This window comes from Triturus cristatus, chromosome 4_1, assembly GCF_964204655.1.
Source record: "Triturus cristatus chromosome 4_1, aTriCri1.1, whole genome shotgun sequence".
NCBI lineage: Eukaryota > Metazoa > Chordata > Amphibia > Caudata > Salamandridae > Triturus > Triturus cristatus.
In genome coordinates this window covers 727617799-727689887 of record NC_140585.1, presented here as the reverse complement: position 1 = coordinate 727689887, position 72089 = coordinate 727617799, and positions in this window count along the sequence as shown.

The window sequence follows — 72089 nt, the reverse complement described above, 5'->3', positions numbered from 1 at the left end:
ACGCACTTGCACAAGACAAATAATTAATTATTAATTATTAATAAATTAGAACAACGAATAGACATGCCAGAGCTTCAAAAGCCCCAGAATTTTCAAACTGAAAACTCTGCTCCAGCAGTGCCACATGCAGGACAGCTATCACAGGATCCACCTTCCCATTTGGCTACCAAATATCTGAGGGGTAGTGCACCTGCTCTTAATTGAAAAAGGAGCTTTCTGTCACCTGGTCTAGTTATGATATCCCAATAGGGTTCCAGGCAAGGATACATCTTAGCTTCTAGAAATCCTCCAGCCATAGATCCAGCGCTAGAACTATTCCAATTCCAAGAGGCTGCCTTTTCCCAATAGATTTCTTTCAGAGTGCTTTTAGATGGAAAAGTTGCTCCCACAGGATCTTCCCAAAGCGAGCACAAACCAAGCTCAGTCAAAGTTAACTTGAGTGATTTAAGCCACCCAATTTTGTGAAATACATCTATTCTAATAATATCTAGGAACCCCTCGGCATAGTGGGAGAGCACTGGTGTCGTCCATAGCCTTCGCCAATACAAAATCGGACGGAGCCTGACCAAATCTGTGACTGCTCTTCTACCCAGGTCATATCTAAGGGGCAACAAAGGTGAACTTTTAGGGACACCGGTTATTGCCCGGAAAAATTTATTTTCCGAGGTTTGAAGTGCAGCCACCTTCTCGAAGCCCCATAGCTCAGCCCCGTAGAGTGCAGAGCCTAGAGCCTTAGCTTCGTAAACCTGAAGTACAGGTTTTACTGGTTTGGTCAAAGATTTTCTGTGCTCTGAGCTAATGGCACCGGACAATTGCCTATGTCTAAGTGTAGCAATATCTATATGCTGACGCCATCTATTCTCGCTAGATATGTGTAGTCCTAGGTACGTAAAAGTATTCACCACCTCTAGCGGGCGGCCATTCATAGTGATTTTGGATTTAAAGCTACGATGGGGGTTAAAAGTCATAAGTTTAGTTTTAGCTGTGTTGACCTCTAGGCCATACTCCCTACAAAATTGGTCAAAAATAGACAATGCACACTGCAGACCGCTTGGAGTCTTAGATAAAATAAGCGTGTCGTCTGAAAACATTAAAATAGGCATTTTTGAGCCAGCTATAGAGGGAGCATCCACCTGTGCAGAGAGCATACGGGCAACAACATCGTTGATGTACAATGTAAAAAGGATGGGAGCCATTGAACATCCTTGTCGAACACCCTGTTCAACTGGAAAATCCACAGTCACCGAACCCGGTCCTCCCCACTGAATTTTGGCAAAATTTGTTTCGTGAAGCCTCATTATTAGTGACAGTAACTCTTCTGGTAGACCCTGGTTCTGAAGAACCAACCACAGCTTGGTCCGGGGAACTAGGTCGAAGGCAGCTCGCAGATCAACAAAAGCTGCGTACAAGCTGCCCTCGCCCAGCACCACGGTCCTCCATTGCAACAGGGTAAAGCGGAAAACCTGGTCCACCTGCTTGTGGACCGACGGAATCCTGCCTGGAAGGGTGACAGGGCATTGGTCTCCTCAGCCCAGTCAAGGAGCCTATTAACAATCACGCACCCCACAACCTTTTGGATAGTGTCAATAAGGCTTATCGGTCTATAGTTGCCCGGCTGGGACCGGTCGCCTTTCTTGAACACGGGTATTATTACCGCACCCTGCCAAGATGTTGGTACAGCTGCGCCCTGCGCAATTGCATTAATAAGAAGATGGATATACTTACACTAGCGCTCTTTATCGTTGATAAAGACATCAGCTGGGACACCATCAAGTCCTGGGGCGCATCCACCAGATACTGAGCTGAGGGCCATCATAATCTCTTTGATACTGAAGAAATTTTCTTTAAATAGAATTAAACTTATATCTAACCCTGTAACGACTTTATTTGGGTCAGCATACTGATTTTTAAAGAATTTTACCCATTCATCTTCCGGTACATTGTTATTTGGGGGTACGGGTAAACCCGAACTTCCCCACTTAACAATGCTCCAGAATAACCTGAAATCATTCCTGTCACTAGCTATCTTTAGCTCAGACCAATGATGCTCATCCCAGGCTTTCTTTGCCTTTGATATACTAGCTTTATATTCCTTTCTAGCAAACCGAATGGCAGTAGACTGCCTCCCCTGTATGGTGGTTCCTAGAGCTAGTCGAGCATCTCTACATTGGTCTTTGTACCACTTTGCAGGCTTTGGGGCTCTCTTTCCTTTATTTTTCACAGGCTTAAGGAAGTGGTTTTTTTATTGCACAAAAGAGGGAGTCATGTATTTCAACTACTCTGGCCAACCCGGTGCTGGATGAATTAATATGCTCAATGGCTAGTATTGCTTTGTCTACTTCGCCGCTGATATTAGCAATGGCCAGTTGGTTGGTCACTATGTTCGCCCACCTTAATCTGCGCATATCATTAGTGGGGACAGTCAAAGGAGGGGCAAACTCAATCTGGCCAATGGTCCTGTAAAAGACCACCATTGGTGATCTGCGCACAGGGGGTTGTGATCACTCTCACTCCTCCAAACAACCTCCATGTCGCAGATCAACCGCCATAGTTTAAGACTGCATAAAACATAGTCAATTCTACTTTTGTGTCGCCCGTTATCAAATGTACTAGACACATTTTTATCACTTCGAGTCCTCCCGTTTAGAGCTCTTAAGCCCTTTTCATAGCAAAGGGCATTCAAACTAATCACATCATCGATCCAACGCACAACCGATTTGAGCTCCAACTTGGGAACTCCTCATTGCCGAACTTCTTCGTCCCCAAGAAAATCGTCTTCAGTGACTAGGGGTTCAAATGTTCTGTTAAAATCACCCGCAATGACAATGTTATTGTTTAGAGAGTGAATATCAAGGAGACGTCCCAAGGCCGCTAAAACCTCAGATCTCCCTCCCCTGTTACTCCTCACATAAACATTGTAAATATCAAGCATTCCTAATTTGTCTAAGTTCATTCTGCTTAATTGTATGTCTCTATGGCTGGTGTCAATGGCTTTGACAACTAGCTTTAGACTCTGACGGACCCATATAGTTAATCCACCCATAGGTTTCCCCTTTGGACCTTTTAATGCAGGCACAGAGTAATTCAAATATCCCTGAGCAAAGGATGGTTCGCATAGCCAGGTCTCTTGAAATATACATAGGTCAAAATTATTAACAAAACAAAACCAATCATCAGATATCAGTTTAGAGGCCAGCCCAGCAATATTCCATGAAAGTAGCTTCCCCATGTTATCCTCAGTGCCAACCGCAGGGTTAGTTAATAAAGGAGGATCAAGGGAAGTAAGGGGATTGATACAAATACCAACGCTGGTTTCTGATGGTAAGTTTCCTAACTCATTGGGAGGGGAAGGTAAATCAAAGGAAGACTCTTGAATGTCTATCATTGAGCCCTTATGGTGATTATGTCAATCCACTTCTTCAAGATTTGCTAGAACCACATAGCGGTTTCCAAGAGAAATGACAGGCTTGGGCTGTTTACAAAATGGAACCCCTGGATTAGCAGTGGGAACTATTTGAGTTCTTGGGTAAAAATAAGTCAATTCCCAGGTAGAAATAAAAGACCTCGCATTGTTCATATGCCAATTAAGAATATGGCTAACGGCTCTGGGATCTCTGAAATTAATTATAACAATATCCCCGTTTATATTCTTAGGTGTGTTTCCCAACCAAGAGAGACGCCGTACATGTAAAATTTCGCCATTTATATACAAGGGAAGAGGGCGATTCTGACCAAGCCAATGAATGACTTTATTTTTTAACTGAGAGTAACCTTCGGTTGTCCCCTCTTTTAATGCTGGGACTCCCGCAAGAACAACCACAAGGGGAACTGCTTCAGGTGGCAGTTCTAGTTTGAGCCCCTTGCATTTCTTTACAGTAGGAGATGGGATTTTACCTTTTTTATCACGTGTTGTACCAGATTGAATTAAGTTATCTTCCCTCAGAGACTCTCCATCTTTATTTGAAGTAAAGTGTTGCAATGATTTAGAGGTAATTACTCTTCCTATGCTTTTATTATTTAGATTATTAATACTTGAATGATTTTGAGGAATAGAGTTTAGAGGTGGTACAATGGGGGGCGGTACAACAGGTGCTGTAGTGATAGGGGGCGCCTTCACTGGCTTTGCAAAATTCTTGATTAATTCCCTGTTATTACCTATTAGCGATTCTACATTATCAAGTCTATTAACTATTGTTTTTAATCTCTCAAGAATAGGTAAGATGGGAGATCTAAATAGCTGTTCAACATTACCCAATACCTCCGCAATAGATATATCATTTGGTAAACAAGGAACGGAAGTAACTGGGAGAGATGTTTTTTCAGTACAAGTTACAGGACCCTTAGCAGTTGGAACCAAATCAGAGTGATTGCTCTTTTTTTTTCTCTTTAACGGCTCACTACCTCTCTTTCTCCTTTTACTAGGTGGTGGACCTGAAAATTTAGATTGTCTAGGTGTGTTAGCCTTTTGAGGTGGAGGCTTAACAGCTTGTGGTGGTGACTCAATTAAGAGTACTGGCTCAGGAGTTGAATTAGGGAGTAGAGGTGGAGCAGTTAGGGACTGGTCATTATTTAATTCGGGTAAGGAGGTTAAATTTCGTGGTAGGATTGAGAGATCATCGTTGCTAGAATTATCTAGGACTGCAGTTTGGGAGTGGCAACTCCTAAGTGGGGAAGTGGCTGGGTGCACAGAACCCACGAGGGGTGGCATGTTTTTAATAAGCTCGATAGAGCTACGGCGCTTTGCCCTCAGTTCAGCAAGGATTGATTCCCGTTCTAATCCAGAGTTGACCCTAAATAAATAACTATCTAGGGTACCCTTATTAGTGCCTCCAGCCTTGTTAATAATAATATCGCTATGGTTGGACTATGGGTCGAGCTAACAGCTATATGTAAGGTAGCTCGCTATGTGCAAAACATGCAAAAAGGGCAAAATACACAAAACAAAGGAGCTCACAAATTAGTATGTCCAAATAAGTTCACAAGCACCTTTAAGGGGGTGAGCCCGGCCCGGTCTCCCTCGGCTCCTGAGGGCTACAGAGGGCCCGCCCTTTGCCCGGGCTTAGCCCGGCGCCGCCCGCGCGCGGACCCGCGACGTGGGGAGTGAAGCCGATTTAAAGCAACTCCTGGCTCGAGAATTGGTGACGCTGCTTCCGGGGTTGGGCTGGCGGGGAAGCTGGGAGTGGTAGTTGCCTCCCTCCCTCCTTACTGCGGCCGCGATGATCCCAAATGCGGCGGCGGGAGGGGAACACAAACGGAGGCTGCACAGGGACGCCAAATGAAGAAATGCAAGGTAGGCGCTGAGTTCATGCAGGGACCAACAAGCTAGCAGACGCCCGCTCCACCAAGAGTGAAGCCGATTTAAAGCGCCTCCTGGCGCGAGAGTTGGTGACGCTGCTTCCGGGGTTGGGCTGGCGGGGAAGCTGGGAGTGGTAGTTGCCTCCCTCCCTCCTCACTGCGGCCGCGATGATCCCAAATGCGGCGGAGGGAGGGGAACACAAACGAAGGCTGCACAGGGATGCCAAATGAAGAAATGCAAGGTAGGCGCTGAGTTCATGCAGGGACAAACAAGCTAGCAGACGCATACTACCAGGATATTTGGCCACTATGTCAGTTATAATGTGCAAGGCATTACATATGACTATCAAGTTGCGAATACACAATTTGATAGTCCCAAATTGCGAATTCGCAATTTGGGATTCGCTAAATCGGGTTTAGCAAAAGTTGCATTCGCATTTTTCGTTAAATCTTTCATACATAGGATTAGGCCATTTTGCATTCGCAAACAGCTAAATTTTGCGATTCACACCGTTTGCGAACCCAAAATAGATTGATACATCTGGCCCTTGGTGCCATTTCTGTGTAAAGGTTTCAGCTTTTCGATCACATACCTTTGCAGGTCATTCTCTGCACGTTTCTCATCTAGGTACTGCTTAGTAATTTTTGCATTTTCTTCTTTGCTTCTTATAGTACTTCTATGTTCTATTAATGTGAATTGAAACCTTTTTTGATTTCATGGCAATGCATTTTAGATTACAAGGGCAGATAATGACATAAATATCTTTGGTAGAATTGCAACTAGTAAAGTCCTTGAGACGCCATGGTGTGGATATGCTCAATTCCAATTCAATCATTTTTAGAGTGAAGTGACATGTTACATCTGTAACAAGACTGGAGACTGGTTCCATAAAGTTGTTTTACCATTCTTAAACTTTGTCCTTAGGGGGCGGGTGTTAGAATCCGGGTTCTCTGGTTGGCACAGGTAGGTACTTGTGACAAGCAGGGAACCTTTCCTCTAGTCAGGGTAAGGGGTAACACTACTAAAACAACCCCTTGCTCACCCTCTAGGTAGCTTGGCGCGAGCAGACAAGGCTTTAAGTCAATGTACCTTAGATGCGACACGCAGGGCAACGAAAGTGTTGCAGCGATGCAGATGCGTTGAAGTTCTTGGTGCAAAAGAAATAAAGACGGGATCTTCCAGATGCGTTACGCTTATCCGATGTTGCGAGAAGGTTCGACTCGATGCGTCAGCTCCAGCGGCGTCACCCTTGACGAGATGCGACGAAAGTGGCTTTGGCAGCGGCACTCTTCTCCGACGTTGCGAGACGCTTCTGCTCGATGCGATGCTGCAGCGGCGACACCCCTTCTGCGAGATGAGACGACAGCGGCTCCGACGGCGGCACTCTTCTCCGTGGATGCGAGACGCTTTTCTGGTTGCCGTGCAATGCGACAACTACGATGGCTGCGATGGCGACACGCTTCCTCCTCGATGCGAGACTCTTCTCTCGATGCGGTGCAATGCGACAGCTACAATGGCTGTGATGGCGACACGCTTCTTCGGCGTTGCGAGACACTTCTGGAATGATGCGAGACGCTTCCGCTCGATGCGATGCTGCAGCGGCGACACTCTCTGCGAGATGCGACGATAGCGGCTCCGACGGCGGCACGCTTCTCTTCCTTGCATCGCGCTTCCAGCTCCTTGCGACACGCAGTCCCTCAGAAGGCCCAATAACAGCAGCAGGCACTTCCAAAAGACTCTGGGGAGCTGGGGGTGAAGTCCACTGGTCCTGGGACTTCGTTCAGGGGGCAAGCTCAGTTCAAGCCCTTGGAGATCTTTTCAAAGCACAAGTTGAAGCAAAGTCTTTAGTAGTCTTTCTCCTCTCCTTCAGCAGCAAGGCAACCACTGCAGGCATATCCCCCAGGTCAGGGACAGTTACACCTCCTACAGCTTTCACAGTTCCTTCTCTTCTGGCAGAGGTTCTTCTTGTTTCAGCAGGATCTAATTTCTTGGGAGCAGGGTCCCAATACTTATACCCCTAATTCCTTTGTTCCTCTGGGGTAGAGGGGCCTTTGCCCAGTCCAAACCAGTTCTTGAGCACTCGGTTGACATGCCTCTGCCTTTCTATTCAGGGTGCAGGGCAGAGACATCAGCCGCTCCACAGGAGGTGGAGCCCGCATTGTGGTAGCAGAGCACAACCCTATTCAGAACCCAGGTGCACTCCTCCCACCCATCTGGCTGCCAATCTTCCTATTCACCACCAGGCTACCTAGCCCTGCCCCTCTGGGTTTCCCCAGCCCTGTCACTCACACAACCAGACAGGCAGATACACATCATAGCAGAGGCGGGCTGAAATGGTCAAGCAAGCAAATACCAACTTTCTAAAAGTGGTATTTGCAAACACAGAATATTAAAATAAACTTTACTAAAAGATGTATTTTATTATTCTGAGTTCAGGCATACTAAACTCGAATTTCTACCATGTTCCCTGGGTCTGTTAGGATCATAGAATGTAACAATTCTAACAGCCCATTCTGGCCTATGGGAACAGGTAGCCTTACAATAGTGAAAAACGAAAATGGCTGTAATTCACGATTAGGACATGCCACACACATCAGGGCTTGTCCGTCCTTATGCTTACAATACACCCTGCCCTTGGGCCTACCATAGGGGTGACTGATATGAAGTTAAGGGAAGGTTTAGGGACTGGTAAGTGTGTGCACTTACCCAGTCAGCATGACAGTACCCGACTGCACGCAGGCTCTGCAATGGCAGACCTTAGATACATTTTACCAGGCCGCTTCTGTGGGTGGCACAACCAGTGCTGCAAGCCCACCAGCAGCATTTGAATTTACAAGCCCTGGCACTCCTGGTGCACTTTACTGGGGTCTGACAGTAAACCAAATAAGCCAATCATGGAATCCAACCAACATATACATTATAAATAGGGAGCACTTGCACTGTGGCACTGGTTGGCAGTGGCACAGTGCTCTGAGCAGCAAAACACATGAGGCACAGCAACAAAAAAGTGGAAGGGAGACTCACGCCAAGGTGCCAGGTCTAACACGTGTCCCCTCCAGCTGAATAGTGGGGAGAACTACCCTAACCCAGGGAGTTCTTCATCACTAAGGTGGAAAAATCTGGACGGACCGTCAGCATTGGCGTGATCTGTACTAGGGCGATGTTCCACCGTGAAATCCATACCCTGTAGGGAAATGGACCACCTCAACAGCTTTTGATTTTCACCCCTCATATGCATCAACCATCTGAGGGGCCTGTGGTCTGTCTGAACCCGGAAGTGAGACCCAAATAGGTATGGTCTTAGCTTCTTCAGCGCCCAGACCACAGCAAATGCCTCACGCTCAATAGCACTCCATCTCTGTTCCCGTGGTAGTAACCTCCTGCTAATAAAGGCTACAGGTTGCTCTAGGCCCTCTTCATTAATCTGTGAAAGAACACCCCCACACCATGCTCTGAAGTGTCTGTCTGAACGATAAACTCTTTGGAGAAGTTGGGAACCAAAAGCACGGGTGCCGTGCACATAGCAGCTTTCAGGGCCTCAAAAGATTTCTGACAGGTGTCAGTCCAGATCACCTTCCTGGGCTGATTCCTTGAAGTCAGCGCTGTCAAGGGGGCAACAATGTTGCCATACCCCTTGACAAACCTCCTGTAGTACCCGGTGAGACCTATGAAGGCTCTCACATCCGTCTGAGTTTTGGGCAACTCCCAATTCAGGATGGTTTCTATCTTGGGTTGAAGGGGTGCCACCTGGCCACTCCCAACTTGGTGCCCCAAGTACACCACTGAACCCTGCCCGATCTGGCACTTACTTGCCTTGATCGTGAGGCCTGCCCTCCGCAGCGCCATCAACACTTCCCAGAGGTGGCGCAGGTGTTCATCCCACGTGGAGCTGAACACTGCGATGTCATCCAGGTATGCTGCACTGAACGAATCCAGCCCAACCAACACCTGGTTGACCAACCTCTGGAAGGTGGTAGGGGCATTTTTCATCCCAAAGGGCATAACCCGGAAATGGTAGTGCCCATCAGGGGTGGAAAATGCTGACCTCTCTTTGGCCCCATCGGTCAAGCTGATCTGCCAATAACCAGACGTTAGATCAAACGTGCTGAGGTAGTGGGCAGCCCATAGCAGATCAATGAGCTCATCAGTGTGCGTCAGTCCTGGTGACCGAATTGAGTCCTCTGTAGTCCACACAGAACCGGAGTTCGGGTGTGGCTCCCGGCGCTGCAGCCTTTGGGACCAAGACCACTGGGCTGGCCCAAGGACTGCTTGAGGACTCAATTACCCCAAGGGCAAACATCTTGGAGACCTCCTCCTTGATGCAGGCCCTTACCCTGTCAGTCACCCTGTAGGCCTTGTGCCTCACAGGTGTACTATCCCCAGTGTCCACATCATGGACGCACCAATCAGTGACACTGGGAACCAGGGAAAACAGGTCAGAAAATTGTCCCAGCAGCTGGCGACAATCATTCTGTTGCTCAGGGTGGAAGAGAGGATGACACCATCCACTGACCCATCTTGCTCCTTGACTGACAGGAGGTCAGGAAGAGGCTCGGTCTCCTCCTCCATCCCAGCATCTGTCGCTAAGAGCATGCCCACTTGGGACCTCTCCAAGTGGGGCTTGAGGCGGTTGACATGTAGGACCCTTAAGGGGTTCCTAGGAGACTTCAGGTCCACCAAATAGGTAACCGGTCTCTTGCGCTCCACCACCTCAAAGGGACCGGCCACTTATCCTGGAGCGCACAGGGCTCCACGGGGACCAAGACCCATACCTTCTGTCCAGGCTGAAGCTCTACCAGAGTGGCATTCCGGTCGTACCACCGCTTCTTCTCCTCCTGGCTGGCTTCCAGGTTTGCCTCAGCAAGTTCCCTGAAACGCCTAGTCTGGTTTCTGAAGGCCAGCATGTAACTATATACATTCTGGGGAGGTTTCCTGTGAGATTGTTCCCAGCCTTCCTTGACCAGACTTAGAGGTCCTCTCACTGGGTGTCCGTACAGAAGCTCAAAGGGACTGAACCCTAGAGACTTCTGTGGCACCTCTCTCTAAGCAAAGAGAAGGCATGGTAAGAGGATGTCCCACTTACGCCTCATGAGTCCTTCCAGGCCCATTATCATGTCTTTGAGGGTCCGGTTGAATCTCTCAACCAACCCGTTTCCTTGGGGGTGGTAAGGTGTGGTGAACTTGTAGGTTACACCACACTCTTGCCAAAGGGATTTCATATATTTAGATATGAATTTGGTACCTCGGTCAGACACCACCTCTGGAGGGAATCCCACTCGGGAGAAAATTCCCATCAGCGCACGTCCCACCACGGGGTCCGTCACTGTCCTCAGAGGGATGGCTTCCGGGTACCGGGTGGCATGGTCCACCAGGACCAGGATGAACCTATTGCCCATCGCTGTCTTGGGGTCCAGTGGCCCTACAATGTCAATCCCCACTCGCTGGAATGGGGTACCGACCACAGGGAATGGTTGGAGTGGAGCCTTCTGCTTCCTTCCACTCTCCCCACTTGCCTGGCAAGTTTGGCATGTTCTGCAGTTAGTATCTGAACTACTGTGCATTTTGGGCCAAAAGAAGTGGGTGACAAGCCTTTCAAAGGTCTTGCCCTGCCCCAAATGTCCTGCTAAGTGTACATCGTGAGCCAGCCCCAGTAGGAAGGCTCTGAAGCGCTGGGGTACCACCAGCACACGGGCTGACCCAGGCTCAGCAACCTTAGTCTCAGAATACAGGAGGTCGTTCTCCCAGTAAATGAGGTGTGTTCCGGACTGATCACCGCTGGCTTGGTCTGCAGCCTGCTGCCGCATACCCACAAGAGAAGGGCATTCTTTCTGCTCCCTGCAGAACTCTTCCCTGGAGGGTCCTCCTTCTTGCTGCCAATGGGTCAGCTCAGGCAGGTCCCCCAGTTCAGCTATCTGTTCCCCTGTAGGTTCCAGGGCATCCCCCTCAAGGTCTGCTCCCTCCTGGACTGTGGGAACTTCAGGGGCCGGTTTCCCGCGCCCCCTGCTCCTTCTCTTTAAGGCCAGTCCCTGGGCCTCCCTCTCAGGCTCCAGGACCTCTTGAGTACCTCTACTCGCTGCCATGGACCGTGTGGTGACACACGCCCAATCCGGCATACCCAACATCTCCAGGTGAGCACTCCGCTCCACCTTAGCCCAAGGTGAGCTCTCCAAGTCGTTCCCTAACAGACAGTCTACAGGCATGGCGGGCCTCACAGCTACCTGAAGAGTACCAGAGACCCCCCCACTGAAAGGGAACCTGAGCCACTGGGCAGTGACTCTCGGTGTTGTCGGCGGCAACAACCGGATAGATTGCTCCTGGGACAACCTGCTCCTGAGACACCAGGTGGCGCTTGACAGCCGTCACACTGGCTCCTGTGTCTCTGAGAGCTTCAACCCTATGGCCATTTATGGTCACCCACTGCCTGTATTTTTTAGTGTTCTCAGGCAGCTGGGTTTGGGGGACCACTTCACGGTCTCCTAATGAGATCAGGGACATCTCTGTGGGACCCCACCCACCTTGGCACCCATCTCCTCCCCCAGGGCTACACCAGTCACCTGCCGGGACGGAGCACCAGTGGGTGCTGGTTTACCAAATAATGGACACTTCACATCAGAGGCAAAATGCCCCATGTTACCACACTTGTAACATCTGATGGGCCCCTTCTGAACAGATGTACCTGTCGGGGCCCCTGTCGGTTTCTGTGGTGGGGGAGGCTGAGAACCTTTCCCTTGGTTCCCTTGGGGACTACTTTGGGGCCTCTTCTGGAACTCCCTCTGTTTACCCTTGTCCCCCCCACTCTTCTGCTGGGGACCCTGCCCACCTTTGGCGGAATCTCTCACTTGACCCTTGTGGACCCTGGTACTGACCCAGCGGTCCGCCTCCTCAGTAAGCTTCCTAGGGTTAGTCAGCCTACTCTCAATCACAACAATTACTAGACAAGTGCTCCCATGCCATTAAATCAAGAAACCCTTGAAAATCATTAACTTTGCTACCCTTCACCCAACCATCCAGTGCTCTGCAAAAAAAAGTCACATACTCAACATACGTACTGTTTGGAATCTTGGTGCAACCCCTGAACCTTTGCCTATACAACTCAGGGGTCAACCCATACCTAGACATCAAAGCAGCCTACATATGGGGATAGGAATTATAATCATCTGAAGGCAAATCCAGCAGTGTATCCCACCCCTCACTAAGGAACCGTCCCCACAACCCCGCTCCCCAATCTTTCTCAGGGACCCGGTGGGAAGACATGGCTACCTCATAGGCCTTAAACCACTGCCCTATGTCATCATTCTTGAAGAATTCCATAACCACTTCCTTGGGTATGTACACCCTTGACTCTGTCTGCACTGACGGTGTGCTGACACCTGAGGGAGCCTTTTCTAGTCTCTGGGCTTTCAGCTCCATCTCCCTCAAAACCTTTTCATGTTCATATTGTAGCTTCTTTTCTTCCAGGGCTAACTTTCTACTCTGCATTTCCAATTCTAACTGCCCACTTAACTTGAGCTTGGCCAGCTCCAATTCATGCATCCTACACTCTTTTCTATCTGCCAGCTCCTCTGGAGATAGCCTGTGGTTAGAAACACTGCTACCAGCAGGGGAAGGGGTTCTCCTTCCTCTTGAGCCCACTGGCCCATCCAGCTGCTCATCTGCATTATCATCATCCATGGCATTCCTTGCTTCTACCCAGGCCCTCAGCGCCTTGTAGAACTCTGCCTTGTTTTTACATCCAGTTGTAGAAACTTTAAATTTCCTGCAGAAGAACTTTAGCTGTTTTAACGGGTAGCTATCCAGTTTCTCTTCTTCCCATTCCCATTCAGTATTCACAGAGACTACGGATGCTGCTTTCTCCACCATGGTTAATTTTGGCAGTACTCAAAAATAGAAAGTCCCAAAAAGAAATCTACCAACAAGTATTGGTTGCGTTTAAGGTCTGCACTCACTAAGTAGTGTTCACCAATCACTGTACATGAGTCACAAATGCAAGTCCAGAATCCTCACCGCTGACCACCAATGTTAGAATCCGGGTTCTCTGGTTGGCACAGGTAGGTACTTGTGACAAGCAGGGAACCTTTCTTCTAGTCAGGGTAAGGGGTTACACTACTAAAACAACCCCTTGCTCACCCACTAGGTAGCTTGGCGTGAGCAGACAAGGCTTACCTCAGAGCGTTATAGGTTAAGCATTTGTGAACACATACAGTAACCAAGTGACAACACTACCAGTGGACACCACACAGGTATTTATATTAAAAATAAGGATTCTTTATATAGGATTATCACAAGACCATTAAACGATTAAAAATACACAATACGGTTGCTTAGTTGGTAGAAGATTTCTTAGTTTCTCTCAAGTTCTTAAATGCGACACTTTAAGTCAATGTACCTTAGATGCGACACGCAGGGCAACGAAAGTGTTGCAGCGATGCAGATGCGTTGAAGTTCTTGGTGCAAAAGAAATAAAGACGGGATCTTCCAGATGCGTTACGCTTCTCCGATGTTGCGAGAAGGCTCGACGACCCTTGACGAGATGCGACGACAGCGGCTTTGGCAGCGGCACTCTTCTCCGACGTTGCGAGACGCTTCCGCTCGATGTGATGCTGCAGCGGCGACACCCCTTCTGCGAGATGCGACGACAGCGGCTCCGATGGCGGCACGCTTCTCCGTGGATGCGAGGCGCTTTTCTGGTTGCGGTGCAATGCGACAACTACGATGGCTGCGATGGCGAAACGCTTCCTCCTCGATGCGAGACACTTCTCTCGATGCGGTGCAATGCGACAGCTACGATGGCTGCGATGGCGACACGCTTCTTCGGCGTTGCTAAACACTTCCGGAATGATGCGAGACGCTTCCGCTCGATGCGATGCTGCAGCGGCGACACTCTCTGCGAGATGCGACGACAGCGGCTCCGACGGCGGAAAGCTTCTCTTCCTTGCATCGCGCTTCCAGCTCCTTGCGACACGCAGTCCCTCAGAAGGCCCAACAACAGCAGCAGGCACTTCCAAAAGACTCTGGGGAGCTTGGGGTGAAGTCCATTGGTCCTGGGACTTCGTTCAGGGGGCAAGCTCAGTTCAAGCCCTTGGAGATCTTTTCAAAGCACAAGTTGAAGCAAAGTCTTTAGTAGTCTTTCTCCTCTCCTTCAGCAGCAAGGCAACCACTGCAGGCCAACCCCCCAGGTCAGGGACAGTTACTCCTCCTACAGCTTTCCCAGTTCCTTCTCTTCTGGCAGAGGTTCTTCTTGTTTCAGCAGGATCTAATTTCTTGGGAACAGGGTCCCAATACTTATACCCCTAATTCCTTTGTTCCTCTGGGGTAGAGGGGCCTTTGCCCAGTCCAATCCAGTTCTTGAGCACTCTGTTGACATGACTCTGCCTTTCTATTCAGGGTGCAGGGCAGAGACATCAGCCGCTCCGCAGGAGGTGGAGCCAGCATTGTGGTAGCAGAGCACAACTCTATTCAGAGCCCAGGTGCACTCCTCTCACCCATCTGGCTGCCAATCATCCTATTCACCACCAGGCTACCTAGCCCTGCCCCTCTGCGTTTCCCCAGCCCTGTTACTCACACAACCAGACAGGCAGATACACATGATAGCAGAGGTGGGCTGAAATGATCAAGCAAGCAAATACCAACTTTCTAAAAGTGGTATTTGCAAACACAGAATATTAAAATAAACTTTACTAAAAGATGTATTTTATTATTCTGAGTTCAGGCATACTAAACTCGAATTTCTACCATGTTCCCTGGGTCTATTAGGATCATAGAATGTAACAATTCTAACAGCCCAATCTGGCCTATGGGAACAGGTAGCCTTACAATAGTGAAAAACGAAAATGGCTGTAATTCACTATTAGGACATGCCACACACATCAGGGTTTGTCCAACCTTATGCTTACAATGCACCCTGCCCTTGGGCCTACCATAGGGGTAAGTGATATGAAGTTAAGGGAAGGTTTAGGGACTGGTAAGTGTGTGCACTTACCCAGTCAGCATGACAGTACCCGACTGCACGCAGGCTCTGCAATGGCAGACCTTAGATACATTTTACCAGGCCGCTTCTGTGGGTGGCACAACCAGTGCTGCAAGCCCACCAGCAGCATTTGAATTTACAAGCCCTGGCACTCCTGGTGCACTTTACTGGGGTCTGACAGTAAACCAAATAAGCCAATCATGGAATCCAACCAACATATACATTTTAAATAGGGAGCACTTGCACTGTGGCACTGGTTGGCAGTGGCACAGTGCTCTGAGCAGCTAACATCAGCAAAACACATGAGGCACAACGACAAAAAAGTGGAAGGGAGACTCACGCCAAGGTGCCAGGTCTAACAGCGGGTGTAAAGCAGGATATTCCTCAAGCTTTTTTCTGCCAGTGTTTCTTGCTAGATTTCTAAAGCTGGTTAGACCTGGTCCAAAACTTAAGCCAAACATCATCACACAAATAAGTTTGTCCACTTTTTCCTTCGCATAAGTTGCCAAGAGTTGTTCCCTGTTATTACTGAGGGTTCTTTTGTGGGTCTTTTTAAGTACTTATTCCAGGACGTTCTTCACAGGTAGCTTCATAGTTCATTTCTGTGCATGTTACTTGAAGTGGATAATGTCAGTATAGTTGCATCTCAGGCCAAAAATTGGCCTACTGGGAGATTCTCCCTCAAAGAGACAGGGTGGAAACTCTCAAATCGAACAAGGTTGTTGCGGTTGGTAAGTTTGTAATACACTTCTGTCATTAAAATACTTACATCTGAATTAATTTATTGATTGAGGAAGGCTAACTCCTTGTTGCTTATGGTGGAACTAAATTTCAGGAAGGGGTTAAGCGAGTTTAGCCATTGAATGAAATGTTCTGCTTGCTCTATACTCCCCTTCCAGATCAGGAGTATATCGTCAATATATGTTTAAGTGTTGTATAATGATTAATGTCATCATAGATGTAACACGTTTCAATTGAATTTCCATGTAGGCTGAAGGCAAACATACTCCCCATACATGCACTATGTATTTGTAAGAAGAACTGCCCTTCATATTCAAAGTAATTGCATGTAAGTGCCATATATGCACAATTGAGTCAGAACTCCTGTGGTGTCATATAGTTCTGGTCCAAAGTTATTAACAGTCCATCAATTACTTTCAAGGTATTTCTTGTGGAATGCTCGTATACTGTGATTCAACATCCACGCTGTAGGAAAGTAGGATCTGCGTCTTATGGTTACCCACACTTTTTGCTTGATGTTACGCTGTTTTTGACTAGTCTGACTGGTATCCTGCTAATCAGGACCCCGTCTATCTGCCTACTCCCTAAAATGTTATGCCATCTACTTAGTACGCTCCAGATTGGATACTGTGGTACTCTTGTCAGTCCCTAGTATTTGGTACACATGTACCCAGGGCATAGGTATACCAGGGGCCTCCCATGAGCTGAAGCATGTATTATGCCACCCATGAGAGGCCATGCAAAATGGAACTACAGGCTTGCCATTGCAGCCTGTGTAAGATGGCGTATGCACCACTTACTTTAGATATAGGTTTATTATATCTATAGGTCACTACACTTAAAACCTATAAGGCACCCCTATAGCAGGCCTTGACAATCCTGAAGGCAGGGTTCTAGGTTTTATGTAAGAGGGTGCCTCTGCATGAGCAGAGCACCCCTGATGCCTTCGAAGACCATTCTACCGGGTTGTCGGTGACGCAGCCAGACATATAGGTAGAGGTGCATTTATGCTAGCATAAAATGCTATCTCGAAAACGGCTGCAACAAACCATGTCATGTTTGGTATCAAACATCTTGTAATCATACCTCCACACCGGTAACCGGTGTGGGAGGTATGATTCCACCCTTCAGAAGCAAGCTTTGTGGGGTCCCTGGTCTTCTCGGTACCAGCCTTCTCTACCCGGACAGCACAAAATGGTTGCTGCTGACCAGAGACATATTTCTCCCCTCCTGCTACTGAGCCAAGCTCGAGCACAGGAAGGCAGCACAATAGGCATCCTGTCACAGGGAGGTGTGACAACCTCCCAGACAGGATTTAGTGTATTTGGGGCTGGGTGGGTGCACTTCCAAAGTGCCTGAAAATCTGCACGAGGGGCACATTTGGTGTACCTGTGCATAGTCCAGTCCAAACCGCCATGAGAGCCGTTGGGAGCCATTGGCTCCTGCTCTGGTGCAAAACTGGACAAAGGACATGGGAGTAACCTCCCCACTGTCCTGACCCTCCCCTGGGAGGGTCCCCTGAATTTGTCCAACCCTCTCCCTTGGGTACAAAATGGCATACCTGGCTGTAGGACCCTAGATTCGATGTGGACAAGATTCTGATCAAGAAACCACTGACCTTCGACCGACTGGACACTCTGGACTTGCTGGACTTCGACTGGGCCCAACTTCATCTCCCTCTCCGTCCAAAGCAGTGTCTGTGTCTGTGCACCATACAGGCTCCATGCAGGACCTGTGGAGCATCAAGGACAACTGAAGTATCTCCTTTGGAGTGAAGGAGTCCCTCCCCTGCATTCACAAGCACCATAATGCAACTGACCTGTCTGCTGATCCTGAGCTCCTGCAGACTCTGAAGGCTCCAGCAACTCAGGAGCTGGGTTCTTATGTTCCTTTATGTTGAGCTGCCCTCTCAGCAAGTTTCAGGCCAGTATCCCTTGTGGGGTCTGCATAATCCGAACCCCTGTGCAATACATACTTTTGCAAGTGCATATGCTTGTTGGAATTCCACTACTAAGTGCAGTGGGCTATCTATAGCCCCAACCTGCGCACATTTTATACAAAGGACTTTGGCCTTCTTGCACTCTGTGCCCTGCAAGCTGTGACTTTGTGAAACTCCTGTGCCTTTGCCCTGTTGGTCCATTTGAGGGACAACACTCCTTTTCTTGGGCTCCTCTGGTTGCTCCAGGCCTGCCCTGACTCCTCTTTGCTGTTGTGAGTCCCCTGGTCCTTGCTGGGCCAGACCGTAACCTTCTTTGACCTTCTTCGTGGGTTGCCGCTGCCAAGGCTTGTTGGTGCCTTCGCCGGACACCAACCCCTCAGCACTCAAAATCCTTTGTGGGACAGCTCGTATCCGGCTCCTGGTTGTCCTTGATGTCTCCTTGTCCCTGCAGCTGTAGAGTCAAGGTCTCCATCTTCATACCTGAAGCACCCGACATCGGTGGGCTTCTGCTTGCTCTATACTCCCCTTCCAGCTGAGGAGGATATCATCAATACATGCCGTCCAGACATAATTAAGTGCTGTATAGTGATTAATGTCATCATAGATGTAACACGTTTCAAGTGAATGTCCATGAAGGCTGACGGCAAACGTTCTCCCCATACACGCACTATGTATTTGTAAGAAGAACTGCCCTTCATATTCAAAGTAATTACATGTAAGTGCCGTATATGCACTGTTCAGTCAGAACTCCTGTGGTGTCATGTAGTCCTGGTCCAAATTTATTACCAGTCCATCAATTACTTTCAACATTTTTTTCTTGTGGAATGCTCATACCCTGGGATTCAACATCCACGCTGATCAGTAGTTCTGTACTAGGATCAAAGTCGATGTTTTTTAGCAGATTGAGTACATGTTTTGTATCTTTCAGATAAGATGGTGTCTTTGCTATCAAAGGTCTAAAGGATAAAGGTTCTAGAGCTAAGCCAATCCCAGAAACAATGGTCCCCTGGTGGTGAATGTTTATTTTTGTGACGCTTTGGTAGTATTTAAATATGGGACTTGTGGTTGTTTTTCAATCAAGAAATCTGACTCGTGTTTGTTGATCCAGTTGTTCTCAACTCCTCCTTTGTTTACTAGTAAGGAAAAAATCTCTTTCACTACTTCTTCCTTTTTTTTGTAGTTTTGTATAGCGGAACTCGACCCAAAGGTATCAGAGCACTTTACATGAGCACCAGTTGCATTACATACAGATACATTCAGTTTTAGGCACTGGGAGATTAAGTGATTTGACCAGGATCACAGGATGTTGGAGCCTTCTGCTAGGCTCAAACCTGGTTACCCAGCTTCAAAGTTGGCCGACCTAGCCCTTAAGCCGCACCCTCAACTACTGTTCGATAAACGTTTGTAGTTTCTTTCATCCTGTAATAAGGGTAGGCATTCAGTCCTGTATGTAGTGTTGATGAGAATAATAATTGTACCACCTTTGTCAGCTGGTTTTAAGATGATTGAATCATGCAGTGTGAATTGCTTCAGTGCCTCTCTTTCTTACCTGGTAATGTTTTAAAAGGTCTTCTGCAGTATTTTGCTTTTCTATTTCTATTTCCAGGTTCATAGACTTCCAAGGCATTTCATGCGAAAGAGGGGAAAAGTATGACCCTTGTCTCAGGCCAGATTTTTTATCAACTCTTTGGTCATCTATGATTTTACAGAAGAAGACATTCAATCTGATCTTCTTTAAGAATTCCAACATTTCCATTTTAACTGATTGAATATATGTTGGGTGGAATGGGGACGAAGCCTAGCCCTTTGTTGAGCATTGTTATCTGTGCTGCAGTCAGTGTCTTGACACTGAGGTTGATGATCATATCCTGCTGGTCCTTTAGGATTTGCTTGTTCCTGGAGCCGTCTCTGGTCTTTTTTTCTCCCTCTTCCCTGTACTCTGCCACTTTCTAAACAAGCATTTGCAATGTAATAGGTCTCGCATTTACAAGAGTTTGAGCAATTGGTATTGTAAATGACAATGCCATTTATTTATGTGTTGTTTGTAAAATATATAAATAAAAGGCATTGTAATTTACAATGCCAAGAGCTTAAATTCTCGCAATTCAGCACCTGTGCTATAAAAATAAATAAAATAAAAAGCGTTAGGGAGAAGCATGCCCTGCCGGCAACAGCAGGCAGGACAAAGCAATTTTAGAAAATAGTGCTCAGAGGCTGTAATTAAAGTCTACTGAGTAACAACACACGCAACAGGGGGTGTCCCCAAAGGAGGTTACAAAATGAGACAAAGCGGTACTGAGGGGCTGCTAAACCTATTGACCAATGAACATCCACAGTTTACAGAGGACAATGACACAAGCCAATTAGAAATATAGGCGGAGAGTGGGCTGAGCTTCAAGTCCCTTCCTGAATACAACATGCCTCGCACAGCAGCGTATGCGATACCCAGGCTCGACCTAAAAGGGTCTGTTCTGTTACTGTCATGGAAAAGGAGGACGGGGAACATAATATGGAAATCCCTAGAATTGTTGCCATAACCTGGGGTTGTCATGATGTGGTACTTGCCTCTGAGTGTATTGTGGTAGATGTCCTCTTCTAAAACCTTCTGTGTTCCGTGGGACCTGCCTGTAACTATTTTTAGTATCTGAGCCAGATGAAACACTGCTGCAAGAGAAAATATTGGAGTCCAACATTTTTTTGCTTTCATAATCATGTCTTGAATATGGATATGTTGTCCGATGTGAGGCTGGGCACGAGCACCCCACCCCCAATCTGCACTCATAGAGGTGTGCCGCAATTCATAGGTTGTGCTCTGGGTCATCTGTATAGTTGGTTCACCCTGGTTTCCTGTGGGACCCACCTCCACCACTGTCTCCCATGGGCCTCTTATGCCGCCGTTAACTACTGTGGGTCTCACCAGTGATATCTGGATGGCCGAGGCACCTGGACTCACCCCCTTTATTCTGCAGTCAGTCAGCCATAGGCTGCGGGCACCATGGTTTATCTGCACCATTATTATTTTTTTCTGTGGCACTGAAATGAACCGTTTTTCATTTTTTTGACCAATGTGCACAAGATCAACAAAAACGCTGCAACTTTAAATGCAAAGCAGCCAATGGCTCATTTGTGTTCACGCAACTCCATGCCGTGCTGGACGGAAGCGAAATAGGATTGACAGTTGAACAGAACAATGGATCGAGAGGGCAGTCTCAAGCCCCTTAAGTATATATTTCTATGCCAGGCAGATAAAAATGAAGTCAACTTCTGGTTATCTTTAAGACACTTATATCTGTGAAACTGCACCCATGTTTCATAAGCCCCTTCTTACTCAAGTCATCAAGTCCTACCCGCACGCATATGATATTGTTCAGGGTGCCACACTTCCCTAGTAAAAACAGTCCCCTCATGCACATGCTTTTTTTTAAAATAATTTTTTTTCTTTGCATTTTGTATAAAACGAAAAACAGAAAAGAACAAAATTCCTTCGGTTACAGTCATACATAAGCATAAATATACATCCTTCATCTCAGCAAAACCCACATCATAGTCCCCAGAGATATTAGCATTCCGTGTAGACTATCCATGTGTCATTCTCTATCGTAGCATGCCATGAGTCGCCCCCACTTGGGATATTCGGGGATATCAGGATTTACGAGTATGCCTAATGGGTCTGGAAGGACCTCTAGAGGTCCTGCTAGGCATCACCCAGCCCTCTATCCAGCCCATATTATGCCCTCCATTTACCCCACATCTTACGGAACTTTCTCGGGCAGCCCCTCACCTTATATGTGACCCCCTCTGCTGCCATGTATAAATCCATTCCTGTCTTCCAGTCTCTGAGCTGGGGTGGGTCTGCCGCACCCCGCATTTGGGCTATATCTCGTTTTGCCACCACCAGAGCCAACTGTGTGAAAATAAGCAGCGGACGGCCGAGGTCTACATCTCCGGGGATGCCCAGTAGTATGAACTTAGGGTCTGGTGGTAGTGGTACACCTAAGACCTTAGTCAACTCACCCAGCGCCGTGTCCCAATATCTCTGTAAAACGGGGCAGTCCCAGATGGTATGGTAAAAGTCTCCCTGCGGTTGGCCACATCTCAGGCAGCTCGGGTCGCTAGCGTGGCCCATGCGGTGGAGTCGGGCCCTGTCATAGTAGACCCTATGGAGGACCTTGTACTGAATAAGATGAAGACGGGATTTAATGGCCACCTCGCGGATTTGCATCAAGGCCGCCTCCCAGTCTATAGTTTCAAGCGTTCCCAGATTTATGTTCCAAGGACACCCTCAGTCTCCCCAGTCTGTCTGGTGCATTATTATTTAAGGTTCGGTATGTCAGCGAGACCGCCTTAGCAAGTACATGCTCTTGTAGAAGGCGTCTTTCCAGTGGTGCATATTCCGGCAGTGTGAGAGATAAGGATCCCTCTGCCTGCCAGGCACGTCGAAGTTGTGCATATTTGAAAAATTGGGAGGTGTGCAGCCCAAAATCCGCCTGCAGCGCCAAACTCTTGAGCTTACCTCTAGCTAGCACGTCACCTATAGTTGAAATGCCAATGACATCCCACCCCTCGAAGCCCTTCAGCTTGTGTAGTTCTTTTAGCCAGGGGCAATGCCAGAGAGTTTGTTTTGTGGGCTTGCGCATCCACACTAATGCCTTCATCGCCCTGTCCCAGACCTCTAGTGTGGCCAGAAGAAGTCGTCCTTTACCCCATCCTCCATAAAGATAGTATAGGTATGTGCGGCTCGACATAGTGTCCCTTTCAAGTCTGTAGGTGGGATGGTCTGCCATGGCATGGAGCCAGTCGTTCACTGGGGTTAGGTGTTCTGTCCAATAGTAGGCCTCTATATCAGGCAAGGAGATTCCCCCATTGTATTGGTTGAGTTGCAACGTGGTTAATGCAATCCTCGGCTGCTTTCCGAGCCATAGAAGGGAGCGCAGCTCAGCATCTATCGCCCGAAAGGTTTGCCGGTAGAGGGGGAAATACTCGTTGTGGAGGTCATAAAGGAAACGGGGCAGGGTAATCATTTTAAACATGGCTGCCCTACCCAGAATTGTGAGAGGGTGGGATTTTCATCTCTGTGCATCTATTGCGAAATTAGTTATGACCCTCCTTTCTTTTTTTCCAGCCTCGCCTCTCTGTTTTTCTATTGCTTTTCCCCCCTCCTTTAGTCTCTCCCTCCTTCTTCCTCATCGTCTTTCATCTCCCCACGTTCCTCACTTGTTTATCTCTCTCTCATCTCCCTCTTCCTTTTGTCTTTTCCTCCTCCAGTCACACCCATCTCCTATCTCCTTTTGCCTCCCCCCACACTTTGTACCTTAAACCTTTCATACTCTCAACCCTTTTATTTGTCTCCAGATTTCTCTCCTTCCATTGTCTCTCCATTATCAACTTAATCCTTCCTTTTATCTCTCTCATGCCCACCGCCGATTCCTTCTCTCCCTTTATTTCTAACCCCATCATCCTCCCCGTTTTATTTTGCCATATCTCTCTTCTCAATCTTTCCTTCCTTCTTGTTTTCTTTTCTCTGCCCTTTTCACCCCTTTCCATTGTTTTTCCATTTCTTGTCACTACACCGTATATTCCAATTTTATCCAGTACATAGTTGGTGCGCCTGCCTTTTCAAGTGGAAAAGGTATTCAATTCTATGTTTATTTGCCACACGATTCATGTGAGATGTTCTGGAGGTTCTGACACCAGGTTGAATTCAAGGACTTTTAGTTTCAATTGAAAGTTTGAGTTTAAAAAAAGCATGCTTCATACCGACAGAATGAATGTGTGTATTTCACATTCAACTTGCAATACAAAGTCTGGACACATCTGCTAGTATTCACTACGCATGTTTCATGGGTGTCTCGTATGCGTGCTTCTCTGCTACATTTTCTAAAAAGATTCACTTTGCGACCACTGAAATCAAAGAAGATGCTTCCTCCTCCAGATGAGTCAGTGCCCTCTGGAGTCCACTCATTGGACTTGTTGTTACTCCTGTTTGGAAGTGATGATACATCTGGCTGCCAGGGCTGATGATTGCTACCTGCACTGACAAAGGAGTGTGCCAGTGGGGAACTGACATTTGACGGTCATGATCTGAAACATGAAGAGGTAATATGCCAACAAGGGATTTTATTTGAGAAAATTCTATCTTTGTTTATTTTAGGAGATTAATCTGGAGGGTGAGTTCAAGACAAATACCAACCCAGATGTCAATTGACTGAGCCAATCTTAGAAGATATGAGATACACACACGGGACAACTTTTTGTGAAATAATCACAGATCTTTTTATATATTAATTCAATTAAAAAGGAGTACGAATAAACAATTGAATGCGCAATGAATCATGAAAAAGGCAGAAATAAATGTAATCCACATTTCATGACAAAAACATCGAATCCAAAAGAAAACACAGAGATCTATCTCATTCTAAGAGAATAATCAACTGTACATAATTAATGTTATGGAAATAGATGATGAAGTCGACGTTTCGGTCTGTGGTGGTATCAATCCGTCAGACCATCTTCAGGACAGTAGACATTGCTTTAAAAAAAGACCCCTATACAAACATAATATAAATTAGTTACATCAATGTAAACATAATTCTTCTTCTTATTGTTAGATTCAAAGAGAGAGGAGATAGCCCATGTGTGAAGAGCACTCATTTTAACTTAGCATCGTGAATAGCTGACCCAAACAACCAACAGTATCTACAGTATTCAGCTATTTGCATAATTGAAGAGGGAGAGTGAAGGCATGCTACAATGTGGCTACACTCTCACGTTATGTTACTTTGCTTACTTTAGATGTTTAAGCTTGGTGTGAGAAACAAGTTATTTATTCTCCTCACCAGATGATTAACGCTGGTTCTGTGAGATTAATAGAGAATTGCAGCATGTAATGAACTAATCGGTGCAAAATTAATTATTTTATTGTGACTTATATATAAGTATATTGTCAAGACCTACCAGATCCTGGTCAAGTAATTGACTTCAAATAAATGTGGAGGGAATGGTCCTTCCTCTTGTTTTTGGAAGAATATGACAACAATGTAGGGCAACACCATAAATGGCGCACTCTTGTGTGTCGACAGGAGGAGACTATCCTTCCTAGTTTAGTGTTCTTTATTCGGAACTCTGCAGTGACACTCAGGCTCTGATCACCGGGCCTTAGGCGGTGTCTCCGCCTCTCCTTCTGACTTGCAGTCAGCCTGTCACAGTTGCCCCCAACATGGTACGATGTAATCAAAAAGTACAGCTTCGCACTCCGGTCCCTGTTCCGCCACTCCCTTGGCAATACGGGTCGCGATACGAGCCGAAGACCTGGGGGAACTGGGTTTGAGTCTCGTTAATGACGCTAATCATCCTGTGATTCTGGGCAAATCACTTAATCTCCCCGTGCCTAACAAAAATGAATGTGTGTCCTCATGTAACGTAACTGGTGCTATGTAAAGCGCTCTGATACCTGATTGGATTCGGGTCAAGTTCGCGCTATATAAAACTCTGCAAAAAAAAAAAAAAAAAAAAGCAGAGGCTCGCACTGCCAACACGAGAGAGAGGCCGAGAGTGTCTCCCTCCGAGCCGCGCACCGCCCCGGGAGTCGACACACGTTACCTGGGGGGCGCAAACTCACTCTCCTCGTCCAGCGGCTGGGCCTCCAATGCAGATTTGTGAATTGGCAACGGCGGCATGGGCCGGCAACTCAGCTCCCCCGGGACAGCCGGTCTGAGCCGCTTCAGTTACGAAGATCTCAGGCTGCCACAAAGCACACGCTCACAGCGTCACTGCGTCCTCCTTATGCTTCGGGTACACGATCACTGGGCACTCCACACACGGGCCTCAGGCTGCACGAAGATCACACGCACAGCATCGCTGAGACTCACTTTACTCCGGTGCACACAATAACAAATGTCCCACTGTGCACAATGCATGCAGCATCGATGAGACTCACTTGGATTCCGGTGCACACGATAACAAGGCAAATCCTCGCAAAGGTCTCACGGTGCACAACGCACACGCACAAAGCGTCGATGAGATTCACTTGGATTCCGGTGTACATGATCACTGGACAATCCTCACAAAGAGGTTCAGGCTGCACAAAGCACAAGCACATGGCATCGCTGACCCTTGCTTGGACTCCAGGTGCCCACAATCACAGGCCGATCCTCCTGAAGGTCTCAGGCTGCACAAAGCCCACGCACACAGCATCGCTGAGACTCACTTGGACTCCAGGCGCCCACGATCACAGGGCAGTTCTTACGAGGGTCTCAGGCTGAAACAAGCACGCACACACAGCACCACTGAGACTCTCATGGAAACTTTTGTTTTCCTGCGTTTCCGAACAGGGAGCCAGCTCACCTCAGGCCCTTGGGGATAAATTACTTCAGGACACAGCACACAGCAAAGTCCTTCAAGCAGGGGGACACATCACACAACAAAGTCCCTTTAGCCTTTCCTTGGTTAAAACGGCAAACTGCAGGCCATCCCCAGAACACACAGCAAGGGTCAGTCCTACCCTTCAGTCTCTTCAGTTGTTTCTTCCTTGGCAAAGGTCCTCTTTTTAAAAAAAAATATGTTTATTGATTAACATCTTATAACACTCAATAAGCAAATCAATCACGAGCCTCCGCTCACTTAAAGCATTCCTAATACACAATATTCCTTACACGATCGCATCTTTTCTTTAACCGATGGTTTGCAAGTGGAAATACTCACACTCACTGGAAAACCTTTCGGTAAACCACCCACAATTCGCACCATCGCATTTCCTTAACAAGGTACAATGTGGCAAGATTAATAACAACAAATACATTCGGAAGCTCCGTATCACAATAAAGAAAATGAGCACATAAACCTAAAACCTATAACATGTTACAACCCCTCCTCCCTCCCACCACCCCTTCCCATAACTCCCCCGGCATGACTTATTAGCTGGATACGTAACAGGGCACTCGAGTCTTTGCTCATAATTGCATACCCTACAACTGTAAAGTACCCCTCAATCTCTCCTAACACAGGACCGCTGATACACTAATGGGGACCACATCTATTCTCCCATCACCGTTCTAACCAGATAAGGAGGGGGGCAAGTTTTGTGTTTCACTAAGCACCGAAACTACATCAATATCAGAGTCTGTGGGTTTCAGGAGTTCTGCTAAGGCTCCCCAGGCACGGGCAGAGTCCATTGCCCCGTCGCTATGAGCTCGGGTAGCCGTTTGCAGGCGAAGGACCGCCTCACACTCTGCCCACCGAATAAATTCAGCCTCCCCTCTGCAATCTCGGCCCACGCTGTGCCTTCCAATTAGCAGTAATTTCCCGCTTGGCCAGGACCAGCCCTAGATCTATAAATTTACTAGTGATTTTTGTCTTCAAGGTGTGGGGAAACCAGTGTAATAAACAGGGACCTATGCCAAATTCAATCTCCCTTTCCGTGACATCACAAAGCAGCGTCCACACTTCCCGCCAATAAGTCCAGATCTGAGGGCAGCCCCACATCATATGGCAGAAGTCAGCTCCCTCTTTGTGGCACCGGGGGCAGGGCGCCGCGAGTGTGTGAAAACAGTGTTTGATTTTGACTGGAGTAAGATAAGCCCTGTGCAAAATAAAAAATTGAATCTGTTGGAATCGGGCATTCCTGGAGCATTTCCAGGGGTGCTCAAGCAATTCAACCCATATTTTATCAGGAATTTCCCCTTCAATATCCTCCTCCCAGTGCTGCTTTAGCCGCATAAGGGGGACCAGCTTTTCGCAGGTCATCCGTCGATATAAACAAGTGACAGCCTTAATGGTTCCAGCCGCCAGCACCACATATTGGAAAGCCATGGATATCTTAGGCTCAGATAGCCCTTCCTTCCATCGTCGCTGAATAGTCGACACCACTGCCGCATGTAGCAGGTAATCCCCGCGAGGGAGATCAAAACGCTCGCGGATGGCCTCATAAGGCAACAGAACGTTATCCTCATACAAATCACCCACAGCTGTCAATCCCGAATCGCGCCACCCCTCAAACGCCGACCAGTTGCCCCCATGAGGCAACTGCTGACACATTAACAGCGGGATCTCTGGCGCATATGGGCAGGTGATCTGCGCCCGCTGTTGACTCCTATTCCAGCACAACCGAAAGGTCTGCACTTCACTAGGGAGACCCCCAAGGTGAAGCGGCTGTTGTAAAATAATCCGAGATAGCAGGTAGGCAGGAATCCGCCCCGCCCGTAGCATCTCCCACTCCCCGAAACTCTCGAGCCACCGCCTGAGTCAACCATTGCAGCTGGGCCGCCAAATAATATGTCTCCAAGTCCGGAACTGCTAGTCCTCCCTCTCCCCGTGGGCACATCAAAGTATGTAAAGCTACACGACGTCTGCCAGCTAGCCAGAGAAATCCCGTTATCATCTGTCGGAGCCTCTTAAATGTCGACGCAGGGATCCAAACAGGAAGCGTCCGAAAATAATATAGCAACCTGGGGAGTGCCACCATCTTGAGAAGGGCTACCCGCCCTATCAGGGCCAGCGGCAGCGACTGCCAAAAGTCCATACTGTTCTGAAGGCCTCGATTAGCTCTGCCAATATTACCCTCCACCAGATCTTTTCGTTCATGGTAAATACGTGTCCCCAGATATGTTATACAGGTGCATTCCCACTGTACCTCCTCCGTGTATCGAGGACCCTCAGCTGTCTTGGAGGTGGGGAAGAGACATGATTTTGACCAATTCACTTTCAGTCCTGCCAATTCTTCGATACATTGAAGTAGGCGCTTAGCTCCCAGCAACTCCCCCTGGGTATCGGCTAAAAAAAGGAGGAGGTCGTCCGCGTAAAGGGCTATATAATGGGTATCGTCGCGCACTTGGAGTCCCTTGAACCATCTCCCCGTTTGGGATTGGGCCGCCAGCGGCTCTATGGCCAATGCAAACAACAGCGGGGATAGAGGACACCCCTGGCGCATCCCCCTACCCACCGCGCAGGGAGGTGATATCAGTCCTCCTGACTTAGTTCTAGCCGTGGAATCCCTATATAACAAAGCCGTCCAAGCCACAAATCGCTCCCCCATTCCAAAGGTACACAGCACCTGGAATAAATAAGGCCATTCCAGACTGTCAAAGGCCTTTTCTATATCAACCGAGATTGGCAAAGGTCCTCTTGACCACGAAGTAGCTTCAGTCTTGTTCACACTTGATCAAGCCATTCTCCAAAGTTTAGGGGCTTCAGCTCTCATAGTTATACCTCTCAATGGCTTTTAAGTCTTTGTGCTTCAGGGGGCACTGACCCCTGTTCAAACCAGTTCTGGGTGCCTCCTTGCCAGTGACACCTTTCTTCCTTTGATTAGTGGGGGTCTGGATTCTCAATCACTCAGCAGGAGATGCGCCAATTGTTTTATAGCAGCAACCCACTCTAGGGGATTCTCCTCCCCCTACACTCCAGATGCAGGTCAGCCTCTTGCTGTCTGACATCCTCCCCTAGGTCAAGACATTCCCCAGATCCTATCGCTTTCAAATCCAGACAGTCAATCCATAGCCAGGCAGATGTGTTATTACATAGCGAGTTCAGGCATGCTAAACTTCAGCTTTCCATCTTAAGCCTTTGGGAAGATAGGCTATAAAACATATTACCCAGCCTTCCCATTGTGTCCTATGGGCAAGATGGCCTTTCAACAGTGAAAAACAAAATGGAGATTATTTTACTGTCAGGACATGAACCACATCTTAGTACAAGTCCTACCTTTCACATGCACTACACCCTGTCCAGGGGGTACCCTAGACCTACCATAGGGGTGTCTGATGTGCATAGAAAGGGAAGGGTAAGGTCTGGCAAGTGAAAGCACTTGACAGAACAACATGGCAGTTTAACAAACTGCGTGTAGGCCCTGCAATGGCAGGCCTGAGTTCCCTTTTTAAGGCTACTTGTGTGGGTGGCACAAATAGTGCTGTAGGCCCACTAGTAGCATGTGCATTACCAGTCCTGGCTACTGGGGACTTTACTAGTAAGGGAAACATACCAATCATGAACAACCAATTACCATTACACTTTATGCAGGGAGCACTTGCAGTTTGCTACTGTTTAGCGGTGGCAAAGTGTCCAAAGCATCTAAGTTGGCAACACCATGTCAGAAAAATGTCTAGGGGGAAGCAAAAAGTTTAGGGACTTTAGCCAAAAAGGGCCAAGTCCTACACACCCTCACCAGCGAAGGGGACGTCATCCCCCTACAAAGAGCATGCCAGGAGGCGCGTTTGCAGAGTACTGAACAAAGGGGGCAGTCCCTCCAGCGAGTTGCCGGCTTTGTTTAAAGAAAATAATAATTTGAAGGGGACTGTAAGGCCCTTCCTTTTCCTTTAACCTTTTAGGCCCCAGGGACCCCGTTCCCTGGGGCCTGACCCATTGTTTTTATTTAATTAAATAAAACAGGAGGGGGCCATGCGAGGCCAATTTTGCCCCGGGACCCTATCCTCGAGGTCAGACCTATATATATATATATATTCACTAAAAAAATCATTGGTTTCAGGCCTGATATAGTTAGGTATTAGCATTTAAAAATTCTTAGAAATTCACTTAGAAAACAATAGGTTTTAGGGGTGTTATGGTTAGCTGGACATTTCACTCGAACAAAACCATTGAAATTCCTCCGATATAGTTAGTTGTACTAACTACATCTCGGGCGTCCGCAATCCACTGCTGATGATGTCACATATTACATCATTCATGACATGGTCAGTGACATCACTGATGACATCTCAAATGACATCACTGATGACATCATCCAGTGAATGTGGTTTGGTTCGTTATTTAAATATGTATTATATATATATAGCAATTTGCATTGAAGAATGAGTGGATATATAAATATAAATATCTGGATGGAGGAGTTAGTAGCAGTGTGATTGACTGTTTACTTGACTAATTTATAGTGTTTCACTAAATATATTGGATAGTGACTAAACTGTGTGAATATCTGTATCACTTTGTCAGTTGTTGTGTAAACTGCTGCACCAGTTGGTTACTAGCTACGTGAAAGTCTATATTATTTATTGAATAGTTAACTGAGTATTTGTATGGGAGAGTGAATGTGTGTGTGGTTCGGTGGGGGTGTGTGACTGCCCAAAGTGTGTGAATAGTTGATTCAGTAGGTATATGAAGTTAAAACTACATGTTATAACAGTTGTTTGGGTGAGTGAATATCTTTATGGGTATGGTGATGAGCCAATATATGTCTCAATGGTACATGTCCAACAAACTAGAAAAATAAAAGCCAGGGTATGTGTCAGTTGTTGTATATAAATAAGTATACATAAGACTCAGTGATTGTATGACTGACTGTATGGATAACTGTATACTTGTAATAGTGTTTTTATAACACACTAAGTATGAGTTATTATCTATATGAATAGATGAAGTGGTGTTTTTATAAGTGTATAGCTAAGTAAAAGTAAGTATGATCCATTGTTTGCATAAGTGAGTAGGATGACTTCATAAGTGATTAGGATGTGTGCTGGTGTGTAATGTCGATATAGGTGTATAAGTATATTTGATAGTGTTCTATTGATCATTGACAGCATGTATGAATGAATCTATAGGTAAGTGATTAGATGTGTGTATAGATCTAGGAATCACTTAATGGGTGTTTAGAAACTTGTATTGGTGTGTCAATGATTTTAAATCTGGCACTCTGTATTTTACAGTGAGTGATGAAAGGTTATACTAGTGTATGATGAGGTGTATCTGATTGTCATGTGGATGATGTCATCAGTGATGTAATCAGTGATGTAATTTGAGATGTCATCAGTGATGTCACTGACCATGTCATGAATGATGTAATATGTGACATCATCAGCAGTGGATTGCGGGCGCGCGAGATGTAGTTAGTACAACTAACTATATCGGAGGAATTTCAATGGTTTTGTTCGAGTGAAATGTCCAGCTAATTATAACACTACTAAAACCTATTGTTTTTTAAGTGAATTTCAAAGGTTTTTTAAATGCTAATTCCTAACTATATGAGGCCTGAAACCTATGGTTTTTTCAGTGAATGTCAAAGGTTTTTTAAATGCTAATTCCTAACTATATCAGGCCTGAAACCTATGTTTTTTTCAGTGAATTTCAAAGGTTTTGTAAATGACAATTTTTAATGTATTAGTTGTTATACTGATTTTTTGGATACTGATTTACTACATTTTTTAAACTATTTATTTTTAGATATTTTTTTTAAATTAGATTATAATTAAATTATACATTACAATACAAAATAAACTTTCTCAGAATGAATTACTTTAGTTTAAATACTTTGCAAATAGGCAATAGACTGTTAAGTACAATAGTTATAGTTGTTGCAATGGGCAACACAATTTCAAACACAATGCAACATTGAGCTCAATGTGAATTTCTAGTCAAATGCAATTAGTTACTTTATGGATTACTTTTCTAACCACAGGACTGGATCCTAGATTCATTCCTTGGACATCTCCTGTAAACAGTTGAGTAAAAGCGTTTTGGTTACAGTAGTGATTTTTAAGGAATATTAATGTATTTCAAAAGTTGACACAGACATTTTTTCACATAGAATCACCAATGTTATCCTATGGCAGAAAATTCACTTAGCAGGTTAAGTAGTGTTATTCTTACTTTTTCTTACTCAGTGGTGGATCATGGATCCAGCACAGGTGAATCTCTTGTAAACAGTTGAAAGAATGTGTTTAAGTCATACAGACGATTTTTTAGGAATATTTTTAGTTTGTGAAAATAGACACAAACTTTTCTGGTGAAAACCACACAATGGATTCCTATGGAAGGAAATACAAGTTACTGGTAAGTATGCTTAGAATTACTTTTCAGGGTCAGTGCTGGGCTAAAAGATGCAACACTGGGTTCTCTCCTGATAACAGGTGAGTAAATCGGAATTCGTAGTTCGACTGATTTTAGAGGAATATTTGTACGTTTCAAAAATGGACACTTGGAAACTTTTCTGCTGAAAACCACACAATGGATTCCTATGGAAGGAAATACAAGTTACTTGGAAGTACGCTTAGAATTACTTTTCAAGGTCAGTGCTGGGCTAAAAGATGCAGCACTGGGTTCTCTCCTGATAACAGGTGAGTAAATCGGAATTCGTAGTTCGGCTGATTTTAGAGGAATATTTGTACTTTTCAAAAATGGACACTTAGAAACTTTTCTGGTGAAAACCACACAATGGATTCCTATGGAAGGAAATACAAGTTACTGGTAAGTACGCTTAGAATTACTTTTCAGGGTCAGTGCTGGACTAAAAGATTCAGCACTGGGTGCTCTCCTGATAACAGGTGAGTAAATCCGAATTCGTAGTTCGGCTGATTTTAGAGGAATATTTGTACAATGGTGAAGGAAGGGGGCGGGGCCTGAGGTGACGTGTGCAAACACGCCCTGTGGCACGTTTTAAGTTGGGGAATTAATTCCTCTTCAATCCTGCGGTCCCCTGGGGGCCAACTAGCCCACCAGGTACCTCCAGTATGCACCAGGGAGCTGCGTTGCAGAGAGGTGTTCAGAGGCCACGCATAGTTGGTAGGAAAGTTGACTTGAGGAAGAGGCGGAAGAGGATCCAACAGAGGAGAAAGAAAAGAGAACGACTCGGAGCAAGTGGGAAGTAAAAAATAACGCTCCAAGACAAACCAATAATGGATGACAGCACGGTAAATCAGACTATTATCAATCTCTCTGCAAAAAATATTAGCAACAAAGACAAAAGGACCCTCTGCCTAGGACTCTCATTTTGCCCAGCTACCTCCATGAACTATGTTAATGATAAAATTGATGTCTTTAAATTTTGTTGGAAATTGAAATTAAGGAAATGGCATACATTGAAACCTGCAAGAAGCAGAGGTACTATTCGAGGAGTAAGACCAGGGTCTGATGAGGAGTTAAGAATAGGTGACACTGATACGTTAATGGCACTACACGAATTGCAAAATGACACCGGAGGTTCAAGTACTAGTAGTGAGGCCCATTGCATTTTGGATGAAATGGAAATTAGATATGATGCATCTGCCTGTTTGGGTTTTAAACCCAAGTCAACTTTCCTACCAACTATGAGCCATGATAACATAGATACCTTCCAAAAACAGGTAGGAAAGGAGTTATTGAAATTCAGACAGCAAAACTGGGCCAAGAAAATGAAAAATTTCAAACACAACTTAACTCTCTCACAGAAAAAATCTATACAAGAACTAGCCAATGATGACAGCATCGTGATCCGACCCGCTGACAAAGGGGGTAATATTGTCATTTTGTCTAGAGATATGTATGTAGCAGAAGCAACAAGGCAATTGAGTGACACCAATACATACACAAAATCTAGTAGGCTAGAATATAACAACAGTATCTCACACATCTGGGAGAAATTGAGTGAGTGGAAGGACAAGGGTCTGATAGAGTAGGAGGAATATTGTCATCTCAAAAAAGATTTTCCCATCCTCCCAGTTATGTACTTACTCCCCAAAATACACAAAAATAAAGACAATCCCCCTGGTAGACCTATCATTTCCTCCAGGGGATGTGTTTTGGAGAACTTGTCCCGATACGGTGATCATTTTTTAAGGGAATTTGTAGTCACCTTACCCTCATACGTCAAAGACACGAAATATTGTTTGGGTAAAATTCATGACCTCAAATGGGAAGCAGACCTTTTACTGGTCACAATGGATATGAACTCCCTCTATACAGTCATTAACCACGACCAGGGTATAGAGGCTTGCACCAGATTCCTCAAACGCAGACACATAAGACACTGGAACCACACACAGATGATACTTGACATCATCAGACACTGTCTGATGAACAATTTCTTTATGTTCGATGATGTGATTTTTAAGCAATCCCTTGGTACTGCAATGGGAACCAGCTTTGCACCTAGTTTTGCCAATCTCTTTATGGGAGCCTGGGAAGAGGACATCAGAAGGGAAGCAAGTCTACAGAATGAGTTCACTAAGGTTAAACTCTGGTTACGATATATTGACGACCTGTTTGTTGTCTGGAAAGGCAGCAAACAGGAAGCACACACCTTCGTTACAAAACTTAACCAGAATACTAAAAACGTAACCCTTACGTGTACTATCAGCAAACGAAAGGTAGAGTATCTTGACACATGCGTGGAGATTGTAGACAACAAGGTAACCACAACTTTGTTTCGTAAAACCACGGCAGGTAACACTCTACTTCATGCCTTAAGCAGTCATCCAAATACACTGAAATGGAGCATCCCCTATGGGGAATTGCTCAGAGCTAAAAGTAATTGTAGCACCGAAGAAGGCTTTCTAAGGAAACAAACAATCATGCTACAGAGATTCAAGGATAGGAGGTATCCCACCTGGGTACTCAAAAAAGCCATGGAGAGTGTGAAGACAGTCAATAGAGACACAATATTAGAGACCGCTTCCAACATAGATATCACTGATGAAGTTGATAGCCCAGATAACCGCATGATCCTTACTTTGGATGGGCACTCAGACCAAATTCGCAAAACTGTTTCCCGTAACTGGAACCTACTCAGAGGTGACCCAATTATAGGGAACTCTTTACCCATACGACCGAAAATAAGTTACAGGAGGGGACGCAACTTGAAAGATCTTTTAGTGCACAGTGATCTGCCTAATAAGAATGTCAAAAGAAGCATGGACCTCCAAGGATTTTTTTCATGTGGCCACTGCAAGGCCTGTGGAAATAGTCGCATGCAGAAAGAATTCTGGAACAGTAGTACCAACAGTATGATCAGTATTACACAATTCCTCACATGTAGCAGTACTAACGTTATCTATGTACTCGAATGTCCCTGCAAACTTAGATATGTAGAAAGTACGACACACATGGCGAAGAAAAGAGTTCTCGAACATATGAGGGCAATTACCAACAGGGACCAACAGTATCCCATCGCTCGCCATTTTGAGACCAAACACTTCTCAGACTATACCAAACTGTCTTATTTTGTTATAGAACAAGTAATGCCTAATAGAAGGGGTGGCAACAGGACACTCAGGCTTAGGCAACGTGAATCAAGACATATTATAGGGATGGGGACACGCCATCCAAATGGACACAACATTGATGAGGAGATGTCCATACATCTACACAATGAGTAATTCTGTAACATTTACCGTCCCCTGTTTAAAACCTATTTGGTCAAGTACTCCTTGTGTTTGAATTCCTCAGAAATTTTAAGTTTTATATGCTTTAGTCATTGGTGTTATTATTGCTGCTTTATGTTTAGATATGAGTAGATGGGTGCCCCTTTGCCACACAATAGCTGAATATTGGGACATGTGTGAACAAACTATATGTGAAGGAAGCAATTCACCCATGAATAACAATGCACACAATACAAAGTGCAGCGGTGATGCGCTGGACACATCTCAGTATGCAGAACACACACCTCTCCATGTGCACAAATACTACTGGTACTTGTAGTGTTGTGAACAGTGGACCCAACCATGTTACGTCAAACACTAGGGAAGATCTCAGTCATGTAGCTGTATCGTCCCCCCCTGTAAGCATAAGCGTAACCGGAGTGGTCTGGTCTGACGTACACCACTTCAGCATAGGAGTATGAATAACTAGGGGCTCTGGGCATGGTTCACTTGTGAACTGTGAAGACCAACGACTGTGCCAGAGCAGTGGGCCTCACCCTGCCACGAGGCTGCCACCATGACCGTGGGTCTCCTCGACACAGGCCCCCTGCGAACCCAGCGGCATAGCACCGCAGACTTATGTCTGTACAGACTACTGCCTTTGATCTACACTGCGGACAGCAGGCATCACAATTCACATGGAGTAGCGTTTGCACATGACGCAGTCCAGTACGCAAGATACATTGCTCCCAGTGCGGCCCTCTCGAGAGCCAAAGGTACAACTAACTCAGTACACCACAAGTCATTGACACGTGGCCTTACTGAGGCAGAATTCAATAGACAAGAGACATTGCTCCGAGTGCGGCCCCCCGGACCACGCATCATCGCAGGGTACGTACACGCTCAGCACCAAAGGTACTTCTAATTCACTGCATCACAAGTCATAGCCACGTGGCCTTATTGAGGCAGAATTCAGTGCAAGCTGTAACACATGGTTCCACTAACCCTGTTCAACACAGGCCGGCGACACGTGGTGCCACTAACCCTGTTCAACACAAGCCGTGACACGGGGTGCTACTAATCCTGTTCGATACAAGCCATGACACGTGGTTCCACTAACCCTGTTCAACAGAAGCCAGCGACACGTGGTGCCACTAGCCCTGATCAACACAAGCCAATCCCACATGTGGAACTGTGTCTTAAGTCCTTAATGGCAGTGAAACCAAGTCCGTGGCCGCGACCACAGCACCAGACTCCCTTTGATCAGTTAGGCATATTTCCATATGCAAGGCCGGCGACACGTGGTGCCACTAACCCTGTGCAACACAAGGCGCAACACGTGGTGCCTCTAACCCTGTTCAACAAAAGCCGATCCCACATGTGGAACTGTGTCCTGAGTCCTGAATGGCAGTGACCCCAACTTCGTGGCAGCGACCACAGCACCAGACTCCCTTCAGTTTTATTTGTTGTTGTTTTGTTTAAATAAAATGTTTTATATGTAAATCTATACATGACTAAGATTATTGTTTGTCCAACCGCACAGGGACACTTCCGAGCCCAAGAAGGTTGTTGGGGGTATGTTGGTAATGTGGGAAGAGGGTGCGTTACCTGCTGATGTGGGGAGAGGCAGCTTGAAAGGGGTATCTCTTACAGAAAAAACTCTGGTATGTTTTCAGAAATGCCTCGGACAGATGCCAGCTGACGGACTGAAAAACAAAATGGCTTTTCAATGCTTATGTAGTATGACTTATAAACAGTTCGCACCCAGGCTCGCAGAGGGACAACTGAGGCCCGTCCGCTCGACTCACAGAAGCAGAACTACGAGCCGTCCGCTCCCAAAGGAACAGCAGCATAGTAGCCCGCAGAGGTACAGGCACAGCAGCATACCAGCTCGCAAAGGTAGAGAGCTGCGAGCCGACGGACTGGCTTCTAACGGCATAGCTGCAAAGTGGTGATGTTGGGCACAAGAAGCGTGAAAGGGTTATCTTCCTACTGCTGTCCTGGAGTGAAAGTCGTACTACCTGGCGCTCACCTGTTTCTCCTTTATTGTTAATAAATCTTAAACCTTAACTGCATCCAAATCATCATTACACAGAGCACCGCTATATTAAATTGCCCCCGGAAGTGTCAGCAGCCAATCAGACGCAAGCTTGTGCTCAGCAGTTAGGCACCGTCCAGATATATATATTTTTTCCTTTAATATCTCAAAACACTACTGAACGGATTTACACCATTTCTACAAAAGCGCGCTTTCTTGACCAAGACCTTTCCCCGTGCCAAATTTGGCGTAATTCCTTTCAGCAGTTTCACCTGTAGCCTTGTCTAAACTTTCGTATGGAAAATGCATTGAGAAAACACGTTTTGGGACCCCCCTTTTTTCTCAACCCCCCTTGACCAATCACCCCTAAACTTTCAAGATAGGAACTGATCAAAAAAGAGAAACTTTTGGGAAAATTTCGTAAACATTCGTCAAACGACGCCAAAGTTATAAGCACATGGAGGGCTCCAGGAGAGGGCCCGCCCAACACCCCTCCCAACATGAGTAAAGCCCTGAGTCTGCGGGGACTCCAGTGGGCCCCCGCAGCCCCAGCGAGCCCCCACAATTTTTTTTTTTAAATTCCCCCGAGAACTACCCCACCCTGGGATCTCATGAAAATAAAACGCAGGAACCCGCAAAAAGTTATAAGCGAATGGAGAGGAGCCACGCGACACCCCTCCCAACATGAGTACAGCCCCGGGACTGCGGGGACCCCAGCGAGCCCTGGGACTGCGCAGACCCCAGTGGGCCCCCGCAGCCTCAGCAAGCCCCTGCTATTATTTAAAAAAAATTCCCCCGAGACCTAGCCCACCCCGTTGTGTCATTAAACTAAAACGCAGAAACCCGCGACCGCAGTGCGAATAGCGCTAATTTTTTTTTTGCAATGTTTTTTGGGCCCGTGGGGTCCTTCTGGGACCCCCTGAGCAGGCCTAGGGGGTCAGGGGGTTTCTACCCTGCCCCCTTCTCTTGTTTTCTACCTTTGTTTCTCTGTTTTCTGGTGACTCGCTTCTACCGACAAACAAGATGTCTGCCAACACTTCCTGATTTGGAGTGTTTGCAGCCAATCACAGTGAAGCTCGTGCACAGCACTTAGGCTCCGCCCAGATATCAAAACTTTTATTTTTCTAATTTCTCAGCAACTACTGAATGGATTTACACCATTTTTAAAAAAAAGGTCGCTTTGTGACCCACACACTACCTTTCTGCCAAATTTGGGGTAATTCCGTTCAGCAGTTCGGGCTGTAGCAAATCTCAAAATTTCCTATTGAAATTAACATGGTGAAAACGAGTTTTGGGACCCCCCTTTTTACTCAGCCCCTGCTTCACAAATCACCCCCAAACTTTCAGGATAGGAGCTGACCTGGATAGACTTTCTTGGGAGAATCTCACAAAGATACGTCAAACGACGCCAAAGTTATTAGCAAATCAAAAAATGCATTACCTATGGAAACTAGGTTCTAACTATAACTACCTACTGGCGACCGCCAGTAGGTAATGTATATATATTCATATATATATATATATTCCTCCTTTGTCCCCACCGGGATTCCTCGCGCACTCACGAGACCAGAGGCAGGTGTGCAGTGAATCAGTTATATTTTATTTCATATTCAGCAAGCCAGTGCTCAATAAAAACTCTACGCGTTTCGGTTTCCCCTGAAACCTTGCTCACGAGTTCTAACAGTTTTCAAACGGCATTTTTTTTTCTTTATAAAAAAACACACAAAAAACACACCCATGTGATACATTGTGTCACTTCCTGTGCTATACAGCTAAGCATTATGGTACATATAGTTCGTTTTAATTCTCCATTAAAGAGGTCACATTGTAATCTCGTGTTGACAATCTGCGTTCATCTAAAGGATTAATCCATGACGATCTTTCCATTACAATCATTAATACAATTGCAAGAGGAGAACGACATTATCCTACCAATATTGTCCAGGCAACGCCTAATTATTACCAAATAACGCCCCCCAGTGGGCAAACATTTCTGTCTGGATTGATGTTACAACTTAGTCCGCTATAGTATATTGGAACCCTCTAGTGGGTCTGCCAATCATAAAGGGAGGTATATGTCGATTGTAACCAATATATAAACACACATCCTCATGATCACCTCATATAGCGTTCAAGCCCTCTAGTGGGCCTACACCTCACCTATTGAGAAAAAGATTTTTTTGACAAAAATATACTGTTTCATTTTTCTCGTGACTGTCTATTGTTGCTCATCTCACCATCGTATCTTACAGGAAGGTTTGTTGCAAAAAAAATTTTTTTTTTCATTTGAAACGGTGTTTTTTAGACATGAGGGGGTGTGAAACGTGAATATAGTGACAACTGTGCTAAAGGGAGACAAATTATAGCAGCTCTGCTGGGCATTTTACATTAGTCTCATCACGGAGCATATTTACAAACAGTTCATAAGTGATAATGGAGTTCCTCATCCTGGTTTAGGCCATCCGGCATAAGTGTTCGAAAATTTAGAATGTGGCGTGATTCCTTCTGTCTTAGGATCCTTTCACGATCCCCACCTCTAGGGTGTATTCCTACTGTCTCCAACGCATAAAATTTCAACTTTTTCCAGTCTCCACCATGCTCCTTCTCCATATGTTTGGCTACAGCATTGCTTCTATCTGAGTTGATGGTAGCTCGCACATGCTCTAAAATGCGTTTTTTCAATTCGCATTTTGTGCTGCCGATGTATTTTAAAGCACATGGACATTCCATTACATATATTGCAAATTGACTTTTACAGTCGATTAGTTGGTCAATCCTCCACATCCGTTTATTTGCCATCATCACCTCCTTCTTATTTTGTGCAATCAAACAGACCTTACAGCTAGTGCTTTTAAAAAATCCTTTCGGCTTGAGCCATATGTCCGATTTCTTTTGGTGTTGGAAGTGACTATGCATTAATTGATCTCGCAAGTTTTTAGCTTGTCTGTAGGTGATGTTCGGATGATCTCCCACTATTTTAGATACTGTGGGGTCCATATGTAATACATGCCAATTCTTGCGCAGTATTCTCATTAGTTGCAGGTTTTCAGTGCTGTATGTTGTTATGAGCCTGATTTTGTTGTCTTCCTCGTCTGAACTTTGTTTTTCTTTGATCAGATCAGTTCTTCTCACTTTGCTTGTGCGTTGCAGTGCATCTTGAATAATTTTGCAATTGTATTTTCTCTTTCTGAATCTCAGTGTGGCCTTGCCCTGATGTTGTATCCATTCCTCTTCTTGGGAGCATATTCTTTTAATTCTGAGGAATTCCCCGTATGGGATGTTCTTAATCAAACTTGTTTGATGAAAACTTTCTGCATGTAATACAGCGTTTGTCGCTGTATTTTTGCGATGAAGAGTGGTATGGACTGTCTCATTTGCAATGTAGATCTCTGTGTCAAGAAACACCACCCGTTCACTGCTGATGTTATATGTGAACTTAAGGTTGAAGTCAGAGTTGTTCAAAATTTCAAAATATTCATCGAATTCATTCTTAGTCCCATCCCATATTAGGAGCAAATCGTCGATGTATCTGAGCCATGTGATGGTCTTATTTACATACTGATCGTTTTCACTTTTCCAAGCCCAGGTCTTCTCCCACCATCCCATGGTCAGGCAGGCGTAACTAGGACTAAATGAAAAGCCCATGGCCGTACCTTTCACTTGGCGGTAGATCTCTTCACCGAACAGAAATGTGTTTTGCTCCAAGCAGGTATTGATCATTTGCAAAAGCATTTTGTTGTGGTCTGCATATTGTATGTTTCTTTCTTGCAAGAAATATTCGCATGCTTTCATCCCGATGTCATTGCGGATGTTTGAATATAGCGATACACATCCATTGTGATCAATTTGTATGTTTTTTGCCATGGGGTTTCTTGTAAATGTCTCAGAAGATCCCCTGTGTCCTGAAGGTACGACGTTAGGTTTTTAACGTATGGTAATAAAAATACATCTAGAGAATTGGCCATAGGTTCCAATAGTGCTCCTTTAGCAGATATTATAGGCCTCCCTGGGGGCTTCGTGGGATTTTTATGAATCTTCGGTAAAAAATATATTGTCGCCATTTTAGGATGTGGCATTTTAAGATATTTCACTTCTTCCTCATCGAGCAGGTTTTGTTGCTTCCATAGATCCAATCTAACGTCCAATTCCTCTTTCCATTTCTTTGTAGGGTTAGATTTTAGTTTCTCATAATATTCAGGGTTTCTCAGCTGTGAATATGCTTCCCGCATATATGCCTCTTTTTCCAGGATAATGATGTTACCTCCCTTATCAGCCATCTTTATTTCAATAGTCTCATCCTTCTTCAATTTCATCAGCGATTTGCGCTCCTCAAAGGTTAGATTGTCCTTTTTCTTAGAGTAATCTAGCTTGTATAGATCTTTTATTACACACTCGTGGAATACATCGATTTTGTTGCCTGGTGTCAATTGCGGGTAAAATTTCACTCAGGCTCGGGTGAACGCCGGTGGATATATCCGTCATATTACCCTGAATATTATGAGAAACTAAAATCTAACCATACAAAGAAATGGAAAGAGGAATACACCCTAGAGGTGGGGATCGTGAAAGGATCCTAAGACAGAAGGAATCACGCCACATTCTAAATTTTCGAACACTTATGCCGGATGGCCTAAACCAGGATGAGGAACTCCATTATCACTTATGAACTGTTTGTAAATATGCTCCGTGATGAGACTAATGTAAAATGCCCAGCAGAGCTGCTATAATTTGTCTCCCTTTAGCACAGTTGTCACTATATTCACGTTTCACACCCCCTCATGTCTAAAAAACACCGTTTCAAATGAAAAAAAAAAAACCTTTTTTTTGCAACAAACCTTCCTGTAAGATACGATGGTGAGATGAGCAACAATAGACAGTCACGAGAAAAATGAAACAGTATATTTTTGTCAAAAAAATCTTTTTCTCAATAGGTGAGGTGTAGGCCCACTAGAGGGCTTGAACGCTATATGAGGTGATCATGAGGATGTGTGTTTATATATTGGTTACAATCGACATATACCTCCCTTTATGATTGGCAGACCCACTAGAGGGTTCCAATATACTATAGCGGACTAAGTTGTAACATCAATCCAGACAGAAATGTTTGCCCACTGGGGGGCGTTATTTGGTAATAATTAGGCGTTGCCTGGACAATATTGGTAGGATAATGTCGTTCTCCTCTTGCAATTGTATTAATGATTGTAATGGAAAGATCGTCATGGATTAATCCTTTAGATGAACGCAGATTGTCAACACGAGATTACAATGTGACCTCTTTAATGGAGAATTAAAACGAACTATATGTACCATAATGCTTAGCTGTATAGCACAGGAAGTGACACAATGTGACACATGGGTGTGTTTTTTTTGTGTTTTTTTATAAAGAGAAAAAAATGCCGTTTGAAAACTGTTAGAACTCATGAGCAAGGTTTCAGGGGAAACCGAAACGTGTAGAGTTTTTATTGAGCACTGGCTTGCTGAATATGAAATAAAATATAACTGATTCACTGCACACCTGCCTCTGGTCTCGTGAGTGCGCGAGGAATCCCGGTGGGGACAAAGGAGGAATACGTAACGACTTGGCTCTGTCGTACCTTGAACGCACCACCTAACGAGCGCCCAGGAACCTGAAAGCGGGCCGCTTTTGGAAATATATATATATATATATATACATATATATATATATATATATATATATATATATATATATATATATATATATATATTCACTTAAAAAACCATAGGTTTCACACATGTTATAGTTAGCTGTACATTTCACTCGTAAAAAACCAATGAAATTCCACGTTATAGTTAGATCAGGTAACTATAACTTGCGCGCCCACAATAAACTGCTGATGACGTCACATATTACATCACTCATGACATGGTCAGTGACATCACTCATCACATCAATGATGACATCTGAAATGACACATTGTGGATTGCGGTCGCGCAAGTTATAGTTACCTGATCTAACTATAACGTGGAATTTCATTGGTTTTTTACGAGTGAAATGTACAGCTAACTATAACATGTGTGAAACCTATGGTTTTTTAAGTGAATTTGCAAGGTTTTTTAAATGCTAATTCCTAACTATAACGTGTGTGAAACCTATGGTTTTTTCAGTGAATTTGTACGGTTTTTTAAATGCTAAGTTATGTATTTATTTATTTATTTTTTTTCTGGTTTTTCACCGTGCGCACACCCTGAATAACTTTGGCGCCGGTTGACGAACCCTCGCGAAATTTTCAAAACTAATGGGGCGCTCCGTTCAGCTCCTACCCTGAAAGTCTCGGGGTGATTCGTCAAGCGGGGGCCGATAAAAAAGGGGGGTCCCAAAATGCGTTTTCCCCATGCATTTTTCTATAGGACCTTTAGTCGCAGCTACAGCCCAAACGGCTGAACAGAATTACTTGAAATTTGGCAGAGAGGTAGCCATAAGGTCAAGGAAGTGCCTTTTGCAGGTCTGGTGTAAATCTGTTCAGTATTTCCGGAGAAAATAGCATTTAAAAGCATATATATATCTATACGCGCGCAGGGTGCGCACACCGTGCGAGCACCGTGCAAGCACCCTAACGTGCGCGAGCGTAATTCTGATTGGTGGTTACATGTTAGTCAACGTTCGAATCGGTCGAAATCAGGAAGTGTCGACCGCCATTTTGTTTGTTTTCAGTGCGAGAGTGAAAAAGGAAGGTGGCGAACGTGAAAAGGGGGCAGGGTAGAGAGCTCCTGACCCCCTAGCCTTTGTCAGGGGGTCCCTGAAGGACCCCGAAGGCAAAAAAAAATTTTTTTTTTTAAAAACGCGGGGGTGCGCGCACAGTGCGCGCACCCTGAAAAACCCCCCAAAAAAATATTAAAAAAAAAAAAAAAAAAAAAAACATTCGCTGGGTGAAAACCAAAAAAAAAAAAAAAATTTTTAATACGTAGTTTATTGTAAAATAAATATATATAAAAAAATAATACATAAATAAATTAGCATTTAAAAAAACGTACAAATTCACTGAAAAATCCATAGGTTTCACACACGTTATAGTTAGGAATTAGCATTTAAAAAACCTTGCAAATTCACTTAAAAAACCATAGGTTTCACACATGTTATAGTTAGCTGGACATTTCACTCATAAAAAACCAATGAAATTCCCCCGTTATAGTTACTGCAGGCAACTATAACTCACGCGACCGCAATCCTCTGCTGATGACGTCAGATATTACATCACTGATGACATATGTGTCTTTCTGAAAAATAAATATTTGTAATATATGTATAGCTAAAGATTAATGGAAGAAGACATGGGTAAATAAGTGTCTAAATACAGTGATGTAATATCTGACGTCATCAGCAGAGGATTGCGGTCGCGTGAGTTATAGTTGCCTGCAGTAACTATAACGGGGGAATTTCATTGGTTTTTTATGAGTGAAATGTCCAGCTAACTATAACATGTGTGAAACCTATGGTTTTTTAAGTGAATATATATATATGTATGCATTACCTACTGGCGATTGCCAGTAGGTAGGTATAGTTAGAACCTAGTTTCCATAGGAAATGCATTTTTTGATTTGCTGTTTTTTTCTGTGGATATATATATATATATATATATATATATATATATTCACAGAAAAAAACATAGGTTTCAGGGGTGTTATAGTTAGCTGGCCATTTCACTCGTACAAAACCATAGAAATTCCTCCATTATAGTTAGTTCTGCTAACTATAACTGGCATCCCCGCAGTGCACTGCTGATGATGTCACATATTGCATCATTCATGACATGGTCAGTGACATCACTGATGACATCACTGATGACATCTCAAATGACATCACTGATGACATCATCCACATGACAATCTGATACACCTCATCATACGCTAGTATAACCTTTCATCACTCACTGTAAAATACAGAGTACCATATTTGAAACCACTGACACACCAATACCAGTTACTACATACCCACTCACTGATTCCTAAGTCTACACACACAACTACCCATTCAACAACAGAATCATTTATACATGCAGTCACTAATTAATAGAACACTATCAAATGCACTTATACACATATATAAACATTGACACATTTAAAGAAAATAATATCAATATATTAAAATAAAAAATTAATCAATATTTCAGATTGAATTGTTCTTAAATTTTTTTTTTTGCAATTTTCAGAAAAACATATAGTTATTTAATGAATAAAATATTTATAAATAAAGTTAAAAAACTGTAGAAAATCAGTACAAAAAATAGGTATAACTACTATCACACTTAAAAATTAGCATTTAAAAAAGCTTTGAAATTCACTGAAAAAAACCATAGGTTTCAGAGACGTTATAGTTAGAAATTAGCATTTAAAAAAGCTTTGAAATTCACTGAAAAAACCATAGGTTTCAGAGACGTTATAGTTAGAAATTAGCATTTAAAAAAACCTTAGAAATTCACAGAAAAAAACATAGGTTTCAGGGGTGTTATAGTTAGCTGGCCATTTCACTCATACAAAACCATAGAAATTCCTCCGTTATAGTTAGTTCTGCTAACTCTAACTTGCGCGCCCGCAATGTTTTTTACATTTTTTGTTTCGGAGTCGCGCACCCAAAGTGTACACATTACGGTGGGTGCGCGGATTCTAGCCACCATTTTAGAAAAGTCGTGAAGGATCCACGTACGGTGTGCGACAGCTGCGTGTTTTTCAGTTACATCATACACATTTAATATTACCTGATGTGCGCGATTGGTATGCGACCAGTCCGCGACTCCTGCTCTCACGCATTCACGACACATGCGCATTACGGTACGAGACGCTTGCGCGGTGGCGGGTCCCGCGTGACATCATATACGTGCTGGGGCGCGTTGGGTGCGCGACTCCCGCAAAAAATAATTATGTTTTAAAATGATATGTATGTGTCTTTAATATACATATTAGGGCAAGAGATTATCTAAGATATTCATAAAAATAATATATTTGTACTTATAATAAACTTATGTTATTTTTAAATATATTTTCGCGAAGTCGGGTGCGTGCATTGTGAGCGCAGAGTGCGCGGGTCCCAAGTGACCTAAAAAAAAAAGATTTCATTGGTTCATAACATTTCTCACTGTAACTATTGAAGGACCCCACCCTTCTTGTTGGAGCATCTTTAGAGAGACATCTCTTTTCCTACAAGAACCCTTTTTACTTGTTTTTTTTGCTGTTTTTCAAAAAATATCAAACAAAATGGCATCTGGACACCAGCAGGAGGAAGTATCTTCTGAAGAAGAATTCTTGCAGGAGGTCCCACATCCACAGAGGCCGGAATCTGTCGTGTGGAAATTCTTCACTTTTCCACCTGGAGAGAAGAAAGTAAATGTGAGAAAGGTGACGTGCAAAATTTGTGACCGAGTCCTGTCAAGAGGCAGTAAAAAAAAATACTCTTGTGGCACTGCTTCTTTGTACAAGCATCTCCGGACCACACATCCTCTCAATCTTGCTCGGGAGGAAATGAGGCGATCTGCTTTGAATCCCTCACTTGCTGTGGCAAGTACGTCTGGAGCGTCCTCAGGAACACCTGCAATGGACATTAGGCCAGAATTCACCTTTCTCGAGCAACACTGCGTGAAGTGTAAGAAACATATGCTTCGGTGAGCAGTCGGTGGATGCAGTTTGTGCTGCGCAATGCAACCATCGTTGTTAATTTTTGTTTTTGGAATGATAAGTAATTACAAAAGTTTCCTGTTTTATTCGTTCTTTTTTGTTCATTTTTTGAAAAAAACACCCCCAAAAATTCAAAATTGTTAAAAAAAAAAATACAAAAGAAAAAAGAGGAAAAAACAAATTCTTATCAGAACTACCTTATCTGGTTAAAGAAAGAACTATAATTGCAAGGTAATGTGTGAAAGTTTGGTTGAATATATGTATACAGCATGATTGACTGAAAGAATGCATTAGAAGTGTATGATGTATTTATAGGTGAAGATTTATGAGGAAGTACTGCAGCGTGACACTGCAAGCTCTTTAGCTGCACTGCACTGTGGCACTTCCGAAGCACAGGGATGTGACATATGTACATGAATATGTTGCAACTCTGTGCTTCCCTCTGCACTGCTGCACAAACTGCAGCCATGTGGTGACACAGGCACCCTTGCACCATGGTGCAAGGATGTCTGTGTCGTGCGGAGATTGTTTTTGTGCAGGAAGGGGTCATATTTACAAGGAGAGGAAAGACCACGCAGAGTGGCTTTTCCTCTACTTGTAAATATGAAGGAGTGCCTGGCGCCATCACTACATTACAAAAAGTGACGTACTGGTGGTGCAGGGTGCTTGTAAATCTGCCCCATAAGTGTTTAGTTATTGGCAGACTGATACAATAAGAACATAGTGCTGGATGGGTGATTGAAGAATTGCATGAGACTGACAGGAGGTATCCTACGCTGCATGGGTACTACTTCAGTATTTAATAGAGTGGACCAATAATATGTATCTGCGTAGAGATTTGTAGGGATTATGCACAGAATATTTTATGTGTACTTGTGTTGGTGCTTAGGTCATTTTATAAGAATACCACAAGTAACTGGAATGATGACAGTGCTGCAAACAGAGTGAACACCTAATTTATAAGTGCTTACGTATTAGTGGAGTGATAGGATAAGTAGATAGTGGTAGATACGTGATTAAATAAGTGCATGGGTCAGACTGGACGATTCCTACACAGCATGAGTACTAACTGGGTATTTAGAAGAGTGTATCAATAGTATGTAGCTAATTAGAGGTCTGCTTTGATAGTGCACAAAATATTATAGCTGTACTTGTGTTAGTAGCTAGGCCATTCCATACGTTCATGACTAGTAACTAGAATAATTACAGTATTGCAAACAGAGTGTATAGTGAATTCATAAGTACTTAGGTATTGGTGGAGTAATAGGATAAGTAGATAGTGCTGGATGGGTGATTGGAGAAATGCATGGGACAGACAGGAGGATTCCTACACTGCATAGGTACTAACTGGGTATTTAGAAGAGCGTATCAATAGTTTGTAGCTGGTTAGAGGTGTGCATGCATAGTGTACAAAATATTGTACCTGCACTTGTGTTGGTGACTATGCCATTCCTTAAGTATACGACTAATAACTGGAGTAATTTCAGTGTTGCAAAGAATGTGCGTGCTGAATTTATAAGTGCTTAGGTATTGGTGGAGTGATAGGATGCATAGATAGTGCTGGATGGGTGAATGGAGAAGTGCATGGGACAGACAGAAGGATTCCCAGACTGCATCGGTACTAACTGGGTATTTAGAAGAGCGTATCAATAGTATGTAGCTGGTTAGACGTCTGCATGCATAGTGCACAGAATATTGTAGCTGTACTAGTTTTACTGGCTTGGTCATTCCTTAGGTACATTACTAGTAACTAGAATAATTTCAGTCCTGCAAAGAGAGTACATGTTGAATTTATACGTGCTTAGGTATTGCAGAGTGATAGGATACATAGATAGTGCTGGGTGGGTGATTGAAGAAGTGCATGGGACAAACAGGAGGATTCATAGGTTGCATGGGTAGTACTTTACTAAGTAGCTGGTTAGACGTTTATATATATAGTGCACAGCTGAATGTAGTTGTGCATTGATAGTGTTTGGATTACTTAATCTTACCTTGACAGTAGTACATATCAAAAAAAGCTAAACATTTGGATGGTCAGAGCCTTTAGAGCCAGAGAACCAGGTCACAAGAGCAGCTCTAGAGCCTAAGAACTGGGTCAGCAGAGCTGCTCTAGAGGGAGAGAACCAGGGCAGCAGAGCTGCTTTAGAGGGAGAGAACCAGGGTAGCAAAGCTGCTGTAGAGCCTAAGAACCAGGTCAGCAGAGCTGTTCGAGAGGCAGAGAACCAGGTCAGCAGAGCTGCTTTAGAGGGAGAGAACCAGGGCAGCAGAGCTGCTCTAGAACCAGAGAACCAGGTCAGCAGAGCTGCTTTAGAGCCTGAGAACCAGGTCAGCAGAGCTGCTCTAGAGTCTAAGAACCAGGTCAGCAGAGATGCTCTAGAAGCAGAGAACCAGGTCAGCAGATCTGATGTAGAGCCAGAGCCAGAGCTGTCTCCTGAGGCTTGAGCCGGGAGGTAGCGCTTGTGATTTCCAGTAAACGCTGTCATTTATTTTAACTGCTCGTGCACTTTACTCGCCTACATTGTGGGGAATATTTGTTTCCCCACTGTGATTCACGCTTCGCTGTGATTTGCGCCTTTCGCGCTTACCTGTTGTCACACTTTCAGGGTGCTTTCAGGGTGCTTGGGCCAGGCAGCATCACCGGATCGGCACCCCAGCTTCATTAGCGGAAGCCGGGGGGACGCCATCTTGGGTGGAGCTCTGTGCCGCGCACCAGCCTTTCTCTTCATGACTGCATTTAAGCGGACGCTGACTCGGGCGTGCAGCGGACGCGCTGCTGGCGCGCCGAAGACGCGCCTAAGGCAAGCCCGTCTGCGCCCGTCCGCGCCTGGACGCCGCCAGCCGCCAGTCATGCTGCTGGCTCTGCCCCAGAACGATCTGATACACCAGGGAGGCTCTGACATCCATTGGCCATAGTATTCACCTGTGTAATCCTCACCCTAGCTTATTGATGGAGGGACCTTTCTGCTGTATTAGGTGTAGGTTTAACTCTTGCCCTTTACCACTTCCCTTATCCTTGACCCCTAACAAGACTCCTTTCAAAATTCTCCACCTGAACGTTCGTTACTTAGTAAAGCACTACAATGAGATCTATGATCTCATTGAGACCGAATCCCCGGATGTTTTCTTTATCACTGAAACCTGGCTCAACGCGGACACTGTCATCGAACCTGGTCTCGCACTTCCCTTGGGATTCAACATTCAAACTATTAATAGAGAAACCAGTGGCGGGGGCCTGGCGGTAATCTTTAAATCTTCCCTTCACTGTACTTTCGTTAAGGAGGACATAGTAGGCTGCGAATGCGCCCGTTTTACCATCTCACTTAATGCTAACTTCTCTCTTTTGGGCCTCTTGGTCTACCGCCCCCCTGGTCCCTCAGCAGAATTCAGGGTCGCAATTATGGAAGCTGTCCATGTATTGGCATCTAGAACAGCCAATTTCAGCCTTATTGGCGACTTAAATATTCACTTTGACCATCCATCTGACTCGGACGTCAGCTCCCTGATAGCGGATCTAGAAGCTTGTCAATTAAGACAATTGGTACAGGGACCTACCCACAAGGCTGGACACCTTCTGGAACCTGTTTTTTCCAATATCTCCTCCCTCCAGGTCAAACCCCCCAGCCCGGTTTGTTGGTCGGACCACTACCTCATAACCACTCTCCTCCCACAGGTGAGGGCCATGCCCAGAGCCTCGTCTAGGGCCACTTTCAAACACAGCTGGCACAAACTTAAGTTGGATGATTTGCTGGCCCTTCTGTCCTCCTGTCCTCCTACCCTTGACACCGACCCAGAACAGGCCTATAACGCTATCTGTGAGTGGTTATATGTGGCACTAGACTCCCTTATCCCTGCGAAATGGTCTAAGGGACGCAACTCCGGCTCTAATCCCTGATACACGGATTCCCTTGCCGCTATGCGGACTGTCTGCAAACAGCGCGAGCGTGCTTGGAGAAAAAATTACTGCTCTCTAGCAAAAAAACAGTATCAGGATGTTATCAAAAGTAATCATAAAGCCATACAGTTAGCTCGAACCGCTTTTATTACCAATCAGATAGCTTCCAGCAATAACCCTGTGAAATGTATTTTCAAGATTCTTAGTGATCTGAAAAAGAGGAAAGATCCGCCCACCTCTACCATCACCTCCGGGAAACAAATTGAGGAACTCGAAACCTATTTCACTCAAAAAGTGGAAGCCATATATAAAACATTCCCCAACTGCCTCAGGGTCCCAGAGTACCCTTCAAGACCCATAACTCATGCCACTTTGGAGGTCATTCCTCCCATCTCACGGGAGGGGTTCCTTGCTCTGAGCATGAAAGTCAAATCGGGATCTCCTCTTGACCCCATGAGACCGGCTCAATTCAGGGATTGCCTACCCGTGCTTCTTACACCCTTGCTTTCGACTATCAACTCTTCATTTAGCATGGCTTTGGTTCCTACATCTTGGAAACATGCCAAGGTGCTTCCATTGTTGAAAAAACCTCTTCTGGACCCCTCCAAGCCTGAAAACTTTCATCCAATTTCTCTCCTGCCCTGGGCGGCTAAAGTGGTGGAGGCACATACATGTCAATAAAGTTCTTTCTGATTTTTTAAATAACAACATGATCTTAGACCAGTCTCAGAATGGATTTCGCGCTGGCCACAGCACCGAAACTGCACTCTTAGCGGTGAGTGAACATCTGCGCTCCATCCGTGATGAAGGTCAAACTGCTGCACTCGTATTGCTCGATCTGAGTGCCGCGTTTGACACGGTCTCTCATCAGATCCTATTCCGTCGGCTAGAAGAAGCGGGAGTAAAAGATCTTGCCCTTGAATGGTTCCGCTCCTTCCTGTCTGACCGATCATTTCAGGTCCATGCCCCCCCTTTTGCCTCCTCCACCCGGCTCTGTTTAACCTCTATGTTCAGCCCCTGGCAGCAGTCGCCCGTGACCATGGTCTTTCCATGGTCTCTTACGCAGATGACACCCAGCTGATGGTGGCTCTTTCAGATTACTATGCTTACGGCGCCACCCAGTTTCGGACGGGCCTCGAGGCGGTTGCGGGCTGGATGACGGAGAATTGTCTCCAGCTCAATGCCAATAAATCCGAGGTGTTACTGGTGGGTAAGGACAAGGGGCTTTGGAACTCACAGTGGTGGCCCCCCTCCCTAGGCCCTGCCTCGTCCCCTAAGCTGGTGGTTAAGAACCTCGGGTTTCTGTTCGATTCAACCTTGGGCTTTCAAGAGCACACCAAAAAAATGCTTGTACGTGCTTTGGTCTGCTACGTGGCTTAAGGCCCATTCTTTGTTTTTTCGATGCGACCACACGCCAACTCATAGTCCAGGCCACTATCCTTTCAAGACTTGATTACGCGAACTCCCTGTTGCTGGGCGCCAATAAGGCAGAACTGAACCGTTTGCAGCGCATCCAGAATTCAGCGGCACGTGCCATACTTGGACTTTCGAGATCATGCTCTGGAGCTGGGGCTGTTTGCCGCCTCCATTGGCTCCCTATCGCTAAAAGGGTCGAATTCAAGACCCTATGTCTCACCCTCAAAATCCTAAAGTTCTCCACACCTGAGATCCTGTCGGGCCTGATCACCCCCTACACCCCCAGCCGCATGCTGCGTTCCTCCGAATTGATTCTGGCTTCTGTCCCCAGAGTCAAGCGATCGAGAGCTGGCGGCAGATCTTTCCGTCTCCTGGCAGCTAAGCTGTGGAATTCCCTCCCCTTAAAGATCCGCAGCCTAAAGTGTCTGCTATCCTTTCGCAAGGCTATTAAAACCTTTCTTTTCCCCTTGGCTTAACCTCCTCTTGACTGGATACTGCTGTTAGCGCCGGGACGCCCCTTCGTTGGGGCAGCTGTGCGCTCTATAAATGATGTTAACATCTGCTCTAGAGCCTTAAGAACTAGGTCAGCAGAGCTGCTCTAGAGCCAGAGAAACCAGGTTAGCAGAGCTGCTTTAGAGGGAGCAAACCAGGTCAGCAGAACTGCTTTAGAGCCAGAGAATCAGGCCAGCAGAGCTGCTTTAGAGCCAGAGAACCAGGTCAGCAGAGCTGCTCTAGAGCCAGAGAACCAAGTCAGCAGAGCTGCTCTAGCTGACATTGACTGACTGACACTGACTGACTGACACTGACTGATTGACACTGACTGACTGACACTGATTGACTGACACTGACTGACACTGACACTGACTGACACTGACTGACTGACACTGATTGACTGACACTGACTGACTGACTGACACTGACTGACACTGATTGGCTGACACTGACTGACTGACACTGACTGACACTGATTGACTGGCACTGACTGACACTGATTGACTGACTGACTGACACTGACTGACTGACACTGACTGACTGCCACTGACTGACGGACACTGACTGACACTGACTGACACTGACTGACTACTCTCTACTACTCTACTACTCACTCTACTACTCTCTACTACTCTCTCTCTACTACTCACTTTCTACTACTCTCTACTACTCTCTCTACTACTCACTCTCTACTACTCTCCACCACTCACTGTCTACTACTCGCTCTCTACTACTCACTCTCTGCTGCTCACTCTCTACTAATCTCTACTACTCACTCTCCACTACTCACTCTCTACTACTCGCTCTCTACTACTCTCTACTACTCACTCTACTACTCACTCTCTACTACTCTCTCTACTTCTCACTCTCTACTACTTTCTCTACTACTCACTCTCTACTACTCTCTACTACTCACTCTCTACTACTCTCTACTACTCACTCTACTACTCACTCGCTACTACTCTCTACTACTCACTCTACTACTCACTCTCTACTACTCTCTACTACTCACTCTCTACTACTAAACTACTCTCTACTACTCACTGTCTATTACTCTACTTCTCTCTACTACTCTCTCTCTACTACTCACTCTCTACTACTCTCTACTACTCACTCTCTACTACTCTCTACTACTCACTCTCTACTACGCTCTCTCTACTTCTCTCTACTACTCTCTACTACTCACTCTCTACTACTCACTCTACTACTCACTCTACTACTCACTCTCTACTACTTACTCTCTACTACTCTCTACTACTCACTCTCTGCTACTCTTTCTCTACTACTCTGTACTACTCACTCTACTACTCACTCTCTAATACTCTCTACTACTTAATTCTCCAACGTAAAACGCGCCACGGGCGCGTTTGCACAGTGGTGAAGGTAGGGTGCGGGGCCTGAGGTGATATGGGAGCATACACGCCCTGTGGCACGTTTTAAGTTGGGGAATTAATTCCTCTTCAATCCTGAGGTCCCCTGGGGTCCAGCTAGCCCACCAGGTACCTCCAGTAAGCGCCACGGAGCTGTGTTGTAAAAAGTGGCTTGGCCTCTGAACACCACTCTGCAACGCAGCTCCCTGGTGCATACTGGAGGTACCTGGAGGACTAGTTGGCCCCCAGGGTACCTCAGGATTGAAGAGGAATTAATTCCCCAACTTAAAACGCACCACAGGGTGTGTTTGCACACATGTCAACTTAGGCCCCGCCCCCTTCCTTCACCATTGTGCAAATATTCCTCTAAAATCAGCCGAACTACAAATTCCGATTTACTCACCTGTTATCACAAGAGACCTCAGTGCTGCATCTTTGAGCCCAGTACTGATCCTGAAAAGTAATTCTAAGCGTACTTACCAGTAACTTGAATTTTCTTCCATAGGCTACCATTGACTGGTTTCACTTGGAAATTCTAAGTTTGGAGTTTTGGAACTTTAAAATATTCCTCTAAAATCAGCCGTACTATGAATTCCGATTTACTCACCTGTTATCAGGAAAGAACCCAGTGCTGCATCTTTTAGCCCAGCACTGACCCTGAAAAGTAATTCTAAGCGTACTTACCAGTAACTTGTATTTCCTTCCATAGGAATCCATTGTGTGGTTTTCAGCAGAAAAGTTTCTAAGTATCTATTTTCACAAACTAAAAATATTCCTAAAAAATCGTCTGTATGAGTTAAACACATTCTTTCAACTCTTTACAGGAGATGCACCAGTGCTGGATCCAGGATCCACCACTGAGAAAGAAAAACTAACAATAACACTACTTACCTGCTAAGTGAATTTTCTGCCATAGGATAACATTGGTGATTCTAAGTGAAAAAATGTCGGTGTCAACTTTTAAAATACAATAATAATCCTTAAAAATCACTACTGTAACCAAAACACTTTTACTCAACTGTTTACAGGAGACGTCCAAGGACTGAATCTAGGATCCAGTCCTGTGGTTAGAAAAGTTATCCATAAAGTAACTAATTGCATTTGACTAGAAATTCACATTGAGCTCAATGTTGCATTGTGTTTGAAATGGTGTTGCCCATTGCAACAACTCTAACTACTGTACTTAAAATTCTATTGCCTATTTGCTAAGTATTTAAACTAAAGTAATTCCTTCTGAGAAAGTATTTTTTGTATTCTAATGTATAATATAATTAAAAAAATATCTAAAAATAAATAGTTTAAAAAATGTAGTAAATCAGTATAAAAGAAATCAGTATACCAATTAATACATTAAAAATTGTCAATTACAAAACCTTTGAAATTCACTGAAAAAACCATAGGTTTCAGGCCTGATATAGTTAGGAATTAGCATTTAAAAAACCTTTGAAATTCACTGAAAAAACCATAGGTTTCAGGCCTGATATAGTTAGGAATTAGCATTTAAAAAACCTTAGAAATTCACTGAAAAAACCATAGGTTTTAGTGGTGTTATAGTTAGCTGGACACTTCTCTCGTACAAAACCATTGAAATTCCTCCGATATAGTTAGTTTTACTAACTACATCTTGCGCGTCCGCAATCCACTGCTGATGATGTCACATATTACATCATCAATGACATGGTCAGTGACATCACTGATGACATCTCAAATGACATCCCTGATTACATCACTGATGACACCAGATACACCTCATCATACACTAGTATAACCTTTCATCACTCACTGTAAAATACAGAGGGCCATATTTGAATCCATTGACACACCAAACCAAGTTTCTAAACACCCACTCAGTGATTCCTAGATCTATACACACATCTAATCACTTACCTATAGATTCACTCATACATGCTGTCAAAGATCAATAGAACACTATCAAATATACTTATACACCTATATCGACATTACACAGCAGCACACATCCTAATCACTTATGAAGTCATCCTACTCACTTATGCAAACAATGCATCATACTTACATTTACTTAGCTACACACTTATACAAACACCACTTCATCGATTCATATAGATAGTAACTCATACTTAGTGTGTTATAAAATAACTATTACAAGTATACAGTTATTCATACAGTCACTCATACAATCACTGAGTCTTATGTATACTTATTTGTATACAACAACTGACACATACACTGGCTTTTATTTTTCTAGTTTGTTAGACATGTACCATTGAGACATATATTTGCTCATCACTATACCCATAAAGATATTCACTCACCCAAACAACTGTTATAACATGTAGTTTTAACTTCAGATACCTACTGAATCAACTATTCACACATCTTTGGGCAGTCACACACCCCCCACCGAACCACACACGCATTCACTCTCCCATACAAATACTCAGTTAACTAATCAATAACTAATATAGACTTTCACATAGCTAGTAACCACCTGGAGAAGCAGTTTACACAACAACTGACAAAGTGATACAGATATTCACACAGTTTAGTCACTATCCAATATATTTAGTGAGACACTATAAATTAGTCAAGTAAACAGTCAATCACACTGCTACTAAATCCTCCATCCAGATATTTATATTTATATATCCACTCATTCTTCAATGCAAATTGCTATATATATAATACATATTTAAATAACGAACCAAACCACATTCACTGGATGATATCATCAGTGATGTCATCAGTTATGTCATTTGAGATGTCATCAGTGATGTCACTGACCATGTCATGAATGATGTAATATGTGACATCATCAGAAGTGGATTGCGGGCGCGTGAGATGTAGTTAGTACAACTGACTATATCGTAGGAATTTCAATGGTTTTGTACGAGTGAAATGTCCAGCTACCTATAACACCCCTAAAACCTATGGCTTTTTCAGTGAATTTCTAAGGTTTTTTAAATGCTAATTCCTAACTATATCAGGCCTGAAACCTATGTTTTTTTCAGTGAATATATACATACATAAATAAACATATATATAATCTACATATATATATAAATACAAATAGAAATGCATGCATACATATACATATACATATATGCATACATATGCATGTTATGTATATGAAAGTTTGAAAAACACTAATACAAGCAGAGCTAAAAAGCCACCTAATTACAAACAGAATTGCTTTAACTTAAACGAGGGCGAGACCTATTGCATTTTCAATGCTTGTTTACTTTGGTTCCATCAAGAAGGCATTCAGATGTGTCACACATTTGCCATAAATTCTGAATGGTAGCACTCTAGTTGCTCATTAGATCCCTGTAGTAAAGCTACTGCTCACCAGGGAAGTCTGCTGCTGGTATTCAAAGTGCATGTTTAAGTCTGCATGTCAGAATTTTTTTATGAAATAGAAGAGGATTTGAGAAGTCAAAATGTGCCCTAATTTTTCTTTCTGCAGCACTAATCATAATTTCTATGGCAAAATGAACCCCCTCATTTTGTTCCTTTGCAAATTAAATGTTTTAAGTGTTACCACTTTATTCCAATCAAGATGGCTTCAGGTGTGCCATACTTTTGTCATAAGTAAAACTGTTAGCACTCTAGTTGTTCTTTATAACACTCTGGGACATTCTGTCATTGGGCTATACTTGGGCTACATCTGGGTGATATTTGTGCTACATTTGGGCTCTTTTGTCTCTGGTGGCCATCTTGGGAGACTTATTTGTTATGAATTTTCCGAATTTCCTCATTACTACAGTCTCCTCAGTAGGAAATACTTTCAGTGTTTTACTTTGATTCCATCAAGAAGGCATTCAGATGTGTCACACATTTTCCATAAATTCAGTATGTTAGCACTCTAGTTGCTTATGAGATCACTGTAGTAAAGCTACTGCTCACCAGGGAAGTCTGCTGCTGGCATTGAAAGTGCATGTTTCAGTCTGCATGTCAGAATTTTTTTATGAAATAGAAGAAGATTTGAGAAGTCACTCAAAATGTGCCCTAATTTTTCTTTTTTCAGCACTAATCATAATTTCTATGGCAAAATGAACCCCCTCATTTTGTTCTTTGTTAAATTAAATGTTTTAAGATTTACCACTTTATTCCAATCAAGATGGCTTCAGGTGTGCCATACGTTTGTCATAAGTAGTACTGTTAGCGCTCTAGTTGTTCTTTAGAACACTCTGAGAAGCTGCAGTAGAACACAAAGGAATCAACTGACAGTCTCTGCCCTTGTTGGATGTACATGTTTTACTGAGAATGTCAGACTTCATTCTCACATGACTGAGAAAGATAATGAGAATTTACAGAAAATATGCTCCCAGTTTAGCTTATAGATCACCTTCCAAACCTCTGTGGGAAAAGCATGAGAAAATAATTTTCTCTCAAACATGATTCATGATATCCCAGCAGAATGCTTTTTCACATGGAAAAATCACCTTAGAACACACCACAATTCCTATAATGAGTATGGTACCATCAACAAATGATTTATAATGTAACTAAAGTCTTAAAACTTTCTATTAACTGCAATGCTTTTTAATGAGGTGCTATCATGTATATTGATCCCAGGATGGCTGCCAACACTTCTTGGATGAAGTGCTGACAGCCAACCAGATCTCACGATGAGATGAGTGGTTAGGCTCCTCCCAGATATATCTATCTTTTTTTCCTTTAATAGCTAAAAAACTCCTGAACAGATTTACACCATTTAACCAAAAGGCACGAGTGTGAACCAAGATCTACCTTTTGACAAATTTGGTGTAATTCCGATCAGCAGTTCGGGCTGAAAGCTGCGACTAACGTTTCCTATTGAAAATTGCATGGGGAAAACACGTTTTGGGACCCCCCTTTTTTTTCGGCCTCCGTTTGACGAATCACCCCAAGACTTTCAGGATAGGAGCAGACCAGAGCAGGTGCACGAGTTTTGAAAATTTCGCGAAGATTCATCAACCGGCGCCAAAGTTATTCTAAATAGAATGTTTCGGATTTCCTATGGATAATAGGTCCTAACCATAACTACCTACTGGCGACCGCCAGTAGATTATATATATATATATTTATATATATATATATATATTGATTTAAATGCTATTTTCTCAGCAAATACTGAACACATTTACACCAGACCTACAAAAGGCACATCCCTGACCTGAGGACTACCTCTCTGCCAAATTTCAAGTAATTCTGTTCAGCCGTTCGGGCTGTAGCTTGGACTAAAGGTCCTATGGAAAAATGCATGGAGAAAACACGTTTTGGGACCCCCCCTTTTTCTCAGCCCCCGCTTGACGAATCCCCCCGAGACTTTCAGGGTAGGAGCGAAGCGGAGCGCCCCACCTATTTTGAAAATTTCGCCAGGATTCGTCAATCGGCGCCAAAGTTATTCAAAATAGAATGTTGCGGATTTCCTATGGAAACACGGTCCTAACTATAACTACCTACTGGCGACCGCCAGTAGGTAATATATATTTATATATATATATATATATATATATATATATATATATATATATATATATATATATATATATATATATATATATAGGCACAGAGCATTCGTCGATTTCTCCGAGAAAAAAAAAAAATATATTTTTAAAGGGAGGGGAGCTGCACGACTCCCCTCCCCAGGCCTATTTCAGCCCACCCCTTGGGTCAAGGCCTTTTTCTTTCAAAAAGGGGGGTGCATGGCCCTCCAAGGCAATTTTTGGCCCTGGGAGCCCATTCCCTGGGGCCTGCTCTCTATTTATAATTTTTTTATATTAGGAGGAGGGCTGCGTGGCCAATTTCAGCAACAGGGTCCCCCTCACCTGGGGCCAGGCCTTAACTTTTATTATGTAAATGTGTAGGGGGGCCTACTTGTACCAATATTGCCCTTGGGACCCTATCCCCTGGGGCATGACCACGTCATTGGGGACCACGGGGAAGCCTCAAGGCCCCCATGTTCCCTGGCGGCTCTCTCTTCCTCCTGAGGGAGTCGGCATTGCTTTTGGGCAGAGGGAGCTGCAAACATGCAGCTCCCTCTGCCCAAAAGCAGTTCTCCTCCCCTTCATGGAAATGAGAGCATTTTTCATGCTCTTGCTTCCATGAAGCGAAGTAGAATTTGCTATGGCTTGGCGGGAGCAGTGCTCCTGCCAAGCCATAGCAAATTGCAATGTCCCGGGGGTGGGGACCCTGGGACTTGCTGGAGCCGGCCCTTGGGAGTAGCAGTCTCTTGTGCCATGGAGAAAGACCCTCTCAGCTACTTTTAGCCCGGGGACATGGTGGTCCCTGGGGCTGGGGTTCTGTAACAGAACCCCGTCTTTATTTATTTTGTGCCCCGGGGAGGTGGCGGTCCCGAGATTGCGGGGGACCACAGGGCCCTCGCATTACAATACATCAGCCCTGGGGAAGTGGTGGTCCCTCGGGCACGAGCCCCCCACACATGTTGGCCTGGGGAGGTGGTGGTTTCTGGGGATGCGTGGGGGTGGCTTGAGCCCCTTCACACATTCTATTGGATATATAACCCCAGAGAGGTGGCGGCCCCCGTATTATTAATTCGATTGCCCCAGGACCTGGCCCACCCAGGCGCCTAATTAAACAAAACACAGGAGACCATACTCTGTTTTTAAAAAAATTTCCTTGGTATTCATGGATCCACTCAATCTTGCTGGATATTTTTTTGTAAATGTTTTTTTAAGGGCCCGGGTGGTCCCTGTGGGATTCTCTGAACAGGCCTAGTGGGACAGGGTGATTCTATCCTTTCCCCTTTTCGTGTTTTTTCACCTTTTTTCTTGTGACTCGGTTCAACTGAGTCACAAGATGGCTGCCAACACTTCCTGGTTTGAAGTGCTGGCAGCCAATCAGATCTCAGGCATGAGATCGGGAGGGTTCGTGGATCTACAGCCGCCACAGTTGTATGTCTGAGAAATCTTAACATTTCTCAGGAATTACTGAATGGATTTACATCATTTAACAATAAGAGTGCTTTCTGGATGAAGAGCTACCTTTTTGGCGAATTTGGAGTAATTCTGTTCAGCAGTTCGGGAAATTAATATGTCATTTGAGACGTCATCAGTGATGTCATCAGTGATGTCACTGACCATGTCATGAGTGATGTAATATGTGATGTCATCAGCAGTGTATTGAGGGGGCGCGAGCTATAGTTAGCTCTACTAACTATAATGGCTGAATTTCTATGGTTTTGTATGAGTGAAATGTGCAACTAACTATAATGTCCCTGAAACCTATGGTTTTTCAGTGAATTTCACAGGTTTATTTAATGCTAATTTGTAACTATAATGTCCCTGAAACCTATGTTTTTTTCAGTGAATTTCAAAGGTTTTTAAAATGATAATTTATAACTATAACGTCCTTGAAACCTATGTTTTTTTTGTGAATTTCAAAGGTTTTTTAAATGCTAATTTCTAATTATAATGTTCTTTAAACCTATGGTTTTTTCAGTGATTTTAAATTATCATTCCATTTTCAATCTGGTGAAAACAGGCGATATCGCCAGTTTTCCAGCAATAGCTTCCACAATTTTCTTTTGCCACAAATGAGAACAACAACTAACGCAAATAATATGCAGAGTAGGCATTCCTGCACAAAAATAACACAAAAACACCACTTCCCGATATTTTCAACGAGCAGCCAAATCTGCGGTGCGATCCAAAAACAGGCGATAAGCTGCATTAGCAGTAGGAATGTACCATCTGCCTTTTACTGGTGTAAAGTAGGACGACTACCTACAGTGTGAAAGGGAGCCCAGCCCAGAATCACATATGAAGACCAACACATGTCATAGAGCTACTGATCATGCACCTCCGACACCCATGAAGGCCACAAAACCCACTGCCACCACCCTTAGGACCTCCCCCCAGACCACCCCCCCTACTACCACTGAGGTAGCGCACAACAGGACAGTGGACCTTCCAAAAACGGCCCCTCAGCCACACAATAGCTGAATGTTTCTAGATGTGGCAACCAAACATGTGTGAAGGATGCAAGTCACCCACCTATAATAATGCCCACAATACCAAGTGTAGCGGTGATGTGCTGGACAGACCTCACTATGCAGAGCACAAACCTCTCCATGTGTACATATACTGCTGGTGCTTGTAGTGTTGTGGACAGTGGACGCAAGCATGTTACCTCAGGCAGTGGGGAAGATCTCGGTCATGTACCTGTATCGTCGTCCCCTGTATGCGGAAGCGCAGTGGGCTGGTCCAACATACGCCACTCCAGCATAGAAGTGTGAATAAATAGGCCGGGACTCTGGGAGTGGCTCACTTGTGTGAAAGCCAACGCATCTGCCAGAGCAGCGGCCCTCACCCTGCTACGTAGCTGCCACCATATCCGCTGGCCTCCTCGACACATGCCCCCTGCGAACACAGTGGCACAGCACCGTAGACTTATGTCTGTACAGACTACTGCCTTCAAACTACACTGCAGACAGCAGGGCTCACAATTAAGATGGAGTGGCAATTGCAGATGACGCAGTCTGGTAAGCAAGACACATTCCTCCCAGTGCGGCCCACCCGGACCATGCATCATCGCAGGCTGTGTACACGCTGAGCGCCAGAAGTACCACTAACTCAGTGCACCACAACTCAACACCACGTTATTAAGGCAGAATTCCTTAGACAAAAGACATTGCTACCAGTGTGGCCTGCCCGGACCATAAATCATTGCAGGGTGTGCGCACGTTGAGTGCTTCAGGTGCCACTAACTCAGTGCACCACAAGTCACCGCCACGTGGCCTTACTGAGGCAGAATTCATTAGACAAAAGACATTGCTACCAGTGCGGCCCCCCCGAACCACGCATCATCGCAGGGTGCGCACAAGCTGAATGCTTCTGATGCCACTAACTCAGTGCACCACAAGTCACTGCCACGTGGCCTTACTGATGCAGAAATCATTAGACAAAAGACATTGCTACCAGTGCGGACCGCCCGGACCACGCATCATCGCAGGGTGCGCACACGCTGAGTGCTTCAGGTACCACTAACTCACTGAACCACAAGTCATTGCCACGTGGACTTCTTAAGGCAGAATTCAGTAGGCAAAAGACATTTCTCCCAGTGCAGCCCGCTCGGACGATGCATCATCACAGGGTGCGCACACGCTGGTTGCTTCACGTGCCTAAAACTCAGTGCACCACTAATTATCGCTGGCTGCACACACGCTGAATTGCCAATAACTGTGCAGCTCTACTGAACGCCACGTGGCTGTGGGACCTTGCTGACCACTGCCTCTTGCCTATACTGCGGTCAGCATGGCTCACAATTAAAATTGAGTGTTTATTCATTAATTACAGAGTCCAGTAGGCAACTAACTACAACGTCTTCGAAACCTAAATAATATCCTTTTAATATCCTTGCTTTAAGAACTTTTTTGATATCAATTATTGCTTTAGTACAATCATAATAATAGTTCTTTATTGTTTGGTTTAAAAAAAACATTTACAACTGAGCATGCTAAAAATTGAATAATCAAGTTAACTATTATAAAAGTTTTAAAACAATTAATCAATAAGATAAAATTCAGTAATCATAAAAGTCTGGTAATTTCCAATACAATACATCACCCTGGATTTCATGTAGTTTCTGATTTAGATAAGTCGACTTTTAGTTCAGAATCACTACTCTGGCTAGATTGAAAGTTTGGCTTCAAGGAGTCTTGACGCTTTATGAACAAATTTCGCAAGCCCCATATTTAGCTTGATGTTAGCAGGGTTGAGGGCAGCCATTATTGCTTGGCGGCAGGAGCGTACACCCAACATAATACATTGGCCTCTCAGTAACTGCCATCTGGCTTGAAGTAATGCTGGGCATGCACAAACAATATGTTCCATTGATTCAATATGATAACCGCACAGCCTGCATGCAATGCTACTGCCCGACCGGCGCCATACCGGGAGATTCTTCAAAAAGGGCCATTCTCCCATCCTCAAGGCTAAAAACTTATGTTTCCAATAAAACAATCATAAAATTCATCTTGCAAGTCCAAAGGAACACTGAATAGCAGTCTACACTGCGGCCAGCAGAGCTGACAGTTCGAATTCAGTCTTGATTCATGAATTTCAGAGTCCAGTAGGCAACTAACTATAACGTCCCCGAAACCTACACATTTCGACAATGTATTCCATACATATTTCATCTTTTGTTACCTACACTGCGGTCAGCAGAGCTCACAATTTACATTGAGACATGATTTATTAATTGCAGACAGAATTGTACTCTATGTGCTCGGATCTTGTCAAGAGGAAGTGACAAAAAGTATTCCTTGATGTCTGTGCTGACTACTGCCTTCCATCTATATTGCGGATAGCAGGGCTCACAATTCACATCCAGTCGCAATTGCAGATGACGCAGTCCAATAGGCAAGAAACATTGCTCCCAGTGTGGCCCGCCCAGACCACGCATCATGTCTGGCTGCGCACATGCTGAATGCTTCTAATGCCCCTATCTCAGTGCAGCACAACTCATGGACCCTTTATGATACAATATTTTTTCTATAGTTTCACATCTGGTGACCCTACCTCAGTGTACCACAAGTCATGGACCCTTTACAATAGAATCTTTTGGGTATTATTTCACATCTGGTGCCCCTACCTTAGTGCAGCACAAATCATTGACCTTCATGATTGAATCTCTGTGTCTGATCCAATTGTGGTAAATATTTCATTACCGGTACTATTTTTTATGCGGTAAAGTCTAGTAAGAATAACTCAGTAAATATAAGAGGCAGAATCCGTGGTATTAGAGGTTCTAAAAGGCTTTATTCCTCTATAAAGGAATTACAGTTCGAACTGTAGGCTTCAAATTCCATCACCACGGAGGTTCAGGAAGGGAAGGCACTACATTATTGACAAGTAATGATATTTATATGAAAAGTATTACATTAAGACAGATGCAAGAGGCGTAACAGCTGATAATACAGACAATGATACACATACGTAATGAAAAAAGGGCGTAAACATAGGCGTAACTAAATACGTCATTAAACATGATGTCACAAGAGGGTGGATCCATAAGAGAATCCTGCAATGTCAGCAGAAATACTTGGCAGAGATGCAAGCGCAGCCGCATGACGTGTGATTGACGTGCAACTAGAGGGTGAAGGAGACTTGACATTTAGCTCTACATGTGGAGACAGAAGTCTGAGGGGTCATGTCAACCTAATCCCAAATCATATCTAATATCTTATGTTTAAAGAACTGTATTATCCAAAAGGAAAGGTCTCTCGGACGAAATCTATTCTATACTGACTGTTAGTGTGTGTACAAGCGTCTAAATGTCTACATGAGATGCGAGGGGGCAGGAATCTTCCATGGTAACAAGGGCTATGAATTACTTGCATGAGGACAGTGAGGCCTGGCCCTTTGCACGGTAGCTGGAAGAATGTTTACCTAAACTACTAGACAGGAATGCATCGGATGAGGAGCGGAGCAGATAATCTTGAAGGTGAAATACAGTTTTTGGCAGGCAACAGGCTGGATCAGGCACCGTTAGCCGCGCAGGGAGTAGGACAAAGTTCATGGATACAGATGCAGGTTCGGACTGGAGCTTTCAGAGGCAGAAGGCAGGAAAAGGCTTGATGGCAGAATTCAGGGCCTACTCACCTGAATCTGTAAAATGTGGAAAGTGAACCACATAAAGTCGGTGGCCTTTCATACTTAGGAATGGAATATCTGACCCATTCATGGCGGATCTGAAAGAGGACATGTGGACGGTGGACGCACATGTATTTGCGTCTTCATAACTGGAACTGGAGGGAACATACATGTACTTGTAACATGCACATGGAGCCGTTGGGGTCTACGATAGGGGACATAACTGATCACAAAATTCATATTTCCTCATTCCCTCCTTGTCCCCTACGGACCCTCAGGAGATATCGATCTTCATCAATACATCGATCTGGTCATATAGCATCATTTGTTCTTCTTTCTTCTTCCGGGATCTTGAACGAAAACTTGGATGCGGGATACACGATGTGGCACACAGACCACAAATCGCTGGCCCACATTGTAGACATAAGCAGCAACTGAATAGTATGAGAAAGCCAATACCTAGGAAGGATAGGATCCTCCATCCCCAGGCTGACAACACGCTCCAGAACCAACCGGACCAAGTCCAGGTGCCTGGACTCTGGTGTATCTGGCTTATAATCTTATGAAGGCGAGTTATGGCTTTATATACTGACGGCGAGTTTTCTGGTATGAAAACACAGCAACTTGATCCGATGACCCTACAAGCTCCGCCCCTATCGGCCAAGATGACGTCAAGGACAAGACGATTTTGAAGCACAACAATCCGCATCGCAGACTGCTCTTCTGTTAAATTTCCTAAGGCGGAAGTAGTCTCGTTCACTACTGCTTCAAGGGTTCTAGTTAATCTACGTATCAGCTTACAGTCCATAAAATTTCTTGATATGGCTCGAGTGTAACCACCCTTTACGTCCCTCAATCTTCACGGCTGTCCTTGTAGTCAGCAGGACGAGTTTGGGCGATTTCCACCTGGGCTCCAATTGGGTCTTCCGGTCGAAGTTCCTTACAAGAACCAGATCACCTGGAACCACATCATGGGGCTTCACCTCAGTGTTATCGGGAAAAGCTGCAGCTACCTGTGAACAACAAGATTGTAGTGCAGACATCAAGGAAGCCAGGTAGTCTGTCAGCATATTACAGTCAACATCAGTGATTTTGCGAGGTATAGGCGTCCCCCACATATTTGGTGGTCTACCGAAGATCACCTCGTACGGGGATAGCCCTGTTCGAGAATGCGCTACCATTCTCATATAAAAGAGCGCAACTGGTAAGGCTACTATCCAATCGACACCTTTTTCTCTACATATTTTGGACAATCTAATTTTCAGAGTTTGATTATGACGTTCCACAAGGCCTGCTGCCTCGAGATGTCGAACACAGTGGAATTTCCATTGGTAACCTAACAGAAGTGAAACGTGTTTCATTAGTTCAGATGAGAATGGCTGGCCGTTATCTGAGTACACGACACGTGGTAAACCGAATCGTGGGAAGAATTCTCGAACTAGCTGTTTGGCAGTAGTCGGGGCAGTGTAATCTGAAACCGGGTAGGCTTCTGTCCAACGGGAAAGAGCACAGACAACTACGAGAACATATTTGAATCCTCGACATCGTTCCATCTGGATATAATCCATCTGGAGGACTTCAAAAGCATGATCGGGAGGTTGAAATCCACCCTGCTCTACGGGGATGCTTTTACCTGGATTAAACTGACAACATATCATACAGGTACGTACTTTCTGTTTGGCTGCTGCTCGCAAGTGTTTGTTGAACCAAATGTGTTGAATACTGTCTAGCATAGCTTTTTCTCCTAGGTGCGCTGGACTATGTATTGTGTTAATGATGACTTGAACCATGGAGTCGGGAAGAAACCATATAGATTTTTCCTTCGTCATCCATCCTTGATCCGTTTGGATCCCTCCTAATTCAGTCCATTTCTTTATTTCTTCTGGTGTAGCATGTGTCTGTATGTCAATTACATCAAGGGCGGGATCCTTAACTGTTATGCAATGTGTTGGTGTCGGAACTATTGTTTTTGTCGTGTCAGTTGTATGGGTCTGATTCTGAGCAGTCTGTTTAGCTGTTCTGTCAGCTAGGTCATTACCCTGAGAAATGATATCGGTAACCTTTGTATGGGCTTTGCATTTCATAATCGATATTGCAATAGGTAGATGAATCGCGTCTAATAGGGCTTGAATGAGGGGTCCGTGTTGGATGTGGGCACCGTGAGAAGTTAAATAACCTATCTCTCGCCACAGTACGCCGAAGTCATGGACGACTCCGAATGCATAACGTGAATCTGTGTATATGTTGACTTTCTTATTTTTGGCTTGAATACAAGCTTGTGTCAGAGCGATGAGCTCTGCTGCTTGAGCTGACAAAGTGTTAATACAATTTGTTTCAATGACTTCAGTGTCTGTTGTGACTGCGTAAGCAGCCACTAACTCTCCTGTACTTGTTCTCATACATGAACCATCTACATACAATGTCAGGTCTGGATCTGATAAAGGGATGTCTGTCAAGTCTTGTCTGGGTTTCGTCGTGATAGTAATGACTTCAATACAATCATGTGCTAATGGATCCGTTCCATTTACGGGCAAAAGTGTGGCAGGATTTAACGTATTACAACGTCTGATTTCTATATGTGGCTGAAACAATGTTAATTCATAACCGGTGAGTCTTGCTATAGTCAAGTGTTGTGTTTGTGTGCGGTTCAAGAGAACCTCTACTGCGTGTGGTACTTGTACTGTCAATTGATGTCCTAACACTATGGCATCGCTTTGTCTGATTGCTAAAGCTGTTGCTGCCACTGATTTCAGGCACGCAGGAAGAGCCTGAGCTACTGGATCTAATGTACTAGAGAAATAAGCACATGGTTTGTGTGATCCTGCTTGTTCCTGAGTGAGTACTGACAAGGCAGTACCTTCGCGTTCTGTAACAAAGAGTGTAAAAGGCTTACTGTAACATGGTGTTGCTAAAACAGGTGCTTGGCATAAAGCTTTCTTTAGGCTTTCAAAGGCATATGTATGTTCTTGAGTCCAAGGGAGGACAGTCGATGTGGCTGCCTCCTGTGTTGTCAACTGGATGAGTGGTTTTGCTAGAAATGCATATTGAGGGATCCACTGCCTACAGTATGAAGTGAGACCTATAAAAGCCCGCACCTCCTTTTGTGTCTTGGGTGGCGACATGTTAGCAATTAACTGGATGCGGTCGGGTGTAAGCTGTCTTCCCTCCTTGGACAGCGAGTGCCCAAGGTAAACAACTTGCTGGACACAGAATTGCAGCTTAGAAGGGGACACCTTGTGCCCCTTGTCGGCCAGAAATCTTAAAACCGTCAGTGACGCTTTTTCACATTCAGGTTCGCTTCGGGCGGTGATCAGCAGATCATCGACATATTGAAGCAGGGCAGTGTTAACTGGCATGTGGATACTGTCAAGTTCTCGTTTCAGTGCTTGGCTATAGATGCTGGGGCTTTCTGTAAATCCTTGAGGTGCGCGTGTGAATTTAAAACTTCGTCCATTCAAACTGAATCCGAACAAATATTGACTTTCCGGATCTATTGGGACGCTAAAGAAGGCGTTTTTGAGATCAATTACAGTGAAGAACGTTGCTTTTGAGTCAATAGCTGTTAGTAATGAAGAGATATCTGGGACCACAGGGTATGGTGGTATAATACATTTATTTAATTCGCGCAGATCAATAACTAATCGATATACTGGTGATGCTTTTGGATCAGTTCTCTTAAGAATCGGAATTATCGGGGAATTACATACATTGGAGTCGGTTTCTACAACCACTCCTTGTGCAATGAGCTCGTCAATGATTTGCAGCAAAGCCACAACAGCATCTGGTGGTAACTTGTATTGTCGTATTCGTGGTAGTACTACTCCTGTTTTTAGTGTGACTCGATATGGTGTAATGTTCATGCAACCTACATCAGTTGGGCCTTGTGCCCATAGATGTGTAGGTAAATTCTGCAGCCGGTGATCCATGTCTCTGGACACGTAGTGACCTTTGAAATCACGTAAAAATAATCGTACTCCTTCCGGAGAACAACATATTATAGCTCCTAGAGCTTTCAATGTTTTTATACCTAACAAGTTTTCTGGACATGATTTAGTAAGCAATAAATCTGTGGTTCGTGTCAATGGACCAACCGTAAGTGGAAGGGGTTGCGTTACTTCATTAATGATAGGCTTTCCTGAGAATCCAAGGGAAATATTCTGTGAGCCTGAGAGGGGTGCCCCTGGAACTTCACTGCGTCGTATAGTTGTTCTGCTTGCCCCTGTATCAAGTAAAAACTTTCTGTCTTCCCCTAATAGTTCACTATGTACATAAGGTCCCTCTTGATCTACAGGAACCTCGATAAGGGGTAAGCCAACTTCCCTCTCTAGGCTATTTCATGTGTATCGCTGATAATCGGGATAGTCTTTTTGTGCATACTGGTACATCTGTTGCGTTGTTGCTTGTGTGGCAGCAATAGGCTGCGCTTGTGGTGGTGCTACGGTCTGTTGTAGAGCTGCCTGTTGCGGAGCTAGTTGTTGCGGAGCTGACCTAGATTGTGCATGCTGAGGGATTTGTTGTTGATTCTGATCCTGTCTAGGTGGACGTGGTCTTTCCTGTGTTCTACCCGTGGCGATATTATGTTTCAGAACTGGACAATCGTGTATATAATGACCTTGTTGCTTACAATAGTTGCACGTCCCTTTCGTCGGACCTGCGGAATCACCTTTTTTATGACCATCAGCTGGAACTGACTGGGCAACAAGCATTTTCATTTTCGTATCTTTCATACGTCTTTGTTCATGTTCTTGTTCTTCTCTAATTCTATTGTGGTGATATTGTAACATTTGTAACATCTGTGACGGGGTGTTACCTTGCCAGGTACTCTCAAATTTCAATACTCTATTCTTAACTTGCGGTAGGGAATTTTCAACTAATTTTGTCACAAACAGATGTGGATATGACTCGCTACTTGCTTTTATGCCACTATTTATACCAAAACATTTTTCAAATCGGGAATAGAAATCACTAGTGTCTTCATCTTGTTTTTGTTTACAGGCTGAGATTGCACCCCAGTCCTTCTTTTTCGTAGTTAATAAACGTGGCAGTACCTGTACTAGTAATCCTGGTAGTGCTGTAGTCTTTTCCCCAAGCCCTGATCCTGCAGCTCGGGCCTTTTCTTCGTTTTCTAATGCTGTCCAATCTATCTTTTGGTCTCCCACCTCCCATTCCTTTTCTTTGAGTTTCTCGTAAACACCGGCAGGCATTAACACTTTCAATATTTTCATAATGTCGGGGTAGGTATACTCTCCCATGAGCAACATGTCTTTTATCTCACGGTGGAAACCTGCTGGATCCTTGTCATGGCTGGGTACTACTTTCTTCATTTCTAATAATTCAATTTTAGTTATAGGCGTGTACACAGACACGCGTGTAAAGTTATTATCTTCACCTCTGATTGGGTGTACTTCGCGTAACGGATTCTGTCTATCTATGTGATACATTTTTCTTCCCATAGTGGGATTTGGAACGTGTTCTGGGTATGCGGAAACTATATACTGGTTTCGAAATTCGAGAATTTCTTTAATTAAATCAGTACCTGACCCTCTCCATTTATTCGTGAGTAATTCAGTCAATATGTCAGGTAAGGGTCCTGGATCGGAGTGTTGGCTTTTATATAATATGAGGAGGTGTTGAATCATGTATATACCAGCTACACGCTGTTCGTATGGGGTA